General features: G+C 48.9%; 3 protein-coding genes and 1 long non-coding RNA gene across 4 annotated transcripts in view; 1 reads left to right on the top strand and 3 right to left on the bottom strand.

Annotated features, from left to right (window-relative positions):
* LOC129641720 (keratin, type II cuticular Hb5-like) overlaps window positions 1-12333 on the bottom strand; it is a 17264-nt gene extending 4931 nt beyond the window's left edge. Inside the window, exons 1-6 of the mRNA XM_055566353.1 lie at window positions 11911-12333; window positions 9223-9431; window positions 7479-7539; window positions 6462-6557; window positions 5382-5546; window positions 5022-5147 (exon numbers count right to left, since the gene is read on the bottom strand). Coding sequence (XP_055422328.1) covers window positions 5022-5147; window positions 5382-5546; window positions 6462-6557; window positions 7479-7539; window positions 9223-9431; window positions 11911-12333 — 1080 coding nt within the window. The remainder of the gene's footprint in view (window positions 1-5021; window positions 5148-5381; window positions 5547-6461; window positions 6558-7478; window positions 7540-9222; window positions 9432-11910) is intronic.
* A 15501-nt stretch (window positions 12334-27834) lies between these two features.
* Window positions 27835-35144, top strand: LOC129641718 (keratin, type II cuticular Hb3). Its single transcript, XM_055566351.1, has 9 exons — window positions 27835-28218; window positions 29818-30026; window positions 31128-31188; window positions 31310-31405; window positions 31984-32148; window positions 32422-32547; window positions 32800-33020; window positions 33719-33750; window positions 34233-35144. Exons 1-9 carry the CDS (start codon window positions 27835-27837, stop codon window positions 34418-34420), a joined length of 1482 nt encoding a protein of 493 aa, XP_055422326.1. The 3' UTR covers window positions 34421-35144.
* On the bottom strand, window positions 31168-34320 carry LOC129641719 (uncharacterized). The gene is made up of 3 exons (XR_008709411.1): window positions 33992-34320; window positions 32777-33000; window positions 31168-32671 (listed from the first exon to the last, which is right to left on the bottom strand). It is a non-coding gene; the product is annotated as an uncharacterized LOC129641719 (long non-coding RNA).
* Window positions 35145-42591: 7447 nt separating the features above from the next.
* On the bottom strand, window positions 42592-49446 carry LOC129641717 (keratin, type II cuticular Hb1-like). Its single transcript, XM_055566350.1, has 9 exons — window positions 49078-49446; window positions 48126-48334; window positions 47313-47373; window positions 46439-46534; window positions 46045-46209; window positions 45669-45794; window positions 45250-45470; window positions 43473-43504; window positions 42592-43338 (listed from the first exon to the last, which is right to left on the bottom strand). The coding sequence occupies exons 1-9, from the start codon at window positions 49444-49446 to the stop codon at window positions 43157-43159; spliced, it is 1461 nt and encodes a 486-aa protein (XP_055422325.1). The 3' UTR covers window positions 42592-43156.
* Window positions 49447-57312: the final 7866 nt, after the last annotated feature.

The raw sequence follows: 57312 nt of genomic DNA, 5'->3' as shown, positions 1-57312 counted from the left end.
CCCACTCCAGTGTTCTTGCCTGGAGAATCCCAGGGATGGTGGAGCCTGGTGGGCTGCCGTCTTTGGGGTCGCACAGAGTCGGACACGACTGAAGCGACTTAGCAGCAGCAGCCCAGATTTTCAGAGGCCGCTGTATGGGAATCTCATTCTTGGGTCCCCTGAGATCAGCATGCTGGAAGAAGCTCCCATTCCAATGCTTTTGTCCACTAACTATAGCACCTTCCTTTTGTCCAACTTAAGAAAGTATAAGGAACTTCTACAACTCAATAGCAGAAAACAAAAGTAACCCAATTTTTTAAATGGGCTAAGGACATAAAGAGACATCTCTCCAGACAAGACTAACAAATAACTAATAGATACATGAAAAAGACATTCAACATCACCCATCATCAAGGAAATGCAAACCAATCCACAGTGAGAATCACCTTATACCTGTCAGTTTGGCTATTATCAGAAAATCAAGACAAGTGTTAATGAGGATTTGGAGAAATTGAACCTCTAGTATACTTTTGGTGGGAATGCAAAATAGTGTAGCTGCTCTGGAAAACAGTTTAAAGGTTCCTCAAAAACTTAAAAAAATAGGATTATCATATGATCCAGCAATTGCACTTCTGGGTGTTTTATCCCAAAGAATCTAAAGCAGGATCTCAAAGAGATATTAGCTCTCCCATGTTTGTATTATTTGCAATAGCCAAGAACGAAAACAGTGTAATTTCCATCAACAGGTGAATGGATAAAGAAATCATGATATATACATATAGTGGAATATTATTGAGCCTTTTAAAAAAAGGAAATTCTCCAATGTGTGACAATGTGGATGAACCCTGAGGACATTATGCTAAGTGTAATGGGTGCCAAAATTGACGCTTTTGAACTGTGGTGTTGGAGAAGACTCTTGAGAGTTCCTTGGACTGCAAGAAGATCCAACCAGTCCATCTTAAAGGAGATCAGTCCTGGGTGTTCATTGGAAGGACTGATGTTGAAGCTGAAATTCCAACACTTTGGCCACCTGATGTGAAGAGCTGACTCATTTGAAAAGACCCTGATGCTGGGAAAGATTGAGGGCAGGAGGAGAAGGGGGCGATAGAGGATGAGATGGTTGGATGGCATCACCAACTCAATGGACATGAGTTTGGGTGGACTCTGGGAGTTGGTGATGGACAGGGAGGCCTGGTGTGCTGCGGTTCATGGGGTCACAAAGAGTCGGACATGACTGAGCGACTGAACTGAATTGAATAAGCCAGACACAGAAAGACAAACACTGCACAATTCAGCTTATATGACGTATCTAAAATAGTCAAATCATAGAATTAGAGTGGAGTGGGGATTTCCCTGGTGGTCTAGCGGTTAAGAATCCACCTTCTAATGCAAGGGGAGCGAGTTCAATCCCTGGTCGGGGAACTAAGATCCCATATGTCTCGAGCAACTAAGCCTGCAAAACACACTAGAGAGTCCATGCAGCGCAAGACCCTGAAAGAGGCAATGAAGATTCCACGTGCAGCAACTAAGACCTAAAGCAGTCAAATAAATACATATTAAAAAAAGAAAGAGTGGAGTGATGTTTGCCAGGGGCTAGGAGGAGGAGGAAATAGGGAATTACAAATCAGTGGGCATAGAGGGCAATAACACCCCACTCCAATACTCTTGCCTGGAAATTCCCATGGATGGAGGAGCCTGGGAGACTGCAGTCCATGGGGTTGCTGAGGGTCGGACACGACTGAGCTACTTCACTTTCAATTTTCACTTTCATGCATTGGAGAAGGAAATGGCAACCCACTCCAGTGTTCTTGCCTGGAGAATCCCAGGGATGGGGGAGCCTGATGGGCTGCCGTCTATGGGGTCACACAGAGTCGGACATGACTGAAGTGACTTAGCAGTAGCAGGGCATAAAGCAGGACAAATAAACTCTAGAGATCCATTATAAAACATTGTACCTAGAATCAACAATAATGTATTGTACACCTTAAAATTGTGTTAAGAGGATATATCTCATGTTAAGTGTTCTTGTTATTAGTCACTCAGCCATGTCCAATTCTTGTGACCCCATGGACTGTAGCCCACCAGGCTCCTCTGTCCATGAACTCTCCAGGCAGGAATACTGGAGCGGGTGGCTATTCCCTTCTCCAGGGGATTTTCCCCACCCAGGAATCAGATAGGGTCTCCTGCATATCAGGTGGATTCTTTACCATCTGAGCTTTCCGGAAACCTATAAATTTTTATTCTAACCACATTAAAATAAATATTTTTTAAAAGCATATCAGAATGCAAGCGAGGAAAACTTCTAACTTTCTCTAACTTCACTTCTGGAAAGTAAATCATTCTCATATTCCATTATTTGAATACTAATAGTAACAAATTACTTCTGATACATCTTACACAGTGGCTGAGAACAGCTAAACCAAGGGGAGAGGACAGAATTTAAACCAGGAATATGTGGGAACTCAGTATTATGATACAGGTGGTATCACAAACCAGTGAGTAAGAAATGGATTACAGAACACATTTTCTTAGTATATGTAGAGAAATTTAATTAAAAACCTACTCCTTGTATATACCAAAAATAAAGGTCAGATGGATTAAAGACCTAAATCTGAGAAGTAAAAGTATAAAATCAGTAGAAGACAAAACTGTAACAGGAGGTCTCTATGACCTCAAACCTTTTAAGTATTAACTGTTAAAGCAAAAAGTGATGGATATGGCTACATCCAGTTTAAAGGTTTCTATTCAGTGAAGGAAATCAGAGCAAAACAGACAAGTGACAGGTTGAGGGAAGATTAACTGGAAAATGTATAAATATAAAGGGTAACATCTACATAGAATGGGCAAGGAAATACTGGAGATCACTGAGAAGAAAAAAAAATCACAATAAAAAATGGGCAGATGATCTGAACAGGCAGCTCTCAGGAAGGAAAATGCAAATGAGTAGTAAGTAAATGAAGAGACAGTCATTCTAGTTAACGACAGAAATGAAAATTGACAGTTAGATGCCATTTACACATTATTAGATCCACAAGAGTTCCAAAGTCTGGTAACAGCAAATGCTGAAACAGAAGTCCTCGCTTGCCCATACTGGGAGCACACTCTGGCCCAGAACTCCGAGGGCACTTATGGAAAGTAAATTAGTGAATATCTTACAACTCAACAATTCCATTTCTTGCTTTATACCTTCAAAACATCCCTCATGTGGTTACACATGGAAACCTGTAGAGATATGTATAAATGTTCATGATACAACTGAATGTAACAGCAAAGTCTTGGAGGCAAACTCAGCAAGCATCCATCAATAAGGGAATGGATAGGAAACCATGGTTTATAAATAGGACAGAAATAATGAAACAGACAATTTATAGTGATGTGCATGGATTTCAAAAACTTCCAACTGGCAAGTGGCAGAATTTGAATGAGATTTATGGTATAATATCATTTTGTAAACTTAAAATGCTAAGAGGTTTAAATGAATCTAATATACATATGAAATATATAGATGAAAGAGAGACTATAAAGAACTATATTAAATGCATGAGAATGAGTGCTGGGATGAAGGGGAACGGAACTGAAGATAAAGGATGGACAGTTTTAAATGAGAGAAATGCGCAGAGGGTGGTAGTGCTCCGTTTGAACAGAGTGGTGTGTCGCTAGTTCAGGCCTGCGCACCCCAAGTCCAGCAAGAGAAGTGGGGAGAGACAGAAAAAGCAGGAGGCAAGCACAGCACTAGACTGTGTTGTCTAAGGTGTGTTTAGAGGAGAGGAACTGTGAAGGGATATAGAGGGCAATGAGAACAGAATTCAGAGAAGGGAGACCAAGCATCCTCTCTTTGAATGTCTTGGGCACTCTTGGTCATTCAGATGCAGGTTGTTAAAACACAAGCCTCTTCAAAAGAGAACACTCCTGCACTGTTGGTGGGAATGTAAGTTGATGCAGCCATCATGGAAAACAGTAAGGAAAGTGAAAGTTGCTCAGTTGTGTCCAGCTCTTTGCAACCCATGGACTAAACAGTCCATGGAATTCTCCTGGCCAGAATACTGGAGTGGGTAGCCATTCCCTTCTCCAGGGGATCTTCCCAACCGAGGGATCAAACCCAGGACTCCTGCACTGCAGGAAGATTCTTTACCAGCTGAGCCACCAGGGAAGCCCAAAAATAGTGTGCAGACGCCTTTAAGAAACTAAACATAGAGTTACCATGTGATCCAGCAATCCCAGTCCTGGGTATATATCTGGAGAAAACCCTAATTTGAAAAGATACATGCACCCCAATATTCATTGCAGCACTATTTACAATTGCCAAGACATGGAAGCAACCTCAATGTCCGTCGACAGATGAGTGGATAAAGATGTGGCATACATACAAAGGGAGGGGTGGGATATTACTCAGCCATAAAAAAAAGAGTAAAATAATACCTGTAGCAACATGAATGGACTTAGAGGCTATGTACTGAGTGAAGTCAGTCAGACAAAAACAAATACCATATGATATCACTTACATGTGGAATCAAAGATATGACACAAGTGAACTTATCTACAAAAGAGTCACAGACATAGAGAACAAACTATGGTTACCAAAAAGGGAAGAGGATGGGGAAGGGGATAAATTAGAAGTTTGGGATTAGCAGATATAAGCAACTGTGTATCAAATAGATAAACACCAAGGTCTTACTGAATAGTGCAGGAAGTTATACTCAATATCCTTTAATAAACCACAATGGAAATGAAATATATATGCTTGTGCATGTGAGCTAAATTGCTTCAGTTCAACTCTTTTGCGACCCTATGGACTATAGCCTGCCAGGCTCCTCTGTCCATGGGATTCTCCAGGCAAGGATACTGGAGTGGGTTTCCATGCCCTCCTCCAGGGGATCTTAACAACCCAGGGATCGAGGCCATATCTCTTACATCTCCTGCTTTGGCAGGTGAGTTCTTTACCACTAGTGCCACCTGGAAAGCCTGTATATAGGCTTTGCCCCTCCAAAGTTAGCAGCAGCGGGAGGAAAGCAGAGAGCAGATCCCAGCAGCAGCCCACCGACCTGTTGCTTGGCGTTCTCCACCTCGGCTGTCAGCCTCTGGATCACGCGGTTCAGCTCATTGATCTCCTCCTTGGTTCTGCGGAGGTTCTCACCCTGCTGTGTTACCGTGACCTTCATCTCCTCGCACTGCAGGTTGGGAGACAGACAGGAGGAAAGGACCAATGACTGCAAGGTGGCTGCAGGTACTGAGATGTTGTCATTCAGAGTCAACCCACATTTCTTCTGGGATTGTCCCACCTCCTGCCCTGCTCTGTGTGGACCTCCACCATAGCCCCTCTGAGTGCATGGGTGCATTTTCCAGGGAAGCTCCAGCTCCAGTGGTCCTCTCTGCCCAGTGGGGAAGTCTGCCCTTCAGCTCACCTTGGTTTGATACCAGGACTCAACCTCGGCCCGGCTGCGGCTGGCGATGCCATCATACTGAGCTTTGATCTCAGCCACAACCGAGTCCATGTTGAGCTCCCGGCTGTTGTCCATCTTGACCACCACCGAGGTATCAGAGATTTGCGACTGAAGGAAGTAGATTTCCTGTAGGAGACAACAACCATTGCCCTCATCTCCAAAGCCCTCACCGATTCTCCTCTCTGCAGGTAATTCAAAACACAAACCCCAACTCTGAAATTTTATAAAATTAATTAGGAAACTTCTGACAAGTCAGGAAAAATTTTTTAAGTGCTGCTTTAAGAATAAAAGGCTAAAATTTGAATCATAATATCAAGGCAGTGAGTAAGGTGGAATTTCATTAATGCCTAGATCAACAGAGGTAGATTTCTGTGGATAGCGTCAAATTGGGTCACTCCACTTGGGGCCCCAACTACCCAGATGAGCTGTGACTGTCTATATAAACCTAATCCACCAGATTACAGGTAGGTTCAGAGTCCTGAATTTTCTAATTGGGCTTTCACACTATTTGAATTAATAAGATGATTATTATATTCATATACCTAAACTTACAGTGTCAGATCTCCATGTTATGCTGTGTAGATAAACAATGAATCACAGTCTTTCAAATTATTTTTTGTTTCTTATCTTTTTTAATTGCAGTATAGTTCATCTACAATGTTATGATCACTTGATATGTATAGCAAACTGATTCAGTTATACATACATATATATCTTTTTTCAGATTTTTTTTTCTTATAGGTTATTACAAAATGTTGAGTTTAGTTCCCTGTGCTCTACGGTAGGTCTTTGTTGGTTATCTATTTTAGATATAGTAGTGTATATCTGTTCACTCCAAAAAGGAAGGGCACTACTCATTTCTATTTTGAAAGATCTGAGCAAGAGAAAGATCTCTTGTCATAAAAGGAAAGGATATTGAGGCCCTAGAAGAATAAGGAATGCATTGCTTTTCCTAGAACCAAGGAACCACGACAGAAAACCTAGAAAACCCTCCTCTGCCCTCTCCTTCCCTTGCCCTTCTGGAGATGGGAAGAGGCTCACCTCATCGTACAGCAACTGCAGGAAGCTCATCTCCTCCTTCAGGGCCTCCACATTGGCCTCCAGGTCAGTCTTGCGCAGATAGGCACAGTCAATGTCCTGGTGGAGACACACGGGAGGGTGGGACAGGAGAGTGGCCCAGGGGAGCCGTCAGCCTCTGTGGAGGCCCTGAGGCCATCTCCCAGCCCACCCCTTTCCCATCACACAAACATCAGTGGGACCCCCTGGGATAGAAGTGGGGAGGAGTCAGAGTCCTAGAGACTTCTTTCCACTTCCTCCGGAACTAGGGATCCCGCAGAAGCAGGTAGCCTAAGATGACAACCCAACATGTCAGGCTGCAGCCGCCAAGCCAAACTGGTCCCTAGAGCATGGCCGTGTGGTGAGCACAGAGCCAGGGGTGGTCCTTGGCGCCCAGGTCAGGCACCACTCAACACCCAAGCAGCTGGCTCTCCCATCTGAAACCAAGGCCACACCTGTCCTGGCAGATTTTCTGCCAGCCCTCTCTCCATTCCGTGATTACTAACAAATGAGGTGCGTAAGGTAAGCACAGTATTTATGAAGAGCATTAGCATACACTTCAACTCACCAATTTGAAATCAAAGAGAAATCGTTAATAGTTTTCTCCCCTGGTTTTTCCACCATCTCCACTTGCACTGAACGAGGACCACAGCTCCCATAGTCACCAGCAAGCTGAGAACTAATACCTCCCGATCTGGGAAGCATAGGCCATAGGAGAGTGAAACTGATTAGAAAGCGACCATTTCAGCTTTCGGGAAGTTTACAAAAAGCCAAACAGCAGCATGATGAGGTCTCTTTTTAAGAAGCTTCCATCAGCACAGGCTGGGTTCCTGCACGGCACCAAGATGGCTTTGGCAGCCTGACCCACCAACAAGCCTCCGTTTGCCGAGGAACCTGGTCTGACCACCACAACTGGACTGACTCGAAATTAGCAAGACGCCCAGTGTCCAAGCATGCAGCATCCAATATTTAATTCCTCTCCAGGTGCAACCAGTCACTCACCTTCTTCAGCACCACAAACTCATTCTCGGCTGTAGTCTTGAGAGCCACCTCTTCTTCATACCTGAGGAGAGACAGCACAGTTAGAGAGGCCCCCACCCAAGGGGTAAGGGCCTCAGGCTAGCCAGCCGAGTCCTAGGTTATCAAAACTCCCTGATCCTGCCCTGGACTTTCTGTGTGTCTTAGGAGAAGCGTCTGGGCCTCTCTATACTTTTGTTTCTCAGCCACAAAGAACCCACCAAAGGACACCGGATATGGAGTCCAGATACCTGATTTCTGGTCCAAGTTTGGGCTGAAGTTGCTGCAAAACCTCAGGCAAGTCATTGAATCTCTCTGCGTCTTGGGTTAAATTGCCTGGTGTGTGATCTGGTACTCAGTAATTATTTGTTCATTTCAAATGAATGAAAGATGCTCCAGGTGGCCTTTCAACTCTAAAACTGTAAAAAATGTAGCAACCTGGGAGGCCATTCTCTCCCGCCTTCCCCACCATCCAAGACCTTGAAATCAGAGAAGCCACCTATGGTGCCCAGATTGTTGGGAGCATTTCCACAGCCTTCCTCTGCCAGTCTGGTCTAGTCTCTCTCTCTTGCCTGTGAGATTTTATCCCTGGAGCAGTCCTGCCCCAACCTGACAAGGAGCACCAGAGTTCCCAGAATATGGTTTTCACAACTTTTTAATGACAGGGTAATTGGGACTGCTATAAACTCTGAGCTCTATAATTACCCGCCCTCACACCCCCAAAGTGGGAGACAGACCCTGACACCTGCAAACACAATTGTGTCTGCATTTGCATCCCCCCAGGCAAAGTTTAAAAACCCATTGCTGGATCCATCTGGATGGTAGAGCCTGATCTTCCAAGACCAGAATTTCAATTACTTCCCAGTGAAATTACCAGCACCGATTATGTCAAAATCACTCATCACTCTGTCCATAGCTACCAAGTAAAGAAGAGCAAGTTAACAGTGACCCAGTAAGTTTAAACAAGGTAATGGCCGGACTAAATAAATTGAATTAAAACAAAAGATTTACATGGACCTTTGAATTGTGGAGCCTGGCAGCACAAAAGCTGATAACTTATCTGCCGAATAAATAGAAGAATGATACAAGCTCATCAGACACTTGAACGGTATCTGCCAAATCATCTTCAAGGTAACTCCCCAGAGACCTCTCCTTTCCTCCCGTCCTAGCACTGACTGCTCCCAAGTGTCTGTTCTCCATCCTCCTGCTTCCTTTGTTCCTCACTCTCCATCTCTCTTGGGCTTCCCTGGTGGCTCAGATGGTAAGGAATCTGTCTGCAAAGCAGAAAGCCAGGGTTCAATCCCTGGGTCAGGAAGATCCCCTGGAGAAAGGAATGGCTACCCAGTCCAGGATTCTTGCTTGAAGAATTCCATGGACAGATAATCCTGGCGGGCTACAGCCCAGGGGTCACACAGAGTTGGACACGACTGAGTGACTAACACTTTCACTGTCACCTTCTCCCTCTCTGGGTCAGTCTGTGCTCTGGATGTGTGCCCACCTCTCCCAGGCTGGGAGCTCTTCTTCCCTGCAAAGGTTCCCCCTTTCCCAGATTGGGGCTGCAAGTGTTGAGAGCTGAGACAAGACAGAGCAGACTAATAAAGCAGAACCATCTTGGTAAGTAGGCTGGGATGACCCTAATCTTTAGCCACCGCCATCTCCGGGAAGGTTGTATGAACTCAGTCAAGACCCACTGCACACCTATAACCACTCCCAGCCTGGCCACACTCACTTCTTCTTGTAGCCCTCCAGAATTTCCTCCACGTGGTTGAGCTCTGAGGCCAGCCTCCCGCTGTTGGCCTCCATGCACTCGGCCTCCCGCCTCAGTGTCTCGATGTAGCCATTGAACAGGGGCTCCAGGTTGCTCTCACAGCACTGGCGATTCTGGTAGAACTGTAGCTTGGTCTCCAGCAGCTTGTTCTGCTGCTCCAGGAAGCGCACCTGCCATCCAGAGTGGTAGAAAGAGACTCAGGAGGAGCCCCAGGAGGTGACTGGTCCCCTAGAGCTCCCTCTGCCCTTGGGGATGGATCCCTGACCCGCAGCAGCCCATGACCTTCCCCCAGAGGCCAAATGATCTGGCCAAGTCAGAAAATGCAAGACACAATTGTTCCCCCAAAAAACTTCCCTTCACTCCATCCCTCCTTCCAGAAAGAATACACAATTTATTTGTGACTTATTTATTCTGCACAGAATGAAATAACTTCTCATCCTGCAAAAATATCCCAGACCTCATGTGGCAAGACAAAAATAACCCCTCAAAGATGTTTATGTCTCAATCCTCAGAACCTGTAAATAGGTCACATTACATGCAAGAGGACCTTGCGGATGGAATTAAGGTTATGAAACTGAAGATCAAAAGATTAGCCTGAATTATCCAGGTGGCCCCAAGATAGTCACACAGGCCTTTTAAACTGGAAGGGAAGGCAGAAGAGTAAAAGATACCCTCAAAAGAAGGAAGCAGAGGAGAGATTTGAACCATGAGAAGCTCTGGACCACTATCATCTTTGAAGATAGAGATCAGGCCTTGAGTCAAGGAATATGGCGGCCCCTAGACACTGAGACCAACCTCTGGCAGTCAGCCAGCAAGGAACAGGGACCCCAGTCCTCCAGTCACAGACCTCAATTCTGTACAACGTCTGCATGGCCCTGAAAGGAAGTTTTCCCAGGACCTCCAGAGGAAGTACAACCCTACTGACCCCTTGATTTTGGCCTCATTAGGTAATAGGTTTGTGTTCTTCTAAGCTGCTAAGTTTGTGGACATTTTTATGGCAGTGATTCAAAAATGCAACCACCATGACTCTCCTTCGTTCTGACCCCAAGGCAAGGGGTCCAGAGGGACTGGACCAGGAATTTGAAGATTTCTCATTGCCTAACTCTGCCATTCACCATGTCATTGTGCCTCATTTTTTCTGAGCCTCAATTCATTTTTTTAATTTTTATTTATTTATTTATGGCTGCCTTTAGTCTTCGCTGCTGCTCGAGGACTTTCTCTAGTTGTGCTGAGCAGAGGCTCCTTTCTAGTTGCGGTGTGTGGGTTTCTCCTTGCAGTGGCTTCTCTTGTTGCAAAGCATGGGCTCCACAGTCTGAGCTCAGTAGTTGTGGCACACGTGCTTAGTTGTGCTGAGACATGTGAAATTTTCCTGGACCAGGGATCGAACCTCTGTCCCCAGGACTCGCAGGCGGGTTCTTAACCACTGGATCACCAGGGAAGTCCTCTGAGCCTCATTTTAAATTGAGGCAGTGAGAACACATCAGCAATGGCACACTGGCAGCCCCCAGGTGCGATCTGGCCCAGAGGCATGTTTTATTTGGCCTTCACACTGTTTTATAGAAATTCGATTCATCACCAGCATCGAATAAGAGAGTGATTTGGGGCAAGAATCTGGCTTTACCTCACCTTAACAACTGTGAAACTTGGACAATGCTGGGTATGAGCTGGATTTCAACCTTGCCCAACCCCTGGTGGGTGGCCTTGGGCAAAGAGTGACCTGCATGATCCAACGTCACCTTCATTTTGCCAATGTGAGGGAAGAATGGTTTGGACAGCCAACAGCATGTAAAGAACGGGTGTCCAGCACTTTTGCTTATAGGCATGCCTATTCCTGATGAGAGCATTTGTCTAAGAACAAAGTTTCCACCCCTCCCGCCCCCATCCCCTTGGAATGCACCTTACTACAAAGTCCAAGGTGCAGATGGGCACAGGAATCACCCTGGAAAGGGAGGCTTTCCTCCAATGGACATGGGTGGCTGTCCTTCCCAGAGCCATCAGACTCACAGAGGGAGCTTCACTGAGAAACCAGAGCTACATATCCAACCAGAAGGCTGGCTTGGAGACTGCAACATCGGAAGAGCACCGCGCTACATGCCCCAACCTGGCCCCCATGGATCTCCTGTTTCTCACCTCACTGTCTTTAATCTGTGCATATTTTGAGTAGGGGAGTGCATCAGGGCCTGAAGTCCTAGAAATTCCCAGGCTTCCCACAAGGTGCCCACCAGACAGGAGCAGGACAGGAGCTTCTGGCCTCTCTCTCTGTCGTGGCTCCCCTGTCCACGAGGGAGACAGCAGCATCTCCTCTAGGAGAGGGTGAGACACCAGCCTCAGTAGAGAGGCCCACCCCGCCCAGCCCCCTTGATGGCTGAGATCCAGAAGATGGGGCCCCAGACACACAGTCAGCTCCTGCTGGGCCAGGTGAGCAGCAGCAATAAACCTTCCTTTTCTGTCTGGTGATTTCACATCCATGATTACGTTGGAGTCTCATGGCAACATTTGAAAACTGAGACCCTGATTCAGTCATGTTCTCAGGGTCATGTGCTAATTCAGAACAGGGCAGTCCCCAGGTATTTGAACCCAGTCTGTCACCAGGTTCCAAGTACCTTTCCCTTCCTAAGCCACAGCCCAGGGGACAACCCAGACACCCACCTTGTCGATGAAGGCAGCGAACCTGTTGTTGAGACACTTGATCTGCTCCTTCTCCTCATGCTTCACGCACTGCGCCTTGGGGTCGATCTCCAGGTTGAGGGGCGTGAGGAGACTCTCGTTGACCGACACAGTGGTGATACAGGGTGGGGTAGGCCCGCAGAGGCCCCCTGCCCGGTAGCCAAAGCTGCCCCCTCCTCGGAGGGGCCACGCATAACTCACTGCGATCCACGGGGACCCCACTGCACACAGGCTCCGGCTGCCGAAGCCCCCGAGACGCCGGCAGCGCGGGCCCCCGGGGCTGCCCCCGTGGAAAGCCAGGCCATTGGCAAAGCCATGCACCCCAGGCTTGGGCACAACGGCTGAGCAGGAGCTGAAGTCCCTGACCCTGTAGCTGGAGCTGTTGCGGTAGGAATGGCTCGCCATGCCTCTGCTCGCCAGGCCAGAGCCAGGATGGGGAAGTGGGGGAATCCAAGGATGCCAGGACCTGCTACCCCTCCTGCTTTTTATCAGGCAGACAGCAGGCCTCCAGACAACATAAAAGTCAGGAGAAAGTCATTAACATCATTTACGAGCGTGGGAATCTCCCGCTAGGCAGGCTGAGAAGAAAGCTGAAACTTGCCTCCCTTAATAGATGTATCAAGGAGACCCTGCAAATATCATGTATGAAACGAGTTGCCAGTCCAGGTTCGATGCACGATACTGGATGCTTGGGGCTGGTGCACTGGGACGACCCAGAGGGATGGTGTGGGGAGGGAGGAAGGAGGAGGGTTCAGGATGGGGAACACATGTATACCTGTGGTGGATTCATTTTGATATTTGGCAAAACTAATACAATTATGTAAAGTTTAAAAAATAAAATTAAATTTAAAAAAAAAAGGGAGGGGATATATGTATACCTATGGCTGATTCATGTTGAGGTTTGACAGAAAACAACAACATTCTGTAAAGCAATTGTCCCTCAATAAAAAAATAAATTAAAAAAAAGACCAAACTCTAATTTAAAAAAAGAAAAAAAAAAGGAGACCCTGCATCACAGTAAACCTGCCCCTGCCTTTTCAGCCCCACAGGCCTAGACACATCCATGAAGCCCCTAATTCCCCTGCAGCCCTGGGATCAGACCTGATATCATGATCCCACATGGGCGAGTGGAGGCCTGTACCAGTGCATTCTTGAGACTCGAAGGGTCCCACGTCCCACTAAGGTCCCTGGGCCTGTCCTTCCCAGCAGAGCACGCGATGCCTGGAGCATCCTTCCGGGTGAGCGCGGGTGAGGGCTCATCTTCGAACCTTTCCCTGGCATGGATGAAAGTGAAAATCTCTCAGTCATGTCCGAATCTTTGTGACCCCATGGACTATACAGTCCATGGAATCCTCCAGGCCAGAATACTGGAGTGGGTAGCCATTCCCTCCTCCAGATCTTCCCAACCTAGAGAGATCGAACCAGGTCTCCTGCACTGCAGGCGGATTCTTTACCAGCTGAGCCACCAGGGAAGCCCGGCATGGATGAAGGTGCTGGCCTCTCTTCTTAGGTGCTGCTGGCTGGCCAGTCACTAATCCCTTCCATTGGCATAAGGAAGACAACTGCGGGGTCATGCAGGTCATTCAGTGCACAACCACATCCCGTCTTATACTAGAGTTACTGAAGCTAGTGGTGGCCTCTCGATTCAGAAACCATGCCTTATCCACTTTTATAGCCCTCATGGCAACCAGCACATACTAGCTCCTCAGGAAGCATTGCTTGAATAGCCCGAACACAAGAGGGAAGGGCCAATGTGTGGAGAGCTCCTCCATCTAGTCCACCGTGTGCCAAGCCTGGGAGCCAGCCTGGAGGAGGTGCCTTCCTTCTTGGGGGTGAGTGCTGATGTCCCACCAGAGCAGGACCCCGGTCTAGATGCTGTGGGACATAAGGAGAGTAGACAGAGTTTGCCTTGAGGAACCTCGTTCTCATGGGAAGACCAGAGAGAGGCAGGAAAGACGGATGGCAAGAGAGGGAAAGATGATCGATCAGGCAAAGGGGGTGCTCCTGGCGTTCTGAGGAGGGCCATATACTTATGGTAGGCTGGGGTGGGGTGGGGGGACCACAAAGGAGGTGGAAGCCAAGGCAGGTCCTGGAAGACAGTAAGATTTGGCAGAGAGAACAGAGGCAGGGGTGCCAGGCAGAGGCACTGGGCAAGCCAGACACCCAGAGAAATTGCCCAGTACTTGAGGCCCCTCGACAAACCAAGGCCTTCAGCCCTGGCCTCCCATCCCCACCTCATAAGATGCCACCTCCCAGAAGAACAGCGGGGAAATGGGCCCAGTGGGGAAGTGCCTGCCTCTTGGATCAAGTGCCATTGGCGGCCCCGACTGCTATGACGCCAAAGCCCTCAGCTGACCAGGGTCTTGAGTAAAACACTCATTGCAAAAATCGCTATGCACAAAGCCAAGAACAAGGACTAACCTTCCAGAACGCCCCCTTCAGGAAGCAGGCCTGGGGAAGGGGCATAAGAGAAACAGGACAAGGAGAATAAGGGGGGAGTCCTCTCTGCTGTCTCTCTTTCTCTCCCTCACACACACACACACACACACACACACACGCCACCCCCACCCCCCCGCACAGCAGGAAGCAGAGTCCTACTCTATGTGAGGAGCACAGGGATATATCCAGAGGGAGCAGTTCGTGCCCCAGGAGCAAAGGTGCAGAGTCCCCAGGGTGAACCCAGTCAGTGATGGGATAAGGAGACCCTACAAACTGAATTCCTACAGAAACAACCGACTCCAGTCTTTTGCTCTTGTGGCCACAAGACTGCCTCCCCCTCCCCACTTGCTGCACAGTTCCTGCACCAGCCCTGACTGGTGGGAGGAGACTTGCCTGGGCCAGAAGGCCAGGCTGCTCCTCCATGTGGACTCGCCGATTAAGCGAAACAAAATAGAAACTGCAATACAGCACGGATGCTGTGAAAGGGTCTCATGCTGGTCTCTGTATGTTTCTCACATTCAGCAAGAATTTATTGAGTACCAGTGCCAGTCACCATTCTTTGAACCTGGGATACACCCGTGAATAAAGCACACCACAACGTGTATTTTTTTTAAGTTTCCATTCCGTGGAAAGAGATTGACAATAAACTTGGTGGTTCAGATGGTAAAGAATCTGCCTGCAATGTGGGGGACCCGGGTTGGATCCCTGGGTCGGGAAGATCCCCGGGAGAAGGGAATAGCAACCCACTCCAGTATCTTACCTGAAGAATTCCATAAACAGAGGAGCCTGGTGGGGTACAGTTCATAGGGTCGCAAAGAGTCAGACACAACTGAGTGACTACCCTAGATGATGATAAGTCTTATGGAAAGAATAAACAGAACAAAACAAGAGGAATCAGGAGAGTAGGGAGAAAGATAGGGCCGTTCGCAGCAGGGTGGTCTGAGTGGGCTGCACTGAGAAGGTGACTTTGAGCCAAGGTTTTGAGGAGGTAAGGGGATGAGCCACGAGGGCAGAGGAAGAGCCAGGGCAGCTGCTCAAGGTGCAAACAGGCCTGGCTGGTTCCCTCCAGGAACAAGGAGACCAGTGTGGTTTGAGGGGCAGGAGCAAGTTCTGAGTGTGGGCAAGCCTAGGAGATACAGGGAGCGGAGGGTTCCACCCTAATCATGGAGCCGGTGGGCTCCCATCGAGGGCAATGTGGAGCCGGGGGGCTTGATGGACATGAGCTGAAGTGTTAGATGACCTCCATGACATGATGGCAGCCTGGAAAGCAGACTGCAGAGGGAGGCAACGGAGGAAGGAGGGGGAAGGGTCAGTGGGACCCCTGGGAGACAGCAGAGCCTCGTGCCAGGGAGGAAGCCCCGGAGAGTGTGCAAGTGGCCAGCTTTGGGTGGAATCTGAAGAAAGAGCCAAGCAGATTTCTTGACGGATTGGATTCAGGATGTGAGAGAAAGGGAAGAGTCAAAGATGTCTCCATGTTTTCAGGTGGGGTAAACCTGTTCCTGGGCTTCCCCAGTGGCTCAGCAGTAAAGAATCCGCCTACAGTGCAGGAGATGTGGATTTGATTCCTTTGTCAGGAAGATCCTCTGGAGGAGGGCATGGCATCCCACTCCTATATTCTTGCCTGGAGAATCCCAAGGACAGAGGAACTGGGCGGGCTACAGTCTATAGGTTCACAAAGAGTCAGACACGACTGAGGTGACTGAGCTCATGTGCACGCAAACCTGTCTCCACAACAAAGAAAAGCAGTGAAGCAGTGAGAAAAATGCCAAGATCAGTGCCCCAGACACTCATCCTGGCTCTGCTGACGCTATAGCCTGGCACAAGTCACCCACCCTATCTGGTCCCCTGTGTTCCCAACAGAGCATGCCAGGGTCAGACTGGATGGCCTTCAACATTTCCTAGGGAAGCCTTGGGATCTCAGTTTTGTTGGGAATCCATTAGAGTTCATCATTCCACAGGGCCCATGCTAAGTACACTGGATAGATGATAGATAAGTAGATAGATAATGAATACTTAGGTGATAGACAGATAGATATCATCTGTCTGTCTGTTGGCAGAAGAAGAGGCTTCTTCTCCAGCCAACAGGCCTGTTTCTGCCGTGTCCCATCCCTTACCTGTGTGCACCTGAGCTGCTTCTGGCCCCAAGCATTGCTTGGGAGAAACAAGAGCAAACCTACTTTGTCGTCTTTGGAATTGAAACCACGTGACCTGCCCTCAAACCTTTGTGAAGCTAATCTTTTAAAATCTAAGTTTCACCTGAAATGATCACAATATTGTTTGTTAATCGGCTGTACCTCAATATAAAATAAAAAGTGTTTTTTTTGAAAAACAGCTCATCTCATGCAAAAAATAAATAATAAAAACATGAAAAAATCTGAGTTAGAATACCTCTCTCTTTAGCAACACTGATTTCTTTGAATGCCTAGCTCTGTCTCTTTTCATTAACATTATTCGTGACAATATTGTCAGAATTTCATTTTCTAGTCCTTCTTTGGGCTCTGAGTATGTATTCATACCAATAATTTCTTGAAATTTAATTTTACAATATACTTTTCTAGATCCTTGTTAAACGATGCGTGTGTTTTTAAAAAAAAAAGTCCTTCCATTGCTATCATGGACTGGCAAGGGACAAGATCTCTTCCAGCTAGCTTTGTTCACACACCAACCAGGGCTTCCCAGACCAAGAAAACTAAGCCTTATGGTTTCCTCTACCCTCTGGAGACAGAACTGTTGAGGAGGGACCCCAAAAATCACAGACGCTCTCATCTTAGCATCTGTGTTCATGCACCTGGCTGATGTCCAACACATGAAATTTTTCACTCAACAATATTCAAATCTTTCCATCTGTGTTTTTAAAGCATCGTCTCCACCATCTGATGAAGTGGCTGGTTCCATCCAGCTTTGCTTCTTTTCCTCTTTCCTTTTCACTGAAATACATCCTTCCTTAACTCCAAGGAGTTTTTTAATGCTTTATGCATAGTGTGACTTCCTCCCTTTACATTAAAGCTGTTTCTTCCATATAAAGCTGTTTCTTCCACTGCCCTTTAAGTCCTAGTTCCATCCCAACAATTGGTGAACTCACAATTATCTCCTTTTGTTAACATTCCGTCTAGGTTAATTCTCTGCATCTGTTGTGCTTGTTCAGGATTTAAGGAAAATGCGTGTCCCGGCGGTCTGGGTGATGGTGGCTTCCTAGGAGGACGTTAGAGGGGGACAGGCTGCACGTCAGCAGTGGCACCGAGTCGCTCTGGGGTGTGCAGGGACTCGGGGCAGAAGGCTTCCCACTGTTCAGGACCAGTGGTGACCCAGGCATGAAGGCATCTCAGAAGTGGTCCCTGCTGCCTTCTCTCTGGGGGCCTCACGCGTTTACTCTCAAAGGTAGAGAAGATTAGGCTAGTTCATCAGCATCTCACATGGAGCATCCCTTGGGCGGAGTTTCTTATGGAGCCTGGCTTGCTCCCTGATGTATGATACCTTTGGCCCAATTACAAATTCTGACCTAATCTCGTTAATCTTGCAGCCAAAGGACACAGGAGATGATCCTTCTTGCCCCAGAAGGACCTAAAGGCAGGGAAGGCAGAACTTCCAGGATTACTGGGTGCATTCCTGTATCCTGTATTGTAAAGAAGGTTAGCTTCCGGGGCTGAAGGGAAATGTGTATAATCATGCCAGTGATGTATCCCCAAGGTGAGGGGTGGGCGGCGAGTGGCAGCAGTGTACTCTGGTGGGGAAGAGTATTTTGTCACTGACATTGTTTAGAATTGCTCGTGCTTGGTGATGATAAGAAAAGCTGATTTTTAGTCAGTTTTACTATTGGTTTTTTAATTCCTTACCAAAAAATGCACCCCTATGGCCTACACCCAGGGGAGATCAGTCTCATTGTATCCTTCACCCCACCCCATACATCACCAAGTGGCTCAAATACAGTAAGAGTTGATTCCTTGATCGCTTAGCACCATGGAGGGTGTAACCCGGTCCGTAGGATAGCCCTCCACACAGGAATTCAGAGACCCAGGCTCTGATCAGTGTTGCAGTTCTCGCCTGGCTGAGACATGTGGGTGTTGGATGCTGGATTAATCACCAAGGAATACAGTCACTAGTCACTCCTGCTGCCCGATGTGAAATGAGGTGGCCTGACCTCACAGCCTGGAGGGCATTTCCGATTCCATCTTGGCCTTGGGCTGGGTCAACCTCACATCACCTTGCTAAGTCGCTTCAGTCATGTCCGATTCTGTGCAACCCCACAGACGGCAGCCCACGAGGCTCTGCTGTCCCTGGGATTCTCCAGGCAAGAACACTGGAGTGGGTTGCCATTTCCTTCTCCAATGCATAAAAGTGAAAAGTAAAAGCGAAGTCGCTCAGTCGTGTCTGACTCTTAGCGACCCAATGGACTGCAGCCTACCAGGCTCCTCGGTCCATGGGATTTGCCAGGCAAGAGTACTGGAGTGGGCTGCCATTGCCTTCTCCCACATCACCCTAGATAGACTTTAATGTAACAGATTTAGAAATCCTTCCATACATGCAGAAGCTTTCGGTCAACCCTCAAGTATTTAGTGTTTTACTAAGTGTAACACCTCCTTCCCTCACAATCCCAGGTCAGCGGAAGGTTCCTGTTTGCGGATTAGATCCCTATTTCTAAGAGGCTTTCAAGCTAAATGAGATGTTGCTGAGATAGGGAGAGGACAGGCAGACCGGCACAGAATAAGAGCCTGGAGCCAGGACAAGAAGGGCATGGCCCGCTCATGCCCTAGGCAGGTGGAAGGCAGGAGCAGTGTTTCTGAGGTGCGGGGTTATCCGAAGAACATCATATCACTGGGGAAAACAGGATGGGACCTGGGGGAACAGCTTTGAGTCTCCTGAATCTGATGCCAGAGGGAGAAACAGGCTGGGGCGAAATAGCTGCTAAAAAGCTATGATTCAGATGTACAAAAAACTAAGTTGTCCATTATGGTTTTGCATGAGGAATGGAGATCCAGGGGATTTTTCCAGAGACCCCAGAATGGCAGCCAAGTCCCAAAGCTCAGCACCAAAGGATGTTAGTCCCCAACGTCTAAGAGAGCTGCATATTGGACCTGCCCTTTACTCCTCATGGTCACAGGCCCCAGAGATGTTCTGGGAGGAAGCTGAGGTGGAAAGTCCACAGTCTTCCCAGTGCCCAGCAGCACGGAAGGCAAAGTGTGGCCAAATGTTTTCCCACCAGTATTGGGGGACCTCACAGGAATCAACCCTCAACGAGCTTGTGGGACCGCTACTCAACTGTAGGCGACCATGGAGCCCGCACCCCACCAGCTCTCACCTAGGCAGAGGCCTGCTCAACAGTGCTTCCCCTTGATGCAACACACATTGAAAATCTCCTCAAAGAAGGAGGTGGAGGTGTGTTATGAGAGACCTGCCCCACCCAGCCAAGCCGTTATAGCTGTAAGCAGACTGGCTGGGCCCTGGGGAGGCGGTTTAAAAGTGGAGTGAGAGAATAGGTTTAAGCAGAGCTTAAAACCGAAATCTTAAAATGAATTTAAAATATCTTAAATTCTGAAATGAGATGATTCTAATCATGAAGAGTGGTTGCAAATTATGGAATCCAGCCAGTGTAGTAAATCACCCCAAAACATAGGAGCATTTAAAAAAACTTTTTATTTTGTATTGAGGTATAGCCAATTAACAAGCAATGCTGTGATAGTTTCAGTTGAACAGCAAAGGGATGCAGCCTTACTTATATTAATACCTATATCCATTCTCCCCAAAACTCCCCTCCCATCCAGGCTGCCACTTAACGTTGAGCAAAGTTCACGTGCTATACAGTAGGTCCCTGTTGGTTATCCATTTTAAACACAGCAGTGTGTACATGTCCATCCCAAACTCCCTACCTATCCCTTCCTCCATCCTCCCCACCCCCAGCAACCATAAGCTTATTCACAAAATCTGTAGGTCTAACACACAGCAGTTTTAAAAGCCAAAATTTGTTTTACTTATGAATCTGTGGTCTGGGCAGTAATCAGCAGGGTCAGCTCACGCTCTGTCTCAAGGAGCTCCCGAATTCTCAGGCAGCACTCACGGATGCTCTGAGCCCAAAGTGGCAGCCATCCTTGCCCTCTGCTGCTCAGACCACACAGGAGGAAGAGAGCCCAGTCTCAGCCCCCTCGCTGCTTCTGGAGGAACAGTGGTGGCCAAGACAGCAGCCCATGGGGGTCGAGGGCAACTGAGGAGTCCTAAAGAAGAAGAGGTTTGGTGTCTGTGTTGGGGTGAGGGAAAGTTGACGGGGACATGAGAGGCAGCTGTACCCACAGATGCTGTCAGGCTGCTAGGGGACAGGACTGATGCTTTGGTTCCCAAAGAGGTGAGGACACCCAGGGGGCTGCAGTGACAGGGGACTCAGCTTTGGGTTCCACTTAGGGGTCGCTTCCAGGGTTGCTCAAGCTGGTCACGAGACAGGGAGGAGCTAGCTGCCTGAAGGATGTGGTGGGACTCAGTGTCCTCTGGAGTTCCCCAACCCCAACAGCTCAGGAGGCTTCCCAGAGGAGAAATTTCAGGAGCCAAAAAAAAAAAAAAAAAAAAAATTGGCCCAGAAACACTTATAACTAGCCCTTTCCTATCTAGTTCCAGGCTCTCATCCAGCTGCATCATATTAGCCTGATGTGCAATCCATTTCACAGCTCTGAGCTCTGTGGTTCAGACCATCCGACAGAGATGCATGAGTCCCACCCTGGGACCTGAGGTGCCTTAGAGAAGATGCTTCTGGACTGCCGGCATTGCCATGCTTCCCCACTAGAGGGCATCCTAGTCTGGCTACCAAAGGCACCCAATGCCATGATTGGGGAAAAGCCATTTTCCTCCATGAAGCCTTCAAAGGTAGATGGACACAAAGTGCAGCTTCCCTGACTCTTCCCAGCCTGGATTTTTTCACTCTCCCAGAAGCTTCCCTCTGAGTGCTCAGTACCTCATGGTGTAACCTCCTTGGACAACCCACAGTCATCACCCTGACATGTTAACTTTCAAACAGATCTTGAGTACCAGGCCTCTTTCCTCTGGTCCTTCCTATGCCTTGTCAATTTCAGCTCCTTAAAAATCTGCTTCCAAGACACATCTGCCTAGGCACCAAAGGCTCAGAAGAAGATGTCTGAAGGCTCCTCAGCCCAGCTCAGGTTGGCCGCAAGGAAGCTCTCTTTCTTATCTCCTAGGTCTTTCCCGCTTTCTTTGTCTCATTTCTGGTTTTTCTTTTAGACCTCTTGGCCAGAGTTGAGTCCATCACACTTCCCAGTTCTTGGCAGAGTGTCTTCACCAGCCCATAAAGGCTCTTCCCTCTTTTACTCATCTGTTCCCCCTCATTTCTTATCCCTCCTCTCACTCTCCTCACCAAGGCACCCACTGTAATGCATGTGATGATGTCTCCAAATTGTATAAAGTATTATAGCCTTATTAGTGTAAAGTGGGGCTTTCCTGGTGGCTCAGATGATAAAGAATCTGCCTGTGTTGCCAGAGACTTGGGTTTGCTCCTTGAGTTGGGAAGATCCCCTGGAGAAGGGAATGGCTACCCACTCCAGTATTCTTGCCTGGAGAATCCCATGGACAGAGGAGCCTGGTGGGCTACAATCCATGGGGTCGCAAAGAGTTGGACACGACTGGGCAACTAAGCACACACACACACATTGTGAAGTAAGTAGCAGTGCTTCTGGACAGTGTACATTTTATTTACATAAATGGTATGGTTTTGACACTGTTTAACTCAACACTGTGTTGTCTGTAAGTACATCAGTTCTGTTGCTTCTAACTTCCATAATACACCTTTATCACCTTTTATGTCATCTAGGCTGACTCCCACTTCCTTCTGCTACAAGCAAGGCCACCATGAATTGTCTGGTGCTGGCAGAGGGGCTGTTCTCAGATGTGGGGTCAGACTTCCCTCAGAAGTGGGGTTGCTGGGTCCTAGGCTTTACACGTGCCTAAATACATGCACAGTGCTACGCTGCTTTCCAGAATGCCTGCACCAGCTCTTATTCCACCCCCAGTGCCCTAGGGTCCCCATTCTCCCAACTCTCCATTCACTGTTGGTAGTACCTGCTTTTTAACCCTTGACATTCTGATGGTAGAAGGATATCTCATGCTTCTGGTCTGCATCCTCTAAGGACTGGCAGGAGCATCCTCAAAGCCATTTGGTCTTTCCCTTTGGGGGGCTGTCTGTGCAGACTCTGGCTAGCTTTCCACTGGATTTCCTGTCCTTCACTTGTTGTTCTGTAGGGCTCCTTATATATTGCAGATATTAAGCTTTTCCCAGGCTCTCCACTTTTTCTCTATAGTCTTTCATTGAAGTAGAATTCTTAATTTTGATGTGATTATATCAAACTTTTTCCTGTTGTTTTGATTTTTTCTTTTTTTGTGTGATTTTGACTTTTAAAGTTTGCTTAAGTCTTTTCCCACCCCTAAGTTATAAGGATTTTCTTTTATATCTTCTGTTTGCTTTATACTTGCATGTTTCATGTCCAGACCTTACATTCATTGAGGTCTCCCATGGCATATACTACAAACTGGACACCAGCTCTATGCTTTCCCTGTAGTGGGTCTATTTTCACTTATCTCACCAGCTGAATAAATAACTCTTGTTGCCACCATCATCAAATACCAAATTTATCTTACATTAAAGGGCCTGTTTTGAGCTCTCTCTTCTGTTCCAATGGTTCATTTACCTGCCCTTACACAGGTACTAGGCTTTTTAATTACTGTGACTCTCTATCCTCAGATATTCTCTTTACTTTCCTTTTTTCATAACCAACTTTACTGTAAATGGACTTTATTCTTTTGCATAAAAATTAGATTGATTTTATCAAGCCCCTCAAAAGAAATTCAGCTGGAATTATACTGCATTATACTTAAAATTAGAGAGAATTTATATCTTTAAAATATTAGGTCAGATTATTTCTGAATATGATATAATTCTACTTAGATTTTCTTGTATTCTTTTATAAGAGTCTAACCCCTTCCATAAAGATTGTATGAATAGTTTATTGTTACATGGCAACTACTGCGCTGTTTTTATCCCTCTTCACAATGGTGTCTTTAATTTCTATTTATTTTCTCATTAGTGACACTGATATAGAAACACACTTTTAATTTTTGTAAGTTGATCTTGTTAAACCAGCAGCACTGCTCAACACATCCTGTCATTTCTAGAGTTTTTTGGTTGATTTTTGTTGAGTTTTTTACACAGCTGATCCCACTGTCTACAGATAATACCAGTCCTTTCTCTTCTACATTAATTGCATATATTTATTTTCTCGGCCAGGAACTCCAGTATGTCAAGTAAGCATGGCTTTGAGAGCCCGTGTCCTTGTCTTGTTCCCAACCTTCATTGGAATGAGCCCAAAGTTCACCCTTTAGGTATGACACCCTTTGAGATCCACCAGTGCTCTTTGAATATTTCTGTGCTTTTCTGCCGTTTTCTACCATTCTGACTGCCCCAAGCCCTACCCACCCTTCAAAACCCAGCTCAAGTCTGGCCTTTCCCACAGAGCCACCCTGACTGCACCAGCCTACAGGGAGCTCAGTCCCTGAAACAGACGCACTTTATCAGGCAATTGACAATCAATCATAATCGATTGCAAACTGCCTTGGGAAAAGGACTATATCTACTATCCATTTAACATGTACTTATTTCCAAACCTACCCGATTAAACAGTCAGCTTTTGGAAGACAAGGAAGTAGGGAAAATGTCTCCTCATCTCTTACATGACACACTACTCGCTGAATAAACAGTTGTAGAGTCTGTGATGGTGCCACGATTTATCAGCTCCAGCCGCTCTGCCTCAGTGTATTGCAAATTCAAGGCCGGAAGGCAAAACTAGAGGCAGCAAGACTGGAGAACAAAGCAGGCAAAGGGGAGGGGACGCAGTTCCCTCCTGGATCGCAGGCAATGCAGGCTTAGCCTCAGGGGCTTTCACAGAGACCATCTCGTTTCATCCTCAGGGAGGTCTAGGAGGCCAGCATTCCAATCCTCACTTTACAGACGAAGAAACAAGGCACACAGATGGACTTGCTTGTCACACAGCTAGTCAGAGGCAGAGATGGGATTTGTATCCACATCTCCTGACTCTCACATCCTCAGCTTCACCATAACAGCCTCGTCGCTTCCAGACCAGCAGCACACAGGCACAGCCCGAGCCAGGATGGTCCTCTTGCGCCTAGTGATTTTACCTAAAGTAAAAAGAATTAAAGGACTCATGGGTATAAAGGCAAGAAGAAATGACCAAAGTCAGGGCATCCATGGGTCAAAGGCCAGGCAGACAAGCAGGTGACCACCAGAAAACTGCACAGTTATAAATAAGGCTGGGTGATGCTAGCCATCCCAGGGTGGTAGGCAGGAATCAGAGCTACAGGGTGAGCTGCAATTCCAGACAGCAGAGGCAGATCAGTCCCCAGGCGGACCCAGGCCAGCTGTGTGAAGGGGAGACACAGGGCACAAGCCTTGGTGACTGAACCAGCCTGGGACTCGGCTGGAACCTTTATAGCCCAGGGTAAGGGCGGGGCCCAGTCCAGCCTGGAGCCCAGCTGGAAGCAGCCTGGCAGGATTCTGCTGTCCCCTTTGTCAGCCTCCTCTCTAAGGGGATCACCAGGGCTCAGTTCTCTTTGTTCTGGACCACTGACACATAAGTGCTTTAATTAAAGCTTGCTGGGGTGGCCTTGATTGCCTCATAAAGCTGCCTGGCTATTTTCTGCTCACACAAGGATGACACTTCACAGCCAATGCTCACTGACCCTTTGCAAGGTCCTGCTGGCCCCTGTTAGTATACAGTGTAGGGGGGAGCACCTCCTGCCTCCAGGGTAGGGGAGAGCACCTCCTGCCTCCGGGCACGCTCCTCATCCTCCCAACATTCCAGCAAGGTCTGGATTGCATTCATATTTTACAGATAAGGAATCTGGGGAAGCATAACTTGTCACAGGTCACAAAGCTAGTAAGTGGCAGAGCCGAGCTTCCAACCGTGCTTTTCATCTCCAGAGTCTACGTGCCCATCAGGACCGGGACCTGGGAACACTCATGGCTCCCCCAACCCAAGGAGATGGGTGTGTCTACACAGAGACCCTCAGTGAAGAGTCCAATTTGGATACCGAGCCCACTGGATCCAGGTAGGTAAATAGGATCAGAGGACAGAGGCAATTAGGAGTGCGGCGACAGATGGAGGATCCACAGCATTTGACCAAGAATTAATCTCACATAACCACTGGACATACAGTGAGAAACTTCCAGAAGCTCACCAGTTCCAGCTGAGACAAGAGGAGAGAAATATCTGGTTCTGTCTTGGCAGATGTTTGAGCCGGCAAGGGCTGAGCAAGAAAGTACCAACCAGCATGCCTCCCACAGAAGCGCCCCCAAAGTCCCACAGGCCATTCAGCTGGACTCAGTCACCCCCAAACTCCCAGGCTGCCTCCTGTGTCTCTCATAGCTGACGCCCCTATCCCACAGAGCCCACTCCAGGCACAGGAGTCTGTGGATATCTGTGCCTAGGGCTCGAGAGGAGGGGCTGGGAAGGTCTGTTTTCAGCTCCATGTGTGTGTTGCCCAGCTCCCTGCCAGATCTCCACAGTCCACCCATTCCCTGCCCTCCCAGAAAAGATGGCCCCTCCCTGGGACATAACTGACCACTCACCTGTGAGGTGGTAGGGAGGGCAAAAGGTGAGGCTCTGGGAGGATGCTTGGAAGGCTATTTTTAGCCCAGACTGGGTCAGCATTTGGTGGCAGTGGGTCAGGAAACAGGTTCATCAGAGGAGTCATCCTCAAGTACAAAGGTGCTCAAGAGACATACGCTTGGAAGGGTTTATAGGTTCAAAGTCTCAGATTAGGGAAACCTCCTGGCTCAGTCCCATAGTCCACCCATCAAAGTCATCAGTGGTCCAGGTTCAAAATGAGGGGGGCAAAATAAGGGAATTTGGCTTTCAGGACAGCCACATGAACCCCCACCTCTGCTCACCCAAGGATCCTCTGAGGGAGGAAGTGACACCATTTCAGAACTCTGGTGACCTCCCCTACTTCCAACACCTTTCACTCTTCCGAGTGGGCACATACATACCGACAGTCATCACTCAGCTTCCCTGCTAGGAAACCGAAGGACTTCCACCCCACCAACATCTGACCCCAGCTCAACCTGGGCATTAGGGGCTTCCTCCTACCTGTGACCTCTCCCCTTCCCACAGTGGACAAGCCTTGGCATCCCTGTGTCCACGCCAACCCTCTCCTACCTCCGAATACCTCCAGTCTCTGCTGGATTCCCAGGACCTAGCAAGGTGCATGGTTGGCACTGGATAAGAATGTACCAAATGAATGAAAGAATTAGTGATGGCAGTTTCCAAATCAGAACTGAACTCCTTCCTTGTCTCCCACCAACCCTAGCCTTACCCGACCCTGGTCCTCCTTCAACACACCTCCAAGGATGCTCCCTGGATTAATCCTGCAGCTCTGGGGTGTTCTACTCTCACCCCTGCCCCCTGGCCCACCAGTGTGTGCTCAGCTGCTTCAGTCGTGTCCGACTCTTTGTGACCCTTTGGACCCTATGGACCTGCCAAGTTCTTCTGTCCATGGGGATTCTCCAGGCAAGAATACTGGAGTGGGCTGTCATTCCCTTCTCCAGGGGATCTTCCTGACCCAGGAATCAAACCTGCATCTCTTAAGTCTCCTGCATTGGCAGGCAGGTTCTTTACCACTAGCGCCTCCTGGGAAGCCTACCAGTAGTGATGCCTAGAACTCTGAAGAACAACCTTGGTTCTCTCCTGAACTCTCTGACTCAGGTTCTCCTGTGTCCCAGTGGATGCCCCATGGCTCCTGCCTTCCTAGGAATGTCCAAAGTGCAGGGGCCATGCTCTCTCCCAAATCTCTCCCCCAACCCCGATCACTGAATAGGTTCTGGGTAGGAATAGCTTAAGAGAAGCTCATTTTGATGGTGAAGAATGGGACATACTTTAAGAGATAAAGGCAAAGAGGCCCATAACGAGAGGTTGTGTGGGACAAGCCAACCCCTCCATGGGACAGGCCAACCACTCTACCCCAAGGCCAGGTCATAGGTCCAGGGCCCATAGTCCAGCCCTGTGCCTTCCAGGAAAGGATTTGGGGAGCAGGCTCTACCCCAGTTCACTGCAACTGTTGCCTGCACTCAGAGCATGGAGTCCAGCTAGATACTTCTAGGAGGTCTCCACTTCCAGTAGCAATGGGACGGGGAGAGGCCATGAGGAAGCTCATAAACGGCTTTGAAGATGAAACAGGCCTGAGGCCGAGATTGTTGACACAGCTCTACTGAATAGGCAAACAGTTGGCTCTTAAGAGGCCAGGGTGATGCCAAGCCAATAAAATGCAGCTATTTTCTCTTTGCTGCCCCTTTTACTGCCAGCTGCCCTGGTGCATAAAAGGGCCTGCCACAGCTCAGGGAGCACAGGCCTTTGGCTCAGTCCTCTGCCAGCTTCTCCACTGTTCGGACACCTCCCTGTCTCCAACATGACCTGTGGCTTCAGCACTGTGGGCTCTGGACTCGGCAGTCGCGCCTTCAGCTGCGTCTCCGCCTGCGGACCCCGGCCCGGCCGCTGCTGCATCACGGCCGCCCCCTACCGTGGCATCTCCTGCTACCGCGGCCTCACCGGGGGCTTTGGTAGCCGCAGCATCTGCGGGGGCTTCCGTGCTGGCTCCTTCGGCCGCAGCTTCGGGTACCGCTCAGGCAGCGTGGGCGGCCTCAGCCCTCCCTGCATCACCACCGTGTCAGTCAATGAGAGCCTCCTCACACCCCTCAACCTGGAGATCGACCCCAATGCACAGTGCGTGAAGCAAGAGGAGAAGGAGCAGATCAAGTGTCTCAACAACAGGTTCGCTGCCTTCATCGACAAGGTAAGTCTCCTTGATCATGCCTTTCCTGAATCCCACCCATGCGCAGGACCCCAGCTGGGCACTGAGGAAGGAGTCAGAGACATGCCCACAGAAGCCCTCAGGCCAAAAGGAGAGGAAGTCATACCTCTTGAACACAGAAAGACAAGAATAGGCTCAGAAGCTGCCTAGTCTAATGGGGGAGACAAACTGAAAACACAGAAACAGAACTAGAGGCAGAAACGCTAGTGCTGAGAGATAACATCTTGTGAGCAAAGGGCTGCTCTGTGGGTGTTCAATGCATTTGAGGACCAGCTGCTGCTTACTTGGTAAGGAGGTACTCTCCATGTCCAAGCAGGGCTGGTGACTGCAATACTGGAAGACTGCCCAGAAGGAATCTCCTGGTTCACACAGAGCCATTTATATAACAGTGGTTACTTGGCCACTGAGAAGGGCCCAGAGTGACTTGTCCATGCCTCTGTGCCTGGGATCCAGGGGTGAGCAACAGACTCGGTCCCCACTCTCCTTGGCCATGTGGAGAGGAAGGTAGCATGTGGTCTGGTTGAAACCATCTGCAGATGTCAGTGTCCAGCTCAAGCCTCCTCCACTGAATCCAGGCAACTGCCATGAGGCAGTGGTTCGAGGGGCCAGGGGAGAAGGCTTCATTGAGGAAAAAGTTCTGGGGCCAGGGAAGGTTATCTAGAGCCAAACTTGTGAGAATTCATGCTACAGGGATACCCACAGGAAGGGCCAAAAGGATCTGGAGCTCTTAAGAGCATGAGAGACCAAGAGTAGCACAAGAAAGGACTTACCAGGGATGTGACAAAGTTATTACACAAAAGGATCTGAATGGGGTGGTGGGCCAACCTCATGGAGGAAGAATGGATGTGAAACTTCTCTTGGGCACAATTGTCAGCAATTATTGTAGTAAGAGAAGCCGGCTCCCCCCACCCCACCCCCACCCCGCAGGGCAGAAGATCAAAGTTTGAATTCTTCTGCCACTATGAGATCTCAGGTAGTTAGGGAACCTCTCAATCCTATAAAACTTCCTCATCTGTAAAACAAGGGAGTTGGCACACACCACATCCCTGCACTAATAGTCCAGGTGACTATTATCCTAATTGCATTGTTGTCGTAGGATTTTGATTATTGGCACATACTTTATTTGTTAACTTTTACAGTTGGTCTTTCTAAAAAGGTTGACCTGTTCATTTGCACACTGACAGTCACACCTGTCTTGGAATAGTAGACATTCTGCATTCGGGTGCTTTTCTGCAACAGGGCTCATTAAACTCTTAGCAAGGCAAGCACTCAGGACAAGGGTTAAGTGCTGGGCCCAAGGACACATTATTAACAAGAGCAGTAGGGTCTGGATTCTGCATGGCTTTAGTGCTTTCCATGACAGTAGGTACACTGCCTTAGAAGAGACTGACATTAGCTCCAAGGAAGGACTTCCAGGAGAGCCACTGAGGCCCTAACATGGTTTAAAGAGAGGGGACATAATGCTTCTGAGGACTCTGGGTCAGAGAGCTGGGGATCCTGGGTCTTGGTGCTGGGACCCTCCCCACTCTTGCCCTCTGGTCCTACAAGAAGAGGTTCTCAGGCTCTGCCTCTGTGCGGCAGGTGCGCTTCCTGGAGCAGCAGAACAAACTACTGGAGACCAAGCTGCAGTTCTACCAGAACCGCCAGTGCTGCGAGAGCAACCTCGAGCCCCTGTTCGAGGGCTACATCGAGACATTGAGGCGGGAGGCCGAGTGTGTGGAGGCTGACAGCGGAAGGCTGTCCTCGGAGCTCAACCACGTGCAGGAGGTGCTGGAGGGCTACAAGAAGAAGTGAGTGTGGGAAGGTGCCAGCTCCGGGCAGGGCTTGAAGGTGGCTCCCAGCACAGGGGAGCATCCAGACTTATGGCTGGGTCTCTGCCTGATGATCAGGAAGAGCCTGTGCTCTCTGCTGCTCCTCGAGGTACATGGGTTCCATGGGTGGGTCCTAGCCCCCTGGGGACAGAGCTCAGCATGACTTCCTACCAGCAGGTCAGGGAAATGATGTTCTCTCCCTTTCTTCTACCCATAGATCTTCTCTTAGGACCCCAGAAAAACTAACATTGCTGATCCTTTTGAGTCTAGCTTTCAAAGTCCTGGACCTTCTTTTGAAGTTCACCCCTTCACTCAGCTAACACTTTTTGAGCACCTATCAGGCACCAGGCAGATCGGACAGGGTGATAGCAATCCAGGGGCAAATGATAGACCCAGCTCGTGTTTCTGTGGGGCTTACAGTCCCCTGGTAGGCAGAGATGGCAGAGTCACAGACAGAGACCTCAGATGACAAAGAGTGACACAGAATACGAAGGCACACACTGGGTACTCTAAAGGAATCTGGTTTCCAGAGCTGGCCACCTTCCTTCAGTTATACTCTTAGCCATGCACTGCCAGGCCACCGTGCTCCCTGCCTCTAGCTCTGAGCAGGCCTGCCCACAGAGCAGGAGGAAGCAGCAGGCTCCACATCTCTTGGCTGAGCCAGGAGGAAGATGACAGAGGGGAGATCCTACCACCTGTAGCAAAGCCAGGGGCAAGGGGAGGAGTCAGAGGAAAGGGAAATGCAGACCTGGGTGAGAAAAGAAGGCACCTGCCAGCCCCAGCCACACACACGCGCACACGTGCACACACACACTCGCACTCACACAGCTTCTAGATCCTGCCCCCGGCCCCCCTTCCACCCCCACACCACTGAGGAGCTCAGAGGTGATGTGAAGATGGGTGTTTCAATAGTCCCATGTATCCCAGGAGGCTTGGACCACCCTGGTCCCACCCCATTTCTTTTGGAGGTGGGGAAATGAGTGGAGGGGGGGAGCTAGAAATCAGGCTTATTTGCTTGCATGCTTCATGGTCAAGTTTAGAGTTGCTCAGAAGGGGCCCTGTTTTCCCCATACCCCTCAGGTATGAAGAAGAAGTTGCTCTTCGGGCCACAGCGGAGAACGAGTTTGTGGCTCTAAAGAAGGTAAGTGCCTGAGCTAAGCTCCTCCCTGAGCCCCTGGCCACCCTGTCCTCTCTGTCCTGCGATGCTGCAGCCAAGCCCGCAGAGTGACCTTGAATCTCACAGCCCCTTGAACCCCACACAGGATGTGGACTGCGCCTACGTCCTCAAGTCAGACCTGGAGGCCAACTCGGAGGCCCTGATCCAGGAGATCGATTTCCTGCGGCGGTTGTATGAGGAGGTGAGAAGGTTCTTGGTCCTGGTGGGCATCCCTGAGCCCCTGTCCAGCCCTCCCACTGGCCAGCTGATGTGGGAACACAGGCTGAGACTGAAGGGTTAGGCAGAGGAATAGAGAAGCAAAATGGGACAGAATTAGCAAGGGGCACGGAATTAGTAAGGGTGACAACCTCTAGGACAGCTGTGCCTTGAGAAACCAAAGCCCAGACACACACCTTGACCGCACTTTCTCTAGCTCAGATTTTCTCTGGCAGCCAGAAGCCTGTGGCTGGTCCATGAGAACAAAAAATGGGTCTCCACACAGGGGCCTGGACCCCAAGGAAGTGTCCCCAGCATGCTGGCTGCAGGGACAAGATTTTCAGGGGCCTGAAAAATCCCCAAAGCAAACATTTGAGAAGTAATTACACTTTTTTCTAAATGGGATTTCTTATCTGTATGGAAAGCGATGCAATTTCATCAGGGAATTGTCTGCTCCAAACGAGACTGGCTCCAGATGGACCAAAGAGATTACAGCCATTGGCGGGTGAGGAAAAGCTCAGATAATTTGCTTATACTTTCTCTTTCCTGACTCCCGATCCACAGGAGATCCGAGTTCTCCAAGCCCACATCTCAGACACCTCGGTCATCGTCAAGATGGACAACAGCCGGGACCTGAACATGGACAACATTGTCGCTGAGATCAAGGCCCAGTATGATGACATCGCCAGCCGCAGCCGGGCCGAGGCTGAGAACTGGTACCGCAGCAAGGTGAGTGGTCCAGGACACCTGCCTTCTAGACACAGCAGTGGTAGGGACTTGAGGTATATATAATTAGAAGAACCTTTTTTTTTTTCCCCAGGGATTCTGATCCCTAGAGATGATAACAGAAGGGCAGACAGTTCTCAAGTTATAGTGGCAGGACAGAGTTGCAGTGTACGGTTACACAGGCTGAGCACTGTACAGCCTGCGAATCATCCATGTTGTCCAGAGTGGGTGGACTGTCATATGCTGAGCTTCATGAGCCTTTCTGCTTCCCTCCAGTGTGAGGAGATCAAGGCCACGGTGATCCAGCATGGGGAGACCCTGCGCCGCACCAAGGAGGAGATCAACGAGCTGAACCGTGTGATCCAGAGGTTGACAGCTGAGGTTGAGAATGCCAAGTGCCAGGTAAGGAGTATTTGAGGCCCACCCAGGGTCCCATCGGCAGTGTGTGTGCCCAACTGGATCTCACCATTCACTCTCCAGCCCATCTGGATGACTTGAGTCCTAGGTTATGGCCACTCAGGGAGCCCTAGGTGATAAAAGGGAGAGGTCTGTTTCTGGGGTGATCTCATCTGGGTAGAGAGACTGGACACATCCAGGAAATGGACACAGAGACCCAGAGGCCATAACCCACCTTATCCTCTCCTGGGCCCTTAGAACTCCAAGCTGGAGGCTGCAGTGACCCAGGCTGAGCAGCAGGGCGAGGTGGCCCTCAACGACGCCCGCTGCAAGCTGGCCGGGCTGGAGGAGGCCCTGCAGAAGGCCAAGCAGGACATGGCCTGCCTGCTCAAGGAGTACCAGGAGGTGATGAACTCCAAGCTGGGCCTGGACATCGAGATCGCCACCTACAGGCGCCTGCTGGAGGGCGAGGAGCAGAGGTGAGGATCATCTCAGTTGCCGCATGAACTCCACTTGCATAGGTCTGCCCACTTCTGATTTTTCCTCATTCTAGTCTCAGTCCTAAGAACTGGTCCCAAGCTAGACTCTGAGGTCTTTGAGGCCCGTATCTCAAAGGACTGGAACATGGTCAATAGCATACAGAGAGGAAGTGAGGGCCAGTGCCACTGCAACGTCCAGGGTCCCAGAGGGCCCGGGGCCTTCCTAGATTTAGAACCGAGGTGCCCTACCTCCCAGTTCAGAACATCTTCAAATTATTCCATCCTCAGCTCTTGCAAGATCCACTCCCTGCCAGGTTTCTTGGCAGTCATCCTGCCCTAGGGTGGAGATGCTGGCCAAACTCTGATCCTGGCCTCATGTGACTCCCCAAAGGAAGCTTCCTCTTCCTAAAGCTGAGCCCAGCCAGGTATGCCAGGTATTGTTGCTCCGACTGTGCACTGCACAAAAGCAGCCAACTGAGGAGCAAGTGAGGCTGAAATTCAGTATATACTCTGTTTGCTAAATAGTGTGCCCTGGCATTGCTGCAACTTGCCAGAACATCACTTTATAAAAGTTAACACAAGGGCATAAATATAGGCCAGAAATAGCCCATTTGACCCATCCTGACACCCAGGGGAAACTTGAGGATCTTATTCTAAACTGTTTTCTCTTTCCCTTTTTTACCTTTTCCCCCACTCAGGCTGTGTGAAGGCGTTGGAGCTGTGAATGTCTGTAAGTATTCTGAGCCATGAAGAGGAAAATTCTAGATTGGGTAATAAGAGTGTCCTGGCTATGAGTGTATAGGGATACCAGGAGGAGTGTTTCAAATAATTCCCTCAGTAAATGGGAGTAGGTTAGTCATACAGTAGGAGAGACTGAGATTAGCTAACAGGAAGAACCTCACAGCATGAATGAGATTGGAAAAAGATCACTGCAGGAAGGGACCTCAGATGTCGCACAGGACAACCCTCACCTTGTATAGTGAGGACACTAAGGCCCAGAGCAAGGAAGGGACTTGCCCAGGGTCACAAAGGAGATCCGGGGCCAGAAGCCAGGGCTCCTGATTTGCAGGCTGTTTCCATCCACACCTTCAGAACACCAACTGAATCTTTGTGTCCTTCCTGGGAGGGCTGAACAGATAAGAGAGGCCAGACGAAGGTGGCCAGATGCGGTGGCCACTAGCAGGCCTCCTGACACCGCCCTCGTCCCCGCAGGTGTCAGCAGCTCCCGCGGCGGGGTCGTCTGCGGAGACCTCTGCGTGTCGGGCTCCCGGCCGGTGACGGGCAGCGTCTGCAGCGCCCCCTGCAGCGGGAACCTGGCGGTGAGCACCGGCCTGTGCGCGCCCTGCGGTCAGCTCAACACCACCTGCGGAGGGGGTTCCTGCAGCCTGGGGAGGTGCTAGGCGGCCCCGGGGAGAGCCAGAGAGGCCCCTCGGCCTGCCAGAAGTGCCACCGCCCCCACTGCTGCCTGAGAACAGCAGCGCCTCGGTAGCTGGCCCCTTCGTGTTCTGAGAATACACCACGCCCTCCTTCCCATCAGCCTCTGCTCTGCTCTGCTCGTCTAGTCGCACCTGAAGGGGATGCAGCCTGGGGAGGGACTCCTCCCTTCCGCTGTCTTGGCCTCTGGCCTCGCCCAGGAAGAAGAGCGCTCCTTCCCATGTCCCCAAACTCTCTGGCCTCTTGTTCCTCCTCCATTTCTCCAATAAACCGAGGCACCCGCTTTCTGTGCTGTGATGTCTGGCTTTCTGGGAATGAGCCCCATGCACCGACTGGTGAGCACCCCAGCCCAGGGAGAAGGCCTGAGGACTGGAGTGCTTTGGGCCTGCCCTCAGCCTGTGCCCCTGCAGGGCCTGTCCCCGAACGCTGCCGGCCTCCCCCTGGCCAGGCAGTGCTGACCTTCCTCCTCAGTCGCTCCTCTGGGTCTGGGGTAGCTGAGGACTTATTCCTCTGACTGGTTTTGAAGGGACCCAAAGGAAGGCACAGGAATCTGCTGGAAGGCTATGTATGTGTGTGTTCGTGTGTGTGTGCGCGCGCACTTGTGTGCACACTTTTAGCCCCCTTCCCACCCACCATGCTTTCTGGGCACACCTTCACTCTGCTGTCCCACCTCCACCGCACAATGCACCACGGCAGTAACCGTCACAAGTGCCAACAGCCACCTCAGGGGGCCACCCTGTGTCAGCCTGGACCCCACCCCACCTCATCCCCACTACTGTCCATGAGACAAGGGGAGATGAGACCCTTGACACTGGCCCCTCCCCCATATTCACCCCCCCTCAGCACCTGGAACAGCCTCCCTGCAAAGCCCTGTAACTAGTAAGGGGATACTGTCTACTGACTCTCCCAACCGCCCCACTCACTGCCCTCACCCCCACATACCTCAGAGCTTCAATCTGGAGGCTAAGATGGCTCCCCTGCCCCCGGTGTGGCCTGACCGTGCATGTCCTCTGTTCAGGAAGTGTCTGGGAGGTCTTAGGAGGAAGACCTTGAGGAGCCCCAGCCCCACTCTGGAAGCAACCAGGCCTGTAGTAACCCCTCTTCTGTGTCACCCATTTCCCTCCCACTGGCCCTCTCCTTGTCTGCCTTTGCCTCGCCTTATCCCAGAGCCTGGTGCTGGTCCTTCCTCAGGCCCTGACCTTTCTACCCAGCTCACCACACTATCTCTGGAGGACCCAGAACCTTCCCTCACTCCCTCCTGGCTCCTCACCCAAGCCCCTTTGCTCCCCGTCACCCTCACCCCCTTCCCCTCTCTTGAACTCTGAGTCTCTGGCCTTTCACGTCCTTGCTCTGCAGGCCAGGCTCTCAGCTCCTCCATGGCTCACTTCCCTCACCCAGGCAAACCTCAAGCATGAAAATGCCCCAGAGCCCTTCCCTCAGCACTCGGAGCATGCTCCCTGGACAATTACCTCCACCCCTTGCCTTCTGTTACCACCACCGTTAACATCCTCTTGGGTTCAAGTCCTCCAGCTCGAGTCCCCATGGCTCTCTGCTGCTCTGACCTCACTCCTCGGCTTCAGACCCACTCGCCCCAGTTCCTCCAAGACCTCTCCACTTGGCTGTCCTGGAGACTCTTCCAACCCACAGACCTTTCAGCTGAACTCACTATTCCTCATTCCCTCCACTGAGGTCTCCTCCTGCCTCACCTGTCAAGGTCATCATCACAGCTGCCCAAATCTGAGCCTCTATGATCTGTCCAGGCCTGAACTCTCCTCTTCAAAACCAAATAACCCCTAAGTGCTCTCCTTTTACCTCCTAAGTATTCCTCTCATCCATCTTTTTCCTCTCTCTGCTGCTGCTACCATCCACATTTCGGCCACCACCGTCTTGGTTGGAGACCTGCTGGTCTCCCCTTCCAATCTACACTGAGCAGCATCCAGAGACATCTTTCCAAAACACAGATCTGACAGTGGATGAAGTCAAGACTCTTGACCATGATGTGCCAGTCCTGTGTATCTGGCTGTGACCCATCTCTCAGTGTCTCTCATCCCTCCCCTGCTCTGACTTGGGAGCCCTGAACACCTCTTAAATGAGAGCTGGCTTTTGCACAGCAAAGGGAACCATAAACAAAATGAAAAGCCAACCCTCAGAATAGGAGAAAATATTTGTAGACGAAGTACTAACAAAGAATTAATCTCCAAAACATATAAGCAGTCCATGCAGTTCAATATAAAAAAAATAGACAGCCCAATTAAAAAATGGGTGGAAGAACTACATAGACATTTCTCCAAAGAAGACGTACAGATGGCCAACAAAAACACATGGAAAAATGCTCAACATTACTAATCATTAGAGAAATGCAAATCAAAACTGCAATGAGGTATCACCTCAAATCAGTCAGAATGGCCATCATTAAAAAATCTACAGGGAGGGAGGAGGGAGGAGGGTTCAGGATGGGGAACACATGTATACCTGTGGCGGATTCATTTTGATATTTGGCAAAACTAATACAATTATGTAAAGTTTAAAAATAAAATTAAAAAATAAATAAATAAATAATCTATAAACAATAAATGCTGGACAGGAGGTGGAGAAAAGGGAACCCTCCTATACTGTTGGTGGGAATGCAAGTTGATACAGACACTATAGAAAACAATATGGAGACCCCTTAACAAAATTAAAAATAGAACTACCACATGACCTAGCAATCCCACTACTGGGCCTATACCCAGAGAAAACAGTAACTCAAAATGACACATGCACCTCAATATCCATAGCAGCACTGTTTATAATAGCCATAACATGGAGACAATCTAAATGCCCACCAACAGACAGATGGATAAAGATACGGTACAAATATATCACGGAATATTACTCAGCCATAAAAAGAAACAAAATTGGGTCATTTCTAGAGGCATGGATGGACCTTTCAGTTCAGTCTTTCAGGCATATCTGACTCTTTGCAACCCCATGGACTGCAGTATGCCAGGCCTCCCTGTCCATCACCAACTCCCAGAGTTCACTCAAACTCATGTCCATCGAGTAGGTGATGCCATCCAACTATCTCGTCCTCTGTTCTCCCCTTCTACTCCTGCCTTCAATCTTCCTCAGCATCAGGGTCTTTCCAATGAGTCAGTTCTTCGCATCAGGTGGCCAAAGTATCGGAGCTTCAACTTCAGCATCAGTCCTTCCAATGAATATTTAGGACTGAATTCCTTTTGAATTGACTGGTTTTATCTCCTTGTAGTCCAAGGGACTCTCAAGAGTCTTCTCCAACACCACAGTTCAAAAGCATCAGTTCTTTGGCTCTCAGCTTTCTTTATGGTCCAACTCTCACATCCATACATGACTACTGGAAAAACCATAGCTTTGACTAGACAGACCTTTGTTGGCAAAGTAATGTCTCTGCTTTTTAATATGCTGTCTAGGTTAGTCATAGTTTTTCTTCCAAGGAGCAAGTGTCTTTTAATTTCATAGCTGCAGTCACCATCTGCAGTGATTTTGGAGACCAAGAAAATAAAATCTGTCACTGTTTCCATTGTTTCCCCATCTGTTTTCCATGAAGTGGTGGGACTGGATGCCATGATCTTCATTTTTTGAATGCTGAGTTTTAAGCCAACTTTTTCACTCTCCTCTTTCACTTTTATCAAGAGGCTCTTTAGTTCCTCTTCACTTTCTGCCATAAGGGTTGTGTCATCTGCATATCTGAGGTTATTGATATTTCTCCCAACAATCTTGATTCCAGCTTGGGCTTCATCCAGCCCAGAATTTCACATGGTGTACTTTGCATAGTAGTTAAATAAGCAGGGTGACAATATACAACCTTGATGTATTCCTTTCCCGATTTGGAAGCAGTCCATTGCTTCATGTCCCGTTCTAGCTGTTGCTGTTTGACCTGCGTACAGATTTCTCAGGAGGCAGGTAAGGTTGTCTGGTATTCCCATCTCTTTAAGAATTTTCCATAGTTTGTTGTGATCCACGTAGTCAAAGGCTTTGGCATAGTCAATGAGCAGAAGTAGATGTTTTTCTGAAATTCTTTTGCTTTTTCTCTGATCCAGTGGCTGTTGGCAATTTGATCTCTGGTTCCTCTGCCTTTTCTAAATCAAACTTGAACATCTGGAAGTTCACAGTTCATGTACTGTTGAAGCCTAGCTTGGAGGATTTTGAGCATTACTTCACAGGCGTGTGAGATCAGTGCAACTGTGCGGTAGTTTGAGCATTCTTTGGCATTGCCTTTCTTTGGGATTGGAATGAAAACTGACCTTTTCCAGACCTGTGGCCACTGCTCAGTTTTCCAAATTTGCTGGCATATTGAGTGTAGGACCTTAACAGCATCATCTTTTAGGATGGACCTAAAGACTGTCATACAGAGTGAAGTAAGTAAAAAAGAGAAAAACAAATACTGTATATCAATGCATACATGTGGAATCTAAAAGAGTGGTATAGATAATCTTATTTGCAAAGCAGAAATAGAGACACAGATGTAGACAGCAAATGAATGGCTTCCAAGGGGGAAAGGGATTGGATGGGAGGAACTGAAAGATTGGATTGACACATATACACTATTGATACCATGTATAAAATAGACAACTGATGGGAACATGCTGTATAGCACAGGGACCTCCACTTCATGCATTGTGATGTCCTAAATGGGAGGGAAATCTAAGAGGGATGACATATATGTATGTATTATGTGTGGCTGATTCATTTTCCTCTGCACTACAAGCTCATACAACATTGTGAAACAACTATACTGCCATAAAAATCAATATTTAAAAATTGAGGCCTGCCCAGAGGCTCTACAAGGGCCTTTTGAGTTCTGACCTTTTGGGGAAGTGACTCTGGACTCTGCTCTGGGATTGTAACACCTCCTTCCCGAGGACTTAGCAAGGATTCTGTAATAAGCTTGGGAGGTTGTCCAGGTGCCACCTGGGGGAGCCCAGGGACACCCCCACGCCTCTGGAGGTGAGGCACCTGCCTTCCAGCTACCAGCTCAAGGGACCAAGCAGGACTGGCATTGTACACTCGACTTCTGTAAGAGCTTCATGTCCTGAGGCCCTGAGCCCCACCTCACACCTTACAAATTGTTTAAAGAATTATAGCAGATCTAACTACAAGGAACAGAAACCATTCAAAGTGAAAAGAGGCCTCTGGGCTCCTAACCTCCTACAGACGAGAAGCAGGCTAAGAACACATGGGCTGTTTATCATGAAAAAGAAAGGATGATACAGAAGGTGAAGCCAAGATTCCAAAGGATAGAGACAAGGGCAGAGGAGAACCAATTTCAGGGAGCAGAACTAGGCACTAATCAGATACACTCCCAGTCTCTGCAACAGGAGGAATTAGCAATGGGTGCCCGACTGTACTTAGAACTGTTATGAATCAGGGATTTCTCTGTGTGTCAAATTTTTCCTCTTTCTAAACAGAAGTGCAGATTGTGGCTATCCTACCCCAGAGGTTCTACAAAGGGCCTTTTCAGTTCTGACCTTTTGGGGAAGTGACTCTGGACTCTGCTCTGGGATTGTAACACCTCCTTCCCAGGGACTTAGGATTCTGTAATAACTGAATGCAATGGTGAATGCCTACAGGTGTGGTGGACATAAATAATTGCCATTTGATTCACAAGATTTCAGCCTGAGGTAGATAATAATGGAGGAGCTACAACAAAAGAACCATATCCCAAGAGTCTCATGTGTTAATGGATCTAATCCAACCAGTGAGATCCTGATTTCCAGCCGATGTAATAATGGGATGAAATTTGGAGGGGGGGGGGGGGTTCTTTGGAGGAGTTAGCATATGTTGTTTTTGGGAGGGACATGAATTGTTGTGACCAGAGGGCACACTGTGGGGTCTGATGTCCACAAGAGGACTTGGCCATTCTGTTCTTCTCTTCACACATAAGCCAACATAGGGTGGAGTCTGCTTCCCCTCCCCTTGAGCCTGAGCTGGCCCTGTGACTGCTCTGGCCAGTAGAATATGGTGGAAGTGAGCTTCTGAGCTCAAGCCTAAAGAGGCCTGGCTGCTTCTGCTCCCTACCATCCTTCTTAGAACCCAGCCACCAAGCAGCTATATGAGAAAGGCTCATATGGAGGAGAACCAAGTCCCTGGGCTCCAGTTATCAATGCATTGTCTGTCAGCTCCAGATTCACCTGTCATGGCCTGCTCTGTGAACAGTTAGAGGGGCCCTTTAAATACTTTCCCTTGTTTACTGGAACAAGATTGAGCTTTGTCAGTAGAGGGTGATGGAGCGATAGCGCAAGAGGAAGGGGCTTTCCTTCCTGGCTCCAGCTTCCTCCTGGCAGACTCCTGCAGCACCCACAGTTTCTCCAGAACTTCTCCTGTGTTGCCATGGCTTTACTGCTGCCGAGCACAGTGGTCAGCAGTATACTGTGGCCAGCAGTTTTCAGTATCTCCCTTGGGTGGTATTGAGGTGGAGACATGTCTTCACGAACAGGTCTCCCTAGTTTTCCCTGGATCTGAGGTCCAGATCTTGGCATTGGGGTCCACTTCCTTGGGTGCACCCCCTTAGGTCTAGAGGTAGGGGCTGTTCCTTATAACTGCAGTCCCTGTATGCTTAGATTTCTTGCTTCTTACTAGCCAAACTCTCATGACTCAATCACCTATTACAGTTAATAATTCTTTATATTAAACTTCATCTGTTCAAATGATTGTCTCCTGACTGATATGTCCTGGCCAACAGCTCCAGCTGAACTCCTAGCTAGTGTGTGTTCTTAGTCGCTATTCAGTAGTGTCCGACTCTGTGTGACCCCATGGACTGTAGCCTGCCAAGCTCCTCTGTCCATGATATCCAGCACCAAATCCAGCCATGTGAAATGAGGCCATTTTGGACCTTCCAGACATCCTAGCATCCCAAACAACACCACATAAAGTAGACGAACTGCCCAGTAAGCCTATTGAATCATTAGAAAAAATAAAGCATTATGGTTCAAGCCTCTAAATTTTGGAGTGGTATGTTATATGCAATAGATACCTGAAACCTCCCTACAACCCCGTAGGTCTCATTATTCCATTTTACAGATGAATAAACTGTAAAGCTCAGTGACGCTCAGTGACAATCAGTGTCTTGCTCACAATTACAGAACTAGGAAACGGATGAACCAATATTCAAACATAGGCTTGTATTAACCAAACTCCTTTAAATACATACTCCTTTAAATACACAGTCCTTTAAATACACAGTCCTCCCTAAGACCTCACTTAGGGAGCCAGAAGGACCCTTAGGAATAGTGTCCACCATCCCTCATTCTCTAGCCAAAGAAACTGAGGCTCAGAAGGCAGAAGCGACTTGCCCAAAGTACCCAGTTAGGAAATGGCAGAGTCAGGACTCTGAATTAGAAGCCTGGTTCTCCTGACCCTCAACCTGAAGCTCTTCCTCTCCCTCACACTGTTGTCCCTCACACTGTTGTCCCTCACGCCTTCCTTTCATTCTTACCCTCACCCATGTACTTTTCCCCCCCAGGAATGTCCTTGGCAGGTTGACAGAAGGATCACACTGGTTGAGAAGCCATAGGGCACATCTGGCCATGTCTAGGGACAGCTTTGGTTGTCACAACTCGGGGAGGGTGGAGTGGGTAGAGGCCGTGCAGTGGGTAGAGGCCGGTGGGCAAGTCACTGATCCTCACTAAAGTTTAGCTTCTTCATGTGTAAAGTGGAATCATGATACCTATTGGATTATAGGGAGGTTTCAGCTGTCTATTGCCCTTCTGGCTCCCTAAGTAAAATTATGTATTAAAGAGTTGGTTAAACCTATGTTTGAATGTTGAGTCAGTCATTTACTAGTTCAGTAACTGTGAGCAAATCACTGATCCTACAATGCACAGGATACTTGCCCCCCAATAAGGAAGTCTCTAGCCCAAAATGTCAGTAGTGTTGATGTCGAGAATCCTTGGTCTAGAGAAACCCATGACCACACAAGGCAGGGAGGGATTCCCCATCTCCATGGTCTTCTCTCGTTTTCTCAAGGCTCCGGTGGCTCAAGGCCAGATGGGCAGCTTCTACCACATCATTTTCACCTAAAGAAAAATAACTGAGTGCATGAGAGGTCCTGAGGACATCACTGGCAGGGAGCAGCTATCTCAGGAGGGCCCTGGCATTTATGAGACTCTGAGGCACCAGGTCTGATTAGCCACAATTAGTTTATTGGAAACAAAGAGGGAAACAAAGACAAAAGAGCTTGCAGGCAGTTGATTCACTGGCTTTGTAGAAGCCTCCGCGGGCATCCTTGAAAGGTGATGGTCTCCCCTCCCACAGGGCACGGCCCTCAAAGAGTTACAGGAAGACCACCATCAGTGTTCCCCATGTCCATGCCACAGGTACCAGCACACTCGCAGATTCCCCAGGATGTGCAGATAGGGAGATTCCGGGGCCTGTTCCCCGTTCCTCCAAGATTAGGTGAAGGGGATCAGGCAGGACCAATGAATCCAGCAAAACCCAGAAGGCAGAAGAAGGCATGAGTCCTCAAGACAGCAAAACGACTACTAGGAAAGGCTACAGAAAGAGGTCAGGGTGCGCCCCAGCCTCCCCGGGGCTCAGGTGCCTGGCGGATGGCACGCAAAGGAAGCAGAGAGGGAGCAGGGAAGGCAGACCGTGCAGGCCAGCGGGCGGCCCGGGGGCGAGGTGCGGGGGTGCAACGGAAGGGGCGTTCCGGTGGCGAGACGTCCTGGCTGGGCCGGAAGGCAACCTTAGCACTTCTTACAGCCCAGGATGCTGCCGCCCACCCTAGAGCAGGGGCCGCAGGCGTCGGAGGTGCCCACCACCACGTTGCCGCTGCAGGGGGCGCTGCAGACGCTGGTGGTGACAGCAGGGGCAGCACCGGAGGCGCAGAGATCGCCACAGACGACGCCACCGCGGGAGCTGCTGACGCCTGAACGGGGTGGAGAACAGGCAGAGACGCGGTCAGACACTGCCCCAGCCAGGCGGCTTGGAGCGGCGAAAGTGCCCCTCCCTAAAGGCATTGTGACCACCCGGCTGGAGAATGGGGAGGGGCGGGCTACTTACAGACATTCACAGACCCGACGCCCTCGCACAGCCTGCGGGGAAAGGAAAAGAGAAAGGTCAGTGCCCTGAAAAGCAGCTGGTCCACACAGCCAAGGCGAAGGGTGAGGTCCCCCGCCCTCATTCTGAGCACTTGCCCCTGAAAGGCTCCATTAAGCGCTAGCCCTGGGTCAATGTATGGGTTCTCTCTATCCTTTATTAGCTGAGCAACCTCGGATTTAGGGGCTTCCCAGGTGGTGCTAGTAGTAAATTACCTGCCTGCCCGATGCAAGAGACATAAGAGATGCGGGTTCGATCCCTAAGTAGAGAAGACGCCCTGAAGGAGGGCATGGCCACCCACTCCAGTATTCTTGCCTGGAGAATCCCATGGACAGAGAAGCCTGGCAGGCTACAGTCCATTGGGTCGGAAAGAGTCGGACAGGACTGAAGCAACTTAGCACACACACAGCCAGCCTCCTGGGGAAAATCTACTCCCTGAACTTTGCGAGGATGAAGTCAAAATGCCTGTAAGTGCCTGATTTCTGCCATCAGGAACGGTAGTGCTTCGGGTATGGTAGCTCCTACTGTTTCTTTCCGTTCTTATTGACTTGTAAATGTATCTGAGGAGCAGCAGATTTAAATTCCTGAATCTGATCTGACTGGTATCACTAAAGAATGGGCTTCCGGAGGACAGAATTTTTTTGTCTATCCTTTTTCCCCACTGCAGAATCTACAGTGCCCCCAGATGATGCTTGGCTCAATAAATAACTTGCATGAATGAATGGGATGTTAGAACACATTGAGAGCAGACTCAGAGATTAGCTACATTTAGTCCCTCACTTAACAAATGGGTAAACTGAGGCCCAGAAAGAGGAAATAACCAATGCCACTCCGGCCACCTAACTCCATCCAGCCTGGGTTTCCTTCCTACGCGATGCTGTCTCCTTAAGGAAAACAGAGTCCCTCTGAGAGACCAAAGCAAAGGGTTGTCTTAATCAGCTTCAGAAATGAGGAGATTCTGCAGCTCACAATCTACCTTCCCAGGCCCACATTTCCTAGGGAATCCACAGCAAAGCTTCTCAGTTCATTCCAAGAGTGTTTGGGGCAGAGGGATGGACCTTTCTGTTTCCAGGGGAAGAACCAAAGGGCGCAGCCTGTGACTGTTGTCCTCACAGAAGCAGTTCAGCCGCCCTCCACCTGAACATAGACGGCTAATGACCAGTGAGTCTCCCTTCGCCCTCAAAAGAAGCGACAAGTAAAAATGCCCAGAGCAGGCTACAGCTGCTTCAAGGGACCAGTCCCTGTTATCTGTCTACCCTTCATTTCGCTTGCTGCAATGAACACTTAGGCAAAGGCACTATATAGTTAGAATATATAAGTTCGTGTTGATAAAATCCTCTATTGAAGCTGTCATTTGGGAGAAAATCTGAACTCCCAGGGCTGGAGCCAAGGCCAAGCTTGAGAATAGAGTTGGAACCCTGAGGGCCATGTGCAGTGAGGGCCAGGAGAGAAGAATCACTATTGAGGGAAGGCGACCTAGCCCAGACAGGGCTACTCAGGAACAGCAATTACTATGACCTTGACTCTGGGCTGTGAGAAACAGATTTGCAAAGCACCAATCCCAGATCAGCACCTAAGTGGGCATGAGAAACTGAAATGGGGCTAGAAACATACCTAAAGAAATTACTCAAATTACCTGTCCAGTTGCAGGATGGGGAGCTTTGTCAAGTAGGAAAGTCAGGTACACCGCATGATGAGAACCCAGGCAGGGCTGGGAGAGAAATTTGGCTACAGTACCCACCTCTGCTCCTCGCCCTCCAGCAGGCGCCTGTAGGTGGCAATCTCGATGTCCAGGCCCAGCTTCGAGTTCATCACCTCCTGGTACTCCTTGAGCAGGCAGGCCATGTCCTGCTTGGCCTTCTGCAGGGCCTCCTCCAGCCCGGCCAGCTTGTACTTGGCATCATTGAGGGCTGCCTCGCCCTGCTGCTCTGCCTGGGTCACTGCAGCCTCCAGCTTGGAGTTCTAAGGGCCCAGGAGAGAACAAGGTGGGTTATGGTCTCTCCACACAGCAGGAATCTCTCCCCTTCATTACCTGGATCACCCAGAGTGACCACAGCCTTGGTCTCAAGTCATGCAAATGGACTGCAGCATGAAAGGTGAGATCCAGCTGGGCACACATACTGCCTGTGGGAACCTGGGTGGGCCTCAAACAGCTCCTACCTGGCACTTGGCATTCTCGATCTCAGCCGTCAGCCTCTGGATCATGCGGTTCAGCTCATTGATCTCCTCCTTGGTGCGACGCAGGGTCTCCCCGTGTCGGATCACCGTAGCCTTGATCTCCTCACACTGGTGGGAAGCAGAGAGGCTTGTGAAGCTCAGGACAGGACATTCCACCCATTCAAGGCACCACAGATGCCCAGTGCACAGCCTGTGAAACCATATATGGCAGCCCTGTCCTTCCACTATAATCTGAGAGCTGTCTGCACTTCTGTCACCATCTCTAGAAATCCAAATTGGCAGACAAAAGAAGCCTTGTTAATGTATACCTCACATCCCTTCCATCATGTCTAGAAGGCAGGTGTCCTGGACCACTCACCTTGCTGCGGTACCAGCTCTCAGCCTCAGCCCGGCTGCGGCTGGCGATGTCATCATAGTGAGCCTTGATCTCAGCCACAATGTTGTCCATGTTCAGGTCCCGGTTGTTGTCCATCTTGACGATGACCGAGGTGTCTGAGATGTGGGCTTGGAGAACTCGGATCTCCTGCAGATGGTGGGGCAGGAGGGTGGAAGGGTCTTGTTTACACCTTGGCTTCCCCCACCACAGTGTGTAGAAGCCTTCTCAGCCCTCCTGATCTCCCTGGGCCTCCCAGAGGTCCCCCTCTGACAGCCTCATGGACTGCAGCTCCTGCTCAAACTCCTGTCCAACTCCGAACCCAAACCAACACCCTCTCTTCCAGATCCTGGATTCTGCCAGGGCTACAATCACTCACCTCCTCATACAGTCGCCGAAGGAAGTCGATCTCCTGAATCAAGGCCTCCACGTTGGCCTCAAGATCTGATTTGCAGAGGTAGGCACAGTCCACATCCTGGGAAGATGGGGAGTCTTTGAGCAAAGAGGACCCCTGGTGATCATCATCACCCCAAATTCCTCTTTCTTCTCACCCATTACAAGGAGGTGAGGAGGAAAGGATTCCCTGTGTTCCTCTTCCTGTCCCATCTCCATGCTGCCCTTCCCTGGAGGCATCTCATAACCTCCTCCCCTTCTAAGAACAAATGCCTTGTGCCTTGGAGATGAACCACCAGCCTTTCACCCTTCCTACCTGAGATCTCTCACTTTCCAGCTCTCCTTTTCCCCTTCCCTGTACCAAAAAGCCTGCCAGACTGGCTCCCTTGCTCAACCACCTTGACCTTTCCCTGTTTGCCTATAGTTCTCCAAGACTCCACGTGGCCACTGTTGGCTCTGCTCCATCCTCCCCTAGATCCTGGGACTGTGCCCCTCCTCTTAACCAGACTTCTGAGACACTAGACAGGACACCATCTCTCAGAGAGAGGCATGAGCTACAGAGAGACTGAAGCTACCATGCCTCCACGGAATCCCAGCCACAGACTACTTCTGAAACACCACAGAACATCCAGAGGTCAATTCAGCTATACCCCAGCTTCAGGGCATTAGTGGATTGTCCAAGGTTACTGCCCTTGCCAAAGCCTTGGATGTGCCTTTCATGACCTGGTCTATGGGAATTTCACATCCTGACTTGGCAAAGTCACTGCTCCCCAAAGAGGATGAAACCATTGTTCTCCACAATGAGAGCCTGTCATTCTGAGATCCTTCATGGCTCTGCTTCCTGATCCCATGTTACTCACCTTCTTCAGAGCCACAAACTCATTCTCGGCTGTTGCTCTCAGAGCAACTTCCTCCTCGTACCTGGGGAAGAGGGCAGAGAGGGGAATCATGGCAGGGCAGGTCTCCCCAGAACCCCCTCCACATTTTACCAGTGAATGGGACAACACTAGGGAGGACCTCCCCACATAGCCAGATGGGGTGTGTCTGTGATTCTCTCTCCACTTGGAATTGAGGGATCCAGGGGGTGACACTTCTGGAACCTCACAGCCCTGCTGCCCAAACTGCTCTGAGGTCACCTCTGGAGGAAAATAAGGACTCAGCACCAGCCAGGAGTGGACAGCAGCCCCTCTGGGGCACTGCAGCCCCAGCCTCTCCCCACCTGGGTGTCCAACCTAGCTCAGCTGGGGGAGGACCTATGAATCTCAGAGGCCATCAGCTTTAGAGCAACCTAGACAGTGGAAAACCCAGAGACCTAGGACCTGGCAGCCCTGAGAGACACTGAGATTCATATCACATCCAAGTGCTACAGGTGGGAGCCTGAAGGGCCAGGCCTGGGAGAATGCAGAAGCCTCCTCCCACAGAGCACAGGGCACTGTTGCTGGGTAATCAGGCTTCCAGAAGAGAAGCCTGAAGGAGGAGAGAGAGACCTCCTAGGGAATCATGGCCCTACTCATAGGTATCTGAGCAACGACTGCCTGATGGGAAGATCCTGCTGCATACCACCAACTTGCCCTGCATGGTCACATCCCCTTCTATGAAATGCTTCAGTCTCATCCAGTGGTTGAATCCATGTCCATTTCCTGTGCCCAACATCACCCCACAGCCACACTCACTTCTTCTTGTAGCCCTCCAGCACCTCCTGCAGGCTGTTGAGCTCTGAGGACAGCCTCCCACTGTCAGCCTCTACGCACTCAGCCTCCCGCCTCAGCGTCTCGATGTAGCCATTGAACAGGGGCTCAAGGTTGCTCTCGCAGCACTGGCGGTTCTGGTAGAACTGTAGCTTGGTCTCCAGCAGCTTGTTCTGCTGCTCCAGGAAGCGCACCTGCCATTTGGGGTGGGAGGAGGGGTCAGATGGCTCCTACTGCCCCAAAGCCTATTTGGGGGATGGAGGGGCTTGGGGAGTGTGCTGATTGCTTCAAGGTAAACTCCAAAAGCAGGAGTTCAGCAGAAATTAGACAGAGGGGGCAGTGGGAGACAAGGCAATTTCTGGATTTCAAGATAGTGATCATGTTTGTATTTTCTATATTAGAGTGAGAGCAAGGTGTTTGGAAAGATGATTCACTTCTCAGGTGAACTGAGTTTTCCTGACCTGCTGAGTCTAGATGGCATGTGATCAGGAGCCAAGTAGAGCTCTTTTTGCATTTGACTGCCCCATCAGTGCCCAGCCAGGACTTAGGCATGGGAGGAGGGGAGGAGGTTCAAAACAGGTGTGATCAAGGACAAATACTTGAAGGCTGAACTGTGGTCCTGTTCCTATATCTTGTGTGCATTTCTTGAGTCTTGTTTGCATGTATGCTTTCTTCTCTGACATGTGGTTCCAAGCCTTGTCCTTGTCTGTGGGGACCCTGCCTGTCTGGACAGAGGTTGTATATAATAACAGTGCTCTATTCAGGAGCCCCTGCTCTAGACTCATCTCTCTGGTCTGTTTGTGCCCTGGAAGTGTGTCCATCTCCTCCATCAGCCTGGGGGCTCACCTGGCCCACATCTCTCCTGCCCCCCTGACTAACCCTTGAGTGCCCACCCAGGAAGGGAAGGTTCAGGAAGGGTGTGATCAAGGACACCCACCTTGTCGATGAAGGCAGCAAACCTGTTGTTGAGACACTTGATCTGCTCCTTCTCCTCTTGCTTCACGCACTGCGCATTGGGGTCGATCTCCAGATTAAGGGGCGTGAGGAGGCTCTCATTGACTGACACGGTGGTGATGCAAGGAGGGCTGAGGCCGCCCACGCCTCCCGAGCGGTACCCGAAGCTGCGGCCGCAGTAGCCAGTACGGAAGCCCCCGCAGACGCTGCGGCTACCGAAGCCCCCGGTGAGGCCGCGGTAGCAGGAGATGCCGCGGTAGGGGGCGGCCGTGATGCAGCAGCGGCCGGGCCGGGATCCGCAGGCGGAGACGCAGCTGAATGCTGGGAGAGCACGGTAAGATCCACAAGTCATGGTGCTTCTTTGGGGCACGGGAGGCTCTCAGGAGGCAGACGACCTAATGGAGGGCGAGTGGACGAGGTGTTCAGTTCTTGAACATCTCGGGCCTTTTATATATGTGAGGAGCCTGATGTATCCACGTGTTAGGAGCAATTAGACACGTTTATGGGCTTGGGTTGTTTAGCTGCTGTTGCTCCTTCCTTAATGTGCTTAATTGGGTGCCAGATGAGGCCAGATGTTTATGGCCTTTTACCCTAAACTGCACAATTTTTGTCCTCAAAGGGCCAGCTCACCTCTCCTCACCCCACCCCAACCTCCTCATACACAGTTGGCGAAAGGTTTTTGAGGATAGGGGAGCGGTGACTCACGTTGGAAAGGAGGGCGGAGGAAGGCGGGGCTGCGGCTTCTCCTACCACCCATTTGATGTGCTCATGCCGCTGTCCGTGGTGCTGGTCACATCGGCACTGCAACACTGGGAGAGCGTAAGATCAACAGATGGGCTCCGTGATTTCCCTCACAGGGATGGCTGTTTTTACAGCACCAAAGCCTCACACACCTGCTCCCAGATTCCTCACCTGCACCCATCAGCCAACTCTCTGTATCTCGTCTCTCTCTCTGTTTCTGTCTCTCTTTCTCTCACACGCACACACACACAAACATACACACTGCGAACTCACATGCTGGACTTCCCATCAACAATCTCACAGATACTCATACGTGCTCATACACACATACATCTGCCTCCACCTGCACCTGACAAGTCCCCTTCTTAGACCTTATTTGTTAGCCTGCGCTGAGAGGAGGCACTCCCTCCCACAGAGTCTTCCATGAGGCCTAAGGGGGTACACCTTGGCTCAGCAGTCTCCAGAATGCCCAGCCATTTCCAACAAGGCCCCAAACAAGGATAGCCTGTCTATATTTCACCTCCAGGCTCCATGATTTCCCCAGGGCACAGAAGGACTGGGGTAGACACAACTTTTATAAGTTTTTATAGCTTTTGGCTCAGAATACAAGAGAATCTTTCTAGATAGAGCCATATAGAGGGAGCATCCAGCCCCCTGCCATCACCCCCCTGATCCTATATTGCTTTCCATGTTCTAACAACCCTGCAACATCCTTCCATTTACAGCAATTTGTCAGTAGCATTAGAAGATGCTAATCCATATTGTCAGAACAAATCCATATTGGTGTGTACCATCCATCCAACATAGTTAGATTGGTCCTTGAACCCTAAAAGGCTGGGTAGGAACCAGGGCTCTTCCATGACTAGCTCTATGTGATCAAGGGGGGCAAGGTAGTACACTCCTCTTGGAAATGGACTAAGCATCTTCTTCCCAGGGCTGCCTTAGAAAATTACAGAGATGTGCATGCACTCAACAAACTCCAGAGCACTGTGCAGATGTGCTTTGTTGTAATCATTGAAGCAAGAGGCTCTGGGACTGCATTTTCTCAGAGTTCACATCATGACCCACAAATAGAAGCAACCAGAATTTTAATGAAACAGGTTAGGACAAAATCAAGTAGAGTAGAATATAGTAGAAAACATCAGAGTGTAGCATACATAATAAAAACACTTCAGGATCTTTTATTTCAATAGTATGTGATATGTACATATGTATGTGCTTAATCACTATGAAAAATTATTTCTTACTATAATTGGAACTAAAAAGTTAAAATACATGGCTTATCAGTTAAGAACACAGACCCAGGGTCCAAACTGCCTAGTTTCAAAGTCCACCTCTGCCAGTTTCTAGCTATGTAACTTCAGGAAATTTCTTAACCTCTCCCTATCTCATTTCATGATTTGTAAAATAGGGGTAATGCTACCTACCTCATATAGTTTTTGTAAGGATTAAAAGAATTAATCCGTGTCAAGCAGTTACAATAGAGCCTGACACACTCCTAAGGATGTAATCATATTAGTGGTAGGTGTCGCTGCTGCTGCAGTTATAATGTCAGGTTTGATGGAGAGGTAGAGATATGTGTTATTATTGTTGTTGCTACTGCTGCTGCTGTGGATATATCAGCAGGGTTCATGGAATATACCTACCTACATTACTAAACCACATATGTAAAATACCCACTAATGATGCCTATGTTAAAGGAATAATGAAGTGAAATGAAGTGAAAGTCGTTCAGTCATGTCCTACTCTTTGTGACCCCATGGTCTATACAGTCCATGGAATTCTCCAGGCCAGAATACTGGAGTAGGTAGCCTTTCCCTTCTCCAGGAGATCTTCCCACCCCAGGGATCAAACTCAGGTCTCCCACATTGCAGGCAGAATAGACCGATTAAATTTTAAAATACATGGATAATTCTTAACACAACAGCTGGCACATAGCAAGTGCTCAATAAATGTTATCAACTCTTATTCTACCATGGAGTTAGTCTTAGGGACAAGTAGAACTGGAGACCTTTCCTTTATCCTGAAAAAGAACCCAAAATCAAAGGTCCATCCTCAAGCCCAGCTACCCGAGGGAAGGCCCAATGAAAATCTCTCTTCTTAGGCAAGGGAAAGTGTCACCAATCCTCAGGTAACTACACTACTGGGTGAAAAGAAAAGCTTGTACAGTCCAAAAAGTATGTTATCTGTTATAATTGATAAATTTGTGTTCCTTATTTGGCCTTAACAGACCATCAGAAATCTTTAGCCACAAATTAATGACATGCTCATTCACCTTGCCTAATGGTGAGTTTTTGTTTATTTATTTATTCTTGCCTAATTCTAAAATCTCCTGATTGATCAGTAGCCCAGGGATATCATGGGGTTGAGGTTGACAATCCATCCAAGTATAATGGAACTCTAAAGAGAGCAGGAATTCCACTGTGGCTGGACAGATGGAAGTTGGATTTGAAGAAAAACTTGCCAGGAGGGCAAATAGTCATGCCTTCCTAAGGAGCTAGCATTATGTCTCCCATTTAGGGGAGCTTTATGTAAAAGAGAAACATTCTTTATTCTGGAGTGGCCATCATGTTTGTGGAGACAGGGTGAACCAAAAGACCTTTATATCTGGAGATCAGAGCCTCTTCAGATCTTGTTTCAAGGAATGCCTGGAGAGAAGGGGTAAATCAGGTCATTTTAACATTGAGAAGTTCTTTTTCAAGACTCCCTCTAGTCCATCCTGCTCCTGTGAAGGATGTTGCAAAGCAGATGCCCCAAGATGGACCGTGGGTTAGACAAGGTAACATCTTGTTGCTAGATTCAAGAATTCTGCGATTGATGTATCCCTGCAATATGCTGAACCCTATCTTAAGTTTGGAAGGAGAGAGGAAAGCACTAAGAGAAGGAAGGAAATATGGATTCTGGAACTCCTGATCTGACAGGGAAGACAGACTCAGAAGTTCAGAAGTTCATGAGAAAGGGCAGAAGCCTGAAGAGAGTTTGTTTATAGCTATACCATCAGATCCTCAGGAGCTCAATGCCTGTTGACAGTGCCCATTCCAGGACAGTGTGAAATACAGTTAGTCTGATGAGAAAGGTATGAACGGATCCCTAGAAAGGGTGAGGACAGGCTTCATAAAGCAGCAGGAGGGACAGTGTTGGTAAAAAAAAAAAAAAGATGTGCATGGAGGTATTTCAGAGAGTAGACAGTGGGAGCAATCTGAGGCAATCTCTTCTTCCTTGCAGAAGAGGAAGGGATCATGAGATGCTTTGACAGTGGAGAGCCAGTGGAGACAGAGACTTCCAAAGCAGGGCCCATGTCATTCTGCTGCATGGCTGCAGACTGGGAAGCAGCCTGTGAACTCTGTATCTGGAAGATACCAAAGCTCTAGGCTTGCAGGTATCCAAGAGGTGTGCCAGAGCTCTGCCCCTCAGCCAAGACAGCCTGGGACAAGGACCAATTGTCCATAAGAACTCACCAGGGGAGGGAGGGCCAAAGGCAGTCCTAGAGAATCTGGCAGAAGAGGAAGCCTGACTCAGGAGCTCCACCCTTGGTGAGGTCCATTCCCACCAACCAGGCTGAGCTCCTGCACCTCCCCCAGCCTATGTCCCTGCCCCATAAGGGCTCATTTATTTAGAGCTGGAGCCTACCCTTTAAGTAGGTCTATACCTGTGCCCCTTCCTCCATGGACCTCCTTTGCTCTTCCATCGTGGAGTGTCCCCCCCACTATTCTCCCATGGGTCTTGCCCTTCTTTTTCCTCCACTGTCCTCCACTTCCTTCCTCTCCCCTCTGTCTCCACCAGTCTCCATTCCATGCCATTCTCCTCACCCCAGTCAGTCTCCATCTTTCTTCCAAGTGGCCCTGGAGAGTAGTAATCTACAAGCAAGCATCTTTCTTCTTCCTTTCCTCTAGAAAACTACCTTTCATCCACTTCTCTTTCCTCAACCCTACCCCATCTCTACTGAAGGCCCATGGCCTTCAGAATTCTTGCCTTGTTGTCTGCCTTTCCCTTCCACTCCCATCATCACTCAGGTTGAGGAGTTTGCTTTGGTAAAGGACACATCCATTCACTTCATCTTTCCTTCAGGCCCCAGCCAAGAACCTCTCCCCACCCCACCCCCACCCTTAGGAATGGCCGCCATCGGTCTGCTTCATCTGGTCCCCACCCCATCTTACCAAAAAAAGCTTTGCATAATTAACCATCAAGCTTTGATGGCTCCATTACTCAGCACCTAATGTGCATCTGGGATTTATTTCATTCATGCAACAAATATTTGCTGAGCACCTACTGTGTGCCAAGTCCTTGGAATATAGCCATGAATCAAATGTTTGTACCCATTGGTATACTGCAGGGTTTGCATTTTTGTTCATGATCTGGGTATATGTACAGCTTTTCCCTTGGAATTGGAAGCTCACAACAAATAAGAGTGAGCTCTCCTCACCCTCTGGTCCTGCACCCTGAGAGCATGCTGAAGGACCCAGAAGAGGTATGGGAGGGAGAGGAATAGTGAGCGTGTGTGAATGTACCATGTACAATGTGATGCTTTAGTGATGGAAGACAGTGGATGGACAGGACTATGATCAAGCTTTTCCACTGCAGTCAAATACACCAGGCTATGACTGCCAGCTCTGCCTCTAACTACAACCCAAGCAAATCTCTTGACCCTCTAGTCCTCAGTGTCCTCATCTGTAAAACAAGAATAATAACACCAGCATCAAAGGGCAACTTGTAAAAATTAAATGCATTAATGCAAGTTGGGCAGTCAGTATAGTATCTACTATGAAATAAGATGAACATCAACAGATGTTGTTATAAGTTTAGAAAACTGTTCATAAAATAGGTTTCTACACTAAGCATATGCTACCTGAATAATTTTTTTAAATAACAACATACCCTAGAAAAACTCTTGTACAGATATACCAGAAGACATGGGAAATAATGTTCATGGCAGATCTGTTCATAATACACTCTGGGAACAGCCACGAGGCCTTGGAGGTGGAAAGATGAATAAACTGTGACATATTCCTACAGAGAGTACAATCCACAGTGAACATGAACACAAGACAGCTACAGGAAGCAACTTTGAACAAAGGAATACACACAATATGATTCCATTTATATGAAGTTCAAAAACTGGAATATATGGTTTAGAGATGCATTCCTTGGTCCTTAAACTAAAGAAAAGCAAAGGAATCATTCAACACAAAATCCCAGAGAAGCATCCTGGTTCAGGAAGGAAGGGGGTGCAGTGACAATGAGGTTCAGAGGAAGTTCCTAAGTTATACATATGTTCTATTTCTTCCCACAAGTGGTAGGCATACCACCTATACATTCTTTTGTAGGGGTGGTATATTTCACAATAAAAGCAATGTTAACTTTCCTGATGGCTCAGTGGGTGAAGAATCAGTCTGCAATGCAGGAGATGCAGGAGATATGGGTTCAATCCCTGGGTCAGGGAGATCCCCTGAAGAAGGGAATGGCAACCCACTCCAGTATTCTTGCCTGAAAAAATTCCATGGACAGAGGAGCCTGGCGGACTACTGTCCAAAAAGTCACAGAGAGTTGGACATGACTGAGAACAGTTGACGGGGCTTAACTTCCATAAAGCTCCTGTTGCCAGAGCCAAGACCACACAGTAGTCATTCTGCCAACCCTTCCCCCTCCCCACTCCCCTTCCCTCACCAAGAGCTTTTTTCACTCCAAGAAAACCTACAGATACAATGTCTTTTTAGGTCTTCAAAATTAGCAGCCATTAGTAATACCTGAATTAAATGAAATGGTGTCACATTTGAATTTTTTTATATCCTGGTTTAAATTGCTTCTTTCAAATTGCTTAGCAAAGACCAGCCATTAGTAATCAGCTTATGTTTATGCGTGTCATTTTTATAGGGAGTTACACTAGTAGAAAAGGCAAAGTGTGTGTGAGTTGCATTCTGACTCACAGGGCTTCTCCTTGGGATACCCAGCCAGCTGGCTGGCTGGAAGCACCACAACTCCATCGTGGGCAGTGCCCAGAGTGGCGGATGAGGGCATAAAGGGCCTCAGAAGAGCTGGCCCAGGTCCCCAAACACATAAAGTGACATTAGGAGCCACACCCTCCTCTGGGATGGCCAGATTGCTGACATGGTCCATGACCGCATGTCCATCCTATTGCAAGTCCCCATTCCTGAATGTTCTACATGGACATCCTATTCTCTTCTTCTCCTTCCTCCTCTTTTCTTACCAACCCCCTCACCTCTTGCCCTAAGCTGCTTTGCCTGCCCTTTGCCCCTACAGCACACCAGCTACCAGCTGCAGTGTTGGGCTGCCAGCTACAGTGTTTCTCTTCTCTTTTCTTCCCATCCATTTAAAACAAACCCCTGTACTTTTATGGGATCATTTTTCTAGTCTTGTTCTATTGGAATGGAGTGTTTCATGTATGTAGAACACAGTATAATCATATCAAGGTACTTACAATATACCAGATGCAAGCAAATAGCTAAAACTGCTCTTCTCCATCCCTTTCCTTCAATTCTCAGCCACGGGGTCCTGCAGATCCCCTCTCCTCAGCCTCTCATTGCCCTGTATCACATGCATGCCCATTGGCCCTCCTGGTTCCAACCATTCCAACAACCCCTGACTCTGCCCATTTTTCTTAGACTGACTCTCCTCAATCCCATATCCACAGATTGCTGCTGTTGTTTAATTGCTAAGTCATGTTCAATTCTTTTGTGATGCCATGAACTGTAACTCGTCAGGGCTCCTTTGTTCATTGGATTTTCCAGACAAGAAAACTGGAGTAAGTTGCCATTTCCTTCTTCAGGGGATCTTCCTGACTCAGGAATCGAACCCAAGTCTCCTGCCTTGGCAGGAGGATTCTTTACCACTGAGCCACAAGAGGAGCCCTATATCCACAGAAACCCTTTCCCAATAAGTTTCTCCACCCTCTTGAAAATCTCCAAGGACTAGGAAATCCAAGGGTTGTCATAACCTATAGGTGAGAAGGCTTGGCATCTCCTCAGTTCCACTTCTTAATAGCTGGGAGGTTTGGGGCAAGTTATTTAACCTCTCCAAGCCTCAGTTTCCTCATCTGTAAAATAGGGATAATGATACCTACTTCATATGGTGGATGTGAGAATTAGAGATCATTTATGGCATATAGTGTTGGTAACAGAGTAGGTGGCCAGTAAAAAGAGAATCTATATTGCCCTACAGAGATCTTTCTAATTGTAAAGGGGAAAACGTACTCAAGTGATCTGATTTAGCATCACCAGTAATAGGACAACTTGATTGTGCTTTCTGGGGTGATACAGTAAGAGTTATAAAGCATTGTTTATGATCTATGCTGCCCAAAAATGTTTTAGTTAAACCCAATCAAGCCTCCAGACCAGCACTATCTGAAAGAAACTGGTGTGATGGTGGAAATGTTCTGTTTCTGTGCTGTCAATAATGTAGCTGCTAGTCATGTGTGGCATGTGACTGAAAAACTAGATATTTTATTTATTTAATTTTAACT

Source organism: Bubalus kerabau, chromosome 1 (assembly GCF_029407905.1).
Source record: "Bubalus kerabau isolate K-KA32 ecotype Philippines breed swamp buffalo chromosome 1, PCC_UOA_SB_1v2, whole genome shotgun sequence".
NCBI lineage: Eukaryota > Metazoa > Chordata > Mammalia > Artiodactyla > Bovidae > Bubalus > Bubalus kerabau.
This window is presented reverse-complemented; position numbering and strand designations above follow the sequence as displayed.

What these genes read in the sequence shown, in the direction of transcription:
- LOC129641718 (XM_055566351.1), top strand. Translation starts at nt 27,835, where the DNA reads ATGACCTGTGGCTTCAGCACTGTGGGCTCTGGACTCGGCAGTCGCGCC. An exon ending in TCGCTGCCTTCATCGACAAG is followed by an intron (nt 28,219 to 29,817) that starts GTAAGTCTCCTT and finishes TCTGTGCGGCAG; the next exon opens with GTGCGCTTCCTGGAGCAGCA. An exon ending in AGAACTGGTACCGCAGCAAG is followed by an intron (nt 32,149 to 32,421) that starts GTGAGTGGTCCA and finishes GCTTCCCTCCAG; the next exon opens with TGTGAGGAGATCAAGGCCAC.
- LOC129641717 (XM_055566350.1), bottom strand. Translation starts at nt 49,446, where the DNA reads ATGACTTGTGGATCTTACCGTGCTCTCCCAGCATTCAGCTGCGTCTCC. An exon ending in TTGCTGCCTTCATCGACAAG is followed by an intron (nt 48,335 to 49,077) that starts GTGGGTGTCCTT and finishes CCCAAATGGCAG; the next exon opens with GTGCGCTTCCTGGAGCAGCA. An exon ending in AGTTTGTGGCTCTGAAGAAG is followed by an intron (nt 46,535 to 47,312) that starts GTGAGTAACATG and finishes CCATCTTCCCAG; the next exon opens with GATGTGGACTGTGCCTACCT.